Source organism: Coffea arabica, chromosome 2c, assembly GCF_036785885.1.
Source record: "Coffea arabica cultivar ET-39 chromosome 2c, Coffea Arabica ET-39 HiFi, whole genome shotgun sequence".
NCBI classification, from domain to species: domain Eukaryota; kingdom Viridiplantae; phylum Streptophyta; class Magnoliopsida; order Gentianales; family Rubiaceae; genus Coffea; species Coffea arabica.
In genome coordinates, this window is record NC_092312.1 from 6,192,550 (window position 1) to 6,262,237 (window position 69,688).

The 69,688-nt window shown below is 36.7% G+C and overlaps 8 protein-coding genes across 17 annotated transcripts; 6 read left to right on the forward strand and 2 right to left on the reverse strand.

Moving 5' to 3' along the window:
• The first annotated feature begins 207 nt into the window (after positions 1–207).
• Positions 208–3,312, forward strand: LOC113725440 (ribulose bisphosphate carboxylase/oxygenase activase, chloroplastic). 2 transcript variants are annotated; one of them, XM_027248588.2, is made up of 7 exons: positions 208–367; positions 953–1,272; positions 1,366–1,471; positions 1,810–1,895; positions 2,030–2,502; positions 2,602–2,922; positions 3,043–3,312. In XM_027248588.2, exons 1-6 carry the CDS (start codon positions 323–325, stop codon positions 2,886–2,888), a joined length of 1,317 nt encoding a protein of 438 aa, XP_027104389.1. In that variant the 5' UTR covers positions 208–322; the 3' UTR covers positions 2,889–2,922; positions 3,043–3,312. The 2 variants fall into 2 exon arrangements, with proteins under 2 accessions (XP_027104389.1, XP_027104388.1); XM_027248587.2 differs by having other exon boundaries at positions 2,602–2,883.
• An 8,261-nt stretch (positions 3,313–11,573) lies between these two features.
• Positions 11,574–14,160, forward strand: LOC113725443 (L-type lectin-domain containing receptor kinase S.4-like). The gene has a single exon (XM_027248594.2). It carries the CDS (start codon positions 11,856–11,858, stop codon positions 13,923–13,925), a length of 2,070 nt encoding a protein of 689 aa, XP_027104395.1. The 5' UTR covers positions 11,574–11,855; the 3' UTR covers positions 13,926–14,160.
• Positions 14,161–14,383: 223 nt separating this feature from the next.
• Positions 14,384–19,564, reverse strand: LOC113725442 (uncharacterized). 6 transcript variants are annotated; one of them, XR_011838848.1, is made up of 6 exons: positions 16,831–19,563; positions 15,941–16,142; positions 15,640–15,836; positions 15,245–15,561; positions 15,065–15,146; positions 14,384–14,967 (listed from the first exon to the last, which is right to left on the reverse strand). XR_011838848.1 is itself a non-coding variant. In XM_027248593.2 (5 exons), the coding sequence occupies exons 2-5, from the start codon at positions 18,623–18,625 to the stop codon at positions 15,500–15,502; spliced, it is 2,256 nt and encodes a 751-aa protein (XP_027104394.1). In that variant the 5' UTR covers positions 18,626–18,627; positions 18,842–19,564; the 3' UTR covers positions 14,384–15,499. The 6 variants fall into 6 exon arrangements, 3 of the variants coding, with proteins under 3 accessions (XP_027104394.1, XP_071930005.1, XP_027104393.1); XR_003457339.2 differs by having other exon boundaries at positions 14,384–15,146; XR_003457340.2 differs by having other exon boundaries at positions 15,065–15,561.
• Positions 19,565–21,301: 1,737 nt separating this feature from the next.
• On the forward strand, positions 21,302–23,108 carry LOC113725444 (thaumatin-like protein). 2 transcript variants are annotated; one of them, XM_027248596.2, is made up of 3 exons: positions 21,302–21,578; positions 21,684–22,326; positions 22,837–23,108. In XM_027248596.2, exons 1-3 carry the CDS (start codon positions 21,518–21,520, stop codon positions 22,838–22,840), a joined length of 708 nt encoding a protein of 235 aa, XP_027104397.1. In that variant the 5' UTR covers positions 21,302–21,517; the 3' UTR covers positions 22,841–23,108. The 2 variants fall into 2 exon arrangements, with proteins under 2 accessions (XP_027104397.1, XP_027104396.1); XM_027248595.2 differs by lacking the exon at positions 22,837–23,108 and having other exon boundaries at positions 21,305–21,578; positions 21,684–22,514.
• Positions 23,109–23,335: 227 nt separating this feature from the next.
• LOC113725441 (pumilio homolog 1-like) lies at positions 23,336–32,403 on the reverse strand. Of its 3 annotated transcripts, none has more exons than XM_027248590.2 (9): positions 31,143–32,401; positions 28,138–29,558; positions 27,887–28,028; positions 27,618–27,725; positions 26,913–27,125; positions 26,689–26,799; positions 25,624–25,818; positions 24,369–24,543; positions 23,336–23,796 (listed from the first exon to the last, which is right to left on the reverse strand). In XM_027248590.2, exons 1-9 carry the CDS (start codon positions 31,770–31,772, stop codon positions 23,756–23,758), a joined length of 3,036 nt encoding a protein of 1,011 aa, XP_027104391.2. In that variant the 5' UTR covers positions 31,773–32,401; the 3' UTR covers positions 23,336–23,755. The 3 variants fall into 3 exon arrangements, with proteins under 3 accessions (XP_027104391.2, XP_027104392.2, XP_071930004.1); XM_027248591.2 differs by lacking the exon at positions 23,336–23,796 and adding an exon at positions 25,109–25,167 and having other exon boundaries at positions 24,424–24,543; positions 31,143–32,403; XM_072073903.1 differs by lacking the exon at positions 23,336–23,796 and adding an exon at positions 25,109–25,167 and having other exon boundaries at positions 24,502–25,007; positions 31,143–32,403.
• A 9,254-nt stretch (positions 32,404–41,657) lies between these two features.
• LOC113725446 (glycerol-3-phosphate acyltransferase 5-like) lies at positions 41,658–44,961 on the forward strand. The gene is made up of 3 exons (XM_027248597.2): positions 41,658–42,359; positions 42,549–43,451; positions 44,554–44,961. The coding sequence occupies exons 1-3, from the start codon at positions 41,805–41,807 to the stop codon at positions 44,677–44,679; spliced, it is 1,584 nt and encodes a 527-aa protein (XP_027104398.1). The 5' UTR covers positions 41,658–41,804; the 3' UTR covers positions 44,680–44,961.
• Positions 44,962–53,178: 8,217 nt separating this feature from the next.
• LOC113725447 (probable E3 ubiquitin-protein ligase RHC2A) lies at positions 53,179–55,132 on the forward strand. Its single transcript, XM_027248599.2, has one exon. The coding sequence runs from the start codon at positions 53,512–53,514 to the stop codon at positions 54,694–54,696; it is 1,185 nt and encodes a 394-aa protein (XP_027104400.1). The 5' UTR covers positions 53,179–53,511; the 3' UTR covers positions 54,697–55,132.
• Positions 55,133–60,923: 5,791 nt separating this feature from the next.
• Positions 60,924–62,926, forward strand: LOC113725448 (aspartic proteinase PCS1-like). Its single transcript, XM_027248600.2, has one exon. The coding sequence runs from the start codon at positions 61,280–61,282 to the stop codon at positions 62,585–62,587; it is 1,308 nt and encodes a 435-aa protein (XP_027104401.1). The 5' UTR covers positions 60,924–61,279; the 3' UTR covers positions 62,588–62,926.
• Positions 62,927–69,688: the final 6,762 nt, after the last annotated feature.

Here is a 69,688-nt window from a genome sequence, read left to right on the forward strand (position 1 = left end):
TCAAATTACCAAATTTTAAGTGGAGAGGAGCAAAGCTAAAGCGCTAACCTCAAGATTCTAAGGAGGATTTCAACAGGAAGCGTAGGCTTGCCACGTGGGGAGAAGGCAATCTTGAGTGTGTGGCGGTTAAGAATTCGAAAGCCAATCCTTTGGACTTCAATTTCTGTACACTCAATTACGCCTATAAGTTCCCCTCTCTCCTATATCCTCGCTGGTCATATCGTTAATAAGCACCGGCTCCTCCACTCCCACCCTTCACTTTGCACTTTCAAAACCTTCCATCTCTCACTCTCCTTCTCAGCCAGTGGGATCACAAATAACAATGGCAGCCGCCGTCTCCTCAATCGGAGCTGTCAACTTTGCCCCGGTACCTCATCTTTTCCTTTTCTCTCTAATACCTTTTGGGATTTCAAAATCATCAAGTTAAGTACATGTATGGTTCGCTGTGTTTATACCGGTTGATTGCTTGAAATTTGATTATTCTAACATAATATAACTTAATTAGTCTTCTAAGTACTTGCCTGAGTAATACTCATGTCTAACTTGAATACCTTTTGTCCTGGAAAATACTTTGGGGGGTTAAAGTATCCACTCCAGTTCGTATAACTATCTACTCTTGAAGATGGTACTGATTTTAAGAAAGACAACGATCAGATTCCATGCATGTACTTCTATTTAAACAAGCGTACTTGTCTCAGGACTAGTTGTGTGCTAAGACAGGATTGGAACCATTGATGATAAAAGTTAACAACTTAAATGGGATCAAGATGAAGTGTTCTGGTTTTAGTTGAAGCAAGAGTAGCCATCGATTAGAGTTCTAGCTCAATTGGAATGAAGTCGCATGTGACGCTGCTTTTTGTTTCTCGATCTGCTTAACCTTCTACTGATACGTGGTTTTGGTAGTATTTTACTAGTGATTGACAAGGTTTGGATTTGGTTGATATGCGTACAGCTCAACCTGAATGGCTCTGGAGCTGGAGCTGCGGTTCCTAGCTCAGCCTTCTTCGGCAGCAGCCTGAAGAAGGTGAACTCATCCTACACAGCCCCAAAGGTTTCACCGGGAAACTTTAAAATCGTGGCTACTGAGATTGACGAGGGTAAGCAGACCGAGACGGACAGATGGAAGGGCCTAGGCACTGATACCTCTGATGATCAACAAGACATCACCAGAGGAAAGGGTATGGTTGATTCTCTCTTCCAAGCCCCCTCGGGAACGGGAACCCACTATGCTGTCCTCAGCTCTTACGAATACCTCAGTCAGGGACTTCGCACGTAAGAGTACTATTAAAACTAATCCTCACTTACTATGAGATTGGAATTCAAAGTATTAACTCACTAATCATGCTGAGCTGCTGCCTGCTGCAGATACAATTTGGACAACACCATGGACGGTTTGTACATCGCTCCTGCCTTCATGGACAAGCTCGTTGTTCACATAACCAAGAACTACATGTCCTTGCCTGGCATCAAGGTAAATGTACTTGATATCATATAGTATTAATGTGAAGCATTATGTATGTAACCCGTACTCATCATAGTAATGGCTAATCGCACTATCGCAGACTCCGATAAGTGGAACTGTACTACTTTACGCAGCCACGTGTAATAAAAATAAAATATTTTCTAAATAAACAATTTTAACCTCCACACTAGTACGCAAAGGACATTCGTAATTAACTGGTGAGTATCGATTTTATTAAAATACCTCCTTCAGTACTGAACCATCTTTTAACAAGATCCATCACCTAAGTAGTCTCTGTAATTGCCGTGCCATGGAAAGTTGATAGTTTCCCCCTTATTGTGTAATAGGTCCCCCTCATCCTGGGTGTCTGGGGAGGCAAAGGTCAAGGAAAATCTTTCCAGTGTGAGCTCGTCTTTGCCAAGATGGGAATCAAGTGAGTTTTATATAGTTGTTCTTGTTTTCATAGTTCAAGTTCTCCACAAGAAAAATGTGGAGGTCGGTTCATAGGTTGAGTACAAAAACACGAGTCTTGAGTTACTGGGGTTAATTATTGATTGGGTTTTTCAGCCCTATCATGATGAGTGCCGGAGAACTGGAAAGCGGAAATGCAGGAGAGCCAGCCAAGCTTATCAGGCAAAGATACAGGGAAGCAGCTGACATTATCAGGAAGGGAAAAATGTGCTGTCTCTTCATCAACGATCTTGATGCCGGTGCTGGTCGTCTCGGTGGAACTACACAATACACTGTTAACAACCAGATGGTTAACGCCACCCTCATGAACATTGCTGATAACCCCACCTGTGTCCAACTCCCCGGTATGTACAACAAAGAAGAGAACCCCCGTGTGCCCATCATTGTCACCGGTAATGATTTCTCCACCTTGTATGCTCCCCTTATCCGTGATGGTCGTATGGAGAAATTCTACTGGGCACCAACCCGCGACGATCGTATTGGTGTCTGCACCGGTATTTTCCGAGCTGACAATGTTCCTCATGAAGATATTGTCAAACTTGTCGACACTTTCCCTGGTCAATCCATTGGTGAGTTGGGAACTGGATATACATTAATTAAACTAGGTAGGGCTGGCATCTTAATCTCATTTTCGGTTTGAAAACTGATATTGGACGACTGTCGTGCAGATTTCTTTGGTGCATTGAGGGCAAGAGTGTACGATGATGAAGTGAGGAAGTGGGTTTCCGGTGTTGGAGTGGACAAAGTTGGGAAAAAGCTCGTGAACTCAAGGGAAGGCCCTCCACAGTTCGAGAAGCCTGCCATGACCTTGGAGAAACTCCTCGAGTACGGCAACATGCTCGTCCAAGAGCAGGAGAACGTGAAGAGGGTCCAATTGGCTGACAAGTACTTGAACGAGGCCGCTCTTGGTGATGCCAACGAGGATGCTCTTAAGAGTGGAAGTTTCTACGGTTAGCTTTCTTGATCCTAGCTACAGGCCTTGATAGGAGGTTTGCTTCTTTTTCTTTATGCAAAAGGTGATGATCATGTGCAATTGGAAAACGTAGTAGGAGAAATTTCTCTCCTAAACATTGGTTTCCTGTTTTTTGTTTCCCCCTTCTTCTACTCAGGCAAAGCAGCTCAGCAAGTGGGTGTTCCAGTTCCTGAAGGATGCACTGACCCTAATGCTAACAACTTTGATCCCACTGCAAGGAGTGATGATGGAAGCTGCTTATATACTCTCTAGGCCTTTCGGGGGAAGCAACCAATTAATCGACGCAGGAGTAATTTATAAGCGCGCAAAGGAGTCAAAAATAAATCGTTGTCGCCTCTGTTTCTTTATGGATTACCGTCCTGTAATTTTGTGTCAAAGTATGTTATACACTCGTCTCATCCTCGAATTCGGATTTTTGTGTATTTCTCTCTCTCTTATTCAAGACTTTTTTTTTTTTTGGGGGGGGAAGCTTAATGAGGAGGTTTCGTTCATGTTAAATCTGCAAGAACTGCAACCAGACCTTTCTCCCCGGTTCCCAGTCAAGACTTAATCTAATGTTTGTGTCTGATTTATTAAGCAAGAAAGTTCGTCTCCACTCATGTATTGCGTTCTTCAGCATTTTGTTTTCGCTGCTTGTGAATAATGATGAAGAGGGACAGAGTAAATTTAAGATTAAAATTGATCCGTCAGAGAATATCTCGCGGAGAAGGTAGTGTTTTTTTTGAAGGATGCGGAGAAAGAGTTCAAAACCGGTGCTCCGAATGTAAGTTCGAAAATTTCAATTACTATTTTGATATTTTGATGAGCTGGCTACTCTAACCTTCTGTCAAATGAATACTTCATCGTTTTGTCATGTGGCCAAATTTAATTTTCTATTCGAACCATTATTAAGTACTTTAGTTTTGGTAGCAATCAATTCTATGTTTGATTTTTCACCCAATTATACTCTTCTCTTTTTTCACTTCTGTAACTATAGGAACTTTTAATCAATCATTTACTTTTTTTTTTATTTTATATGCGTTTGTATTAATTATGCCTTTCTAAACTTTTTTGTCAGTCACTTCATAGTAGTATCTCAATTTTTTTTTATTCTTTACCAATCACCTTTTCTATTCTTATTATTTGGTCTGATTAGATATTATAATTACTAAAATTGAATAATTTGAACTCTTTCTAAAATTCGATCTCAGTTCCCTATCTTTTCGCTACGTGCCAAATTTAATGTTTTATTTGAGTAGCTTTTTGAGTATTTTATTTTTGGTAACAATCAATTCTATTTTTATTTTTTCATGCACTTATCCTTTTTTTCTTTTTTACTTCCTTAACTATAGCAACTTTCAAAACTTTATAGTATTTTGCTTTTTGACAACAATCAAATCTATCTTTATTTTTTCACATGCTTATTCTCTTTTCCTTTTTTTTTTTTTTTTTACTTTCTTAACTATTGCAATTCTCAATCAATCTTTTAATTTCAAGCATCTCATAATTTTCTTTTTTTTAAATATTTTTTGATCACATTTTTTTCCCTTGTTATTTGGTTTGGTTATATATTACTAATAGTTTCTTTATTTTGCATTTAGCAACACAATTAATATCGCAACATCAATTTTGAAAGTCCAAATGTTTATTTAAGTAGATAGAGTATTTTTTGATTAACTATTCAAATATAGTTTGAGAATGAAAAAAGGATATAGTATATGTACGTGAAACTTAAAATGAACCAAATTCTAAACAAGAATAGAGTTAGGTAAGAATACTGAACAAAATATTGTAACAATCAACATAAAGTTAAGGTTATCAATCAAACTAATAGTGAGCAAATTGTATCAAAATTCAATCTAAAATTAATTTAGGAACTAATATAGTCTATTAGACCCGTGCATATTTTGGGGCAATATTTTTAGTAAGAAGGAAAGAAATATCATAATGTGTTCAATAATATTTCATTATTTTCCCATGAAAAGATAATAAAATAAAAGATTAAAAGAAAGAGAGAAAAAAAAGCTGTATATTGTTTTCATTAATTGAAAATGTAAAGTTCAAAAATAAAATTATTACTTTCATTACATAACTATGGAATTTTATGAACCTCTCATGGTTGAACATCCAAAGCCATGACTTTGTATTCCTTAGTTTTCTTGGGGATGAACCTCCCCTACTTTCAACTAATGGAGAGAAATTAACCAAATTTGTCATAAATGTACTTCAATGTCTCCAAAATGCCCTCATAATGACATAAGCAGATTTTTTCCCAAAAAAAAAAAAAAAAGATTACAATTGTGAAAATTTGATGACACTTAATTCCATGTGTAGCCATAAAATTTGCTAGCCATCCAATGAAGACCGGAAGACCCCTAACTTTTACATAAAATCAAAGGCGAGATAAGTGTAATGTACCCATTTTATTAAATATCAGCGATTGGTTAACACGTTTCTATTATTCCTTTATCTTTCAGGCCAGTGGGGTCATTCCCAAAGTGCAGTGTCCAGTTTTTTGCAGCTTTAGCCAGGCAGAGCAAAAACTGGGTAGATCACTCAGAGAAATTTTCCTATATTTGGCAAAAGCAGACCGAACTTAGAAAGGCCTCAAATTGAGAGTAAGATTTAAGATTAGGGAGAATATTGATGTGGATGCAAGAAAACAATGAGCATTCTTTGATTAGGCACCTTGAAATCGTGGATAAAACTAGAGAAAGTATGCAACGCAGAAAAGTAGCAAGAATCAAAAGCACAGTGGAATTGCAAAATTGGAGGGGGAAGCAAATTAAACTTCATCTTGCATGCGCGATGATATTTGTTGATTGTTTGGATCAAAAGCACAATGGGAAGGTTTAAAATCAATCAATGTAGAGAAAAATGTGACCGGTCGAGCATGGCGCAGCGCATGCAGCTGGGGAATTAATGCTTCCTGAACACGATGTTTATAGTGAAAACAATTTGGTAAATGGTTAGGCAAACTCAAAGTTGTCGTGCAGGTGTTATCTGTGTCCAGATTCCTGGGTTCTGCATGTCTTATTCAAACTGCCTAGTCCAAAAAATTTCCAGCTTAGTACCTTGCACGTTGCCTGTTTAAGTTAGCACTTATCCATTGTTCCTTTCTAACTTTGCTCAACGCACGAAACTTAACCTTAGAAATAAGGGTAATATCAGAAAGGTTTCTCTTAATATCACTTGGCACCTATAAGGTTTCAAAAATATCACTTACTTTCTTTACTTTTGTTATTTGTGTAACAAAATTTTTAAAAACCTTGAACTACCCTTTCACTTGCTAAATAAAAATATTCCTAAATCACATTGTTCACTTCAAGAAAACCATCACCTCAAAAACAATCTCTCGTAGTACTATCACATTACAATACTATACCTCATAAAAATATAAATTTGAAAAATAAAAAAAGAAATTTGAAAAGAAATTAGTTGCATCAATTTAATTTTATATGTTCAAAATCGATTCCTATGAATTTATATTTTTTTTCTAATAACTTCTCAACCCTTATTCAAACCATTAAACTGTACCAATCATTATAAAAATCAACTCAAAATAAGCAAATAAGTCATACCCCACTTTATCACAATCATAAAAAGTAAAAAATAAACAAATTTTAATTTGTTATAATTTACAAATAAAATATTGCATAGTAATCCAAAAAATATGAGTTGGAGAAAATGATGAGAAAAAGGAAAAAAAAAAGAAGAAAATGACTTTCTTTTTTTTTTTTTTTAATTTTTGAGCTCTATTTATTTGATATATTATGAATTATGTGTCAAGTGAAGGTTAATATAGTCTTTTTACAATTGTGTGATATTTCTAAAATCTCAAGGTGCTAAGTGACATTAAGAGAAATCTCAAGAGAGGTTTCTGATATTGTCCCTAGAAATAATAAAAAAGCTTCTCACTTTTTTTTTTTTAATAAGGGAACTCATAATCGCTATCTAAGAGTGTGCACAGGATAAATCCAGTTTCATATAATAATCCGTCAATCACACGGAGGGATAAAACACACTAGACAAATCTTGTGTGGCGGATAGATGTTCCAAAAGAGGTTTAAACCTTAATTGGTAGAAATATATAACGCCAACTCTATCATGTCGGCTAACTCAAGAAACAAAAAGCCTCTCACATTGTTTTGCCTTCACGACGAAACACGTGTCAAGCGTCAAGATTCTTTCCAAATTAGATTTTAACACAATTTGGGCTTTTTCCCAACCTTGAATACGATAGTTCCTGTTATTTTTTATTCTACAATTTGAGAAAGAATGGTCGAAAAGAAATTCAAACTGGTTATGAACAACATTACAATATTTAAACCTGTGTAAATGATATAGCATATCTAACTTCTGCCTTTGAAATGCCAAGAAAGTCGGCCAAAGTAAAGAAGTTTTGTTTATCCAAAGCAAGCATTAATGTTCATCTCATCAGCATCCGGCAACCGCAAAGCTGAAGACGTCAAATGCGCGCACTTCAATGGACTGAGACTTTTGTTTTTGGTCGAGCACAGAAGTGAAATTGCGGATAAAACTGAAGCTGTTGCTCAAGCCGAATAATATACTATATAATTACACAAAAAATGGTTTTTATGGACGTGTTTTCATTTACTCATCAAAAGGGAGGAAGAAGGTTAGGGGATAGATAAAAAGCTACATACAGGATGGCTATACCATTATTTCAAAAAATTTTGGATAATAACTCTCTTCTGGTTTTCGAATTATCGTTTGAAATTGGAAAACAATGGCAGAATCCGATCCAATAGTTAACCGGTTGATACTTTGTAGCGCTGTTTTATAATTGGTTTTATTTTAATTTCAAAAGAAGTGCAAAGCAAAGGGAAAAAGTTACAATTGGTTTTATTTTAATTTCAAAAAAAATGCAAAGCAAGTTGTGTGGATATTATATAATAACGATAGCATTTCTTTAATCTAATCTGATAAAATTAAAAATTTTATAGAAAAAAATCACTAAAAATAATCGTATATCCCGTAAGAATTGATTCGAACACTTCTGTATAAAAAATAAAAATCATATACGATAACAATTTGATAGGAGCCCAGAGTTGAACCTTTGTCCTAGCAAGTTTTTGGCAGCGACCAATAGGAGAAAGGGCTGGTGGTTGTGAACTTTTTGTAGTCAGCTTAAGAAAGTTGTGTTGAAATTGGGTAGTCAATTCAACTTTTTGACTGACGAGGTCATCATTTATATTAGCACTATGAATTAGTGTATTCGAACTCTTACTTTCGTTCTTAGCACTATCATTTACTACATTCGAATTCTTACTTTTATTCCTAAACTTGAAAAGAAACACTTCGAAAAAAATATATATATATTGTAGCAACTTAATATATGTAAAATAAAAAATAAGTGCACGAAAAAAGTAAAATTTTTTTTTAGAAAAAATGACTTTCCAAACAAAGTCTTAATTTCTTAAACTATAAGATTTGTCACGCTTTGCTTCCTAAAATATAGAACTTATCCACTATGGTCCCTAAAGTATGAAATTTATTCTAGTTTAATTCATAAAATATATTCACTGAGGCATAAAATCTGCCTCAATTTCTTAATGACATTACCTAAGTGGAATAAATTTTATAATTTAGGAACTAAAGTGTTCTATTTTTAAATTTATGAACTAATGTGGGAATTTAGGTATAACTAAAGGGGGCAAATAAAAATAACCTCCTATCAATTCTATACTAATTAAGTAGGTACTAATAGAGACAGTGGCGGATCATTATTCATTGGATGGAGGACTTAAAGTTAAGCGGGAAACTTTAGGGTGTGTTTGGATTGCTTGTTTCCGTCGAAAAATATTGTCGTTTTCCGTGATCACATTTCCCTATCACCTTTTTTCCTCACATTTATCAAATCGTTACAGTAATTTTTTCATGAAAAATGATGGAAAATACAATCCAAACACACCCTTAACCAACTTCGAAGGAGCCCGCTTGCCAGCCAGATGAGATTTGGGGAAAAAAAATATTTATAACCTTGTTGTTGTAGGCAGAAAATCTAAGTAACTTTTTACAAATTCTGAAAAGATCCATGGCATAATCATTCGGGAAAAAGAAAAGATCTTCAACCCACCATGTAACATAATTGCAATAACTGTAAATGATTTTCCAAATCTACTTATTCAAAATATGTTATCATTTTAAGATTCCACATAAATTTGAATCTTGAAAAAGAATATCATGAAAACCCATCGTCTAGTTAAATGGCACCATGCTTGGTGAGGATGGCGATGCAAAAAATTCCGTGCGCATTCATTCTTTGACTAGGCAGTAGGCACCTTCAAAATCAAAACTGGAGAAAGTATGCAATGCAAAAAAGTCGCCAAGAATCAAAAGCACAACGGAATTACAGATATAATAAAGAAAAACAAACAGAACTTTATTTTGTTTGGATTGTATTTTTTTTTTTTGTAGAAAAATTATTAGAACGATTTGATATGTGTGAAATAAAAAAGTGATTGAAAAATGTGTTCACGGAAAACATTGCAATTTCCAAACAAAGCTTATATATAGTATTTTATGCAATTCGAGACTGAGTAGTTGAAAAGAACAGAGGACAAACAACTTGCTAAAGTATAGTTATAATACACAATAACAAAGCTTATTTTCCGACTAGAAAGTCAAGGAAAAGCTGATAGTTTGTTTATCTAACCCCAATAGCGATTGGTAATCATATTCTTTTGAAAGCAAAACGAAGAAATTTTATGTGCTCTGCACTTTTATTTCAACGCCAGAGTTTGGCTGTCTAAGGAACCCTCCACATGACGACTTGATGACTCAAGTCACGCAAAATTACTCCAAGCTTTTCTATTTTGGTTGAACATGAAAAACCCAGGAGAAAAAACGTCAGGTTTGTTTGGACAGTGTATTATTTGAAATATTTTATTATTTAGAATAATTACTGTAGTACTTTTTTGTGATGTGATGTATGCGAGATAAAAAAGTGATTGAAAATATAAAAAGTAAATTGAAAAATGTGTTTACGATGCAAGCGCTTTTTTGCTTTCAAGGAAGAAAATAAATGAACCCTCAAATCGAGCGGTCAAAAAATGGAGAGCCGACTTCCGGTTATTTAACAAATTAAATGTTAAAACAATCCACCAATCTCCCTATTATAGAGGACAAAAAATTTTGATTAAGACGACTTTTATAGTTGATCGTTATTTGATGTCTTTAAGGAGTCAGCCATATCACGACTGGAACAATAGTCCTTGCACCGGAACTCTCGAAATTGTAATAGTAACAACTTATTTCAGGGGAGCAGCAGCCAACCCCGAGAAGGTCCACAAATTTTGAAAGGAGGGTTGGGTGTGATAGAATGTAGCAGAAACAGTCAAGCATCTATTGATCAAAATCAGCTGCCCCCTCTTTCATGAAACCATGTCCTTGCACTCCAGGACACTCCATGTGTTGAATTGAAGGAAGCTGTGTCGGTCTGACTTGGGCAGGGCCGTCACTAACTCATTTCAACTCCAATCTAATCTTCTTCTTAAAAAGGTACGTAGGCTGGTCTTGGTTGGTCTCGTTAAAAATATCATGCACTTCCATTTTGAGATGTCTCGGAATGTTTATTGCATTATTTTATAAAAAAATAAAATTATTTTTAATCTCTTTTTTCGATATCATTTTTATCTTTATTTTGTCTCGTTTTTAGAGCTGTTAATCGAGCCGAGTATTTGGCTGTCGAGCTCGACTCGAGTTTAATTCGAGCTGAGCTCGACTCGAGCTCGTTAGGAAAACGAGCTTTAAAATGTGTTCGAACTCGACTCGTTAAATGTACATGTGACTCGAATTCGAGCTCGAGCTCGAACTTGACTCGTTTATCATAAACGAGTCGAGTTTCACGAGCTTGAGCTAACAAACCAGTCGAGTTTCACGAGCTCGAGCTCGAACTTGACTCGTTTATCACAAACGAGTCGAGTTTCACGAGTTCGAGCTAACAAACCAGTCGAGTTTCACGAGCTCGTGCAAATTAACCTTAATAAAAACCTATAATTTTTAATTTTTATAATTTTGATTTCTAAAATGACAAATATGCCCTTCATTAACGAGTTTTAACGAGCTACTCGAGTATCAAACGAGCCGAGTAAGCTCGGTTCGTTAACTAAACGAGCATGTTTCGAGTTCGAGCTCGACTCGTTAACCAAAATTAACGAGTCGAGCTTGAGCCTTAACGAGCCGAACTCTAACGAGCTTTCGAGCTACTCGATTGACTTAACAGCTCTACTCGTTTTGGATTTAAATTTAACACTTAAATTTTAGAAAGCAAGACGTCAAAGTAAAAATACTAAAATCATAATTAAGTTGTTACTCTTAAAATGTTAGAATCCTGAAATGCCACAAAAATTTTGAAAGGATGGGGCAGTGAGATGCTTTTATTTTTCCCCTGTTAACCGCACTATTGCATTGCATTCTCTGAATTTTTTAAAAACAAGAAGTATAATGCACTAATTTTTTTGAAAGGAAAGGGTAGTAAGATGCATATTCCATTTTTGGTCGGCAACAGTGACTATCTTCTTGAGAACAAGAAGATGGACAAGGGCGGAACACTTTCTCAGTTCTCTACCCGTTGGACCAAGGGTCCAATATTTTGGGTGGTAAGATGATGCGTAGCTCAACTCGATTTCAACCCAACCTTAAATGTGGCGTGTGAAAATTACAGCCAACAAACAAAGATGGGACCCTCTATTTTTCCACTTTTCGTACAACTCCAGTCCACAACACAATGCCACCCCATTCTCCACCTCCTGTTTCTTCTCTTCTTCCTCTCTGCTTTGCACCAAACGCCCCCCCAAAAAAAAAAAGAACAAGTAATAAATTACAGCCATGTAGCACATAATCCCAATAATCCCCACAAATCACCTACCTGGGAATATTATTGATAACTGAGTCCCAAGTTGATCCAGAAACCAACTCGAATCTTAGCCTAGTACATGTTGTGTGATGGCAAAAAAATTATTTCTTTCTTTCTTGGTCCTGATTTTTCTTCCAAGCTTACTTCTTTCTCAGTCTGTTGAGTTCTTGCATGCTGGTTTTAAGGACGCGGGCACCAATGTAACTCTCAATGGTGCTGCTGAGATTGAAGATAGTGGTATAGTCAAGCTCACAAATGACACAGAAAAATTACTTGGCCATGCCTTCCAATCAAATGCTATTTTGTTCAAGAACTCTACAACTGGTAAAGTTTTCTCCTTTTCAACCGCTTTTGCGTTTTCAATTGTTCCCCAGTTTAATTCTGTAAATCTTGGTGGCCATGGAATGGCCTTTGCCATCTCGCCGACCAAAGAGTTCAAAGGGGCTTTTTCCCGTCAGTATTTGGGCTTGGTGAATTCAAATGATAATGGCAACTCTTCCAATCATTTCCTTGCTGTTGAGTTCGATACAGTTCAAGATTTAGAATTTAAAGACATAAATGATAACCATGTTGGCATAGATATCAATAGTGTGATCTCAAATGCCTCAGTACCAGCTGGCTATTTCGCTGATGGCAATTCAACAATATTAGACCTGAATCTCAAGTCTGGGAGTATAATTCAAGCCTGGATTGATTATGATTCCAGCAAAAATCAGCTCAATGTTACTCTGTCACTTTCCTCATCCAAACCCAATAGCTCCATTCTCTCGCTTGATGTGGATTTATCCCCAATTTTTGAGGATTACATGTATGTAGGCTTTTCTGCTTCAACTGGTTTGCTTGCTGCCTCTCACTGTGTCTTTGGTTGGAGTTTCAAGATCAATGGGCAAGCTCAGTCCTTAGATCTACCTTCGCTTCCTAAACTTCCTTTACCCCAAAAGAGCCATGTGAAATTGATTTTAGGGACATCTATATCAGCTGTTGCATTCATGGGATTTGCTGTTCTGTTGTCTCTGTACATAGTCAGGAGGATCAAAAATATGGATGTGATTGAGGACTGGGAACATTCGGTAGGCCCACACCGATTCCCCTATAAAGAGCTCAAACAAGCAACCAGAGGTTTCAGAGACAAAGAGCTATTGGGGTTTGGCGGATTTGGCCGGGTTTATAAAGGAACTTTGCCTAACTCCAATATCCAAGTTGCAGTTAAGAGAATAAACCATGAATCGAAGCAGGGTTTGCGTGAATTCATATCAGAGATTGCCAGCATTGGCCGACTTAGGCACAGAAACTTGGTTCAGTTACTGGGGTGGTGTCGGAGGAGAGGTGATTTGTTACTTGTATATGACTTCATGCCCAATGGGAGCTTGGATAAGTACCTCTTTGATGAACCTGAGATGATTTTAACATGGGAACAGAGGTTCAAGATCATCAAAGGTGTCGCTTCTGGGCTCCTCTATCTACATGAAGGATGGGAACAAACTGTGATTCATAGAGACATCAAGGCAGGAAATGTTTTGTTGGACTCTGAGATGAATGGCAGGCTTGGGGACTTTGGACTTGCTAAGTTGTATGAGCATGGTTCAAATCCAAGCACAACAAGAGTTGTGGGAACATTGGGTTATTTAGCCCCTGAGCTTACGAAGACTGGTAAGCCTACCACAAGCTCTGATGTGTTTGCCTTTGGTGCATTCTTATTGGAAGTTGTATGCGGAAGAAGGCCAATAGAGCCAAAAGCATTGCCTGAGGAGTTGGTTTTGGTGGATTGGGTGTGGGATAGGTGGAAGAAAGGTGCGATGCTCGAGGCAGTCGACCCCAGGTTAGGAGGTCTTTATGATGAGGTAGAGGCAGTGGTGGTGCTTAAACTTGGATTAATGTGTTCCAGTAATTCCTCAGAAAGGAGGCCTAGCTTGAGGCAAGTGGTGAGACACTTGGAAGGTGAGGTGGTACTGCCGGATTTTGCTGCGGCACCTAATGAGTATAATGCGAAGAAAGGTGGTGGTCATGGTGGCGAGTTTGAGGACTTTGTGCATTCGTATCCAACATCCTCATTTGACAAGGTAAGCGCATGGTCGTCGGCTGACTACGCCGACAAGGATGATCTTGAAGCTGGTTCAATATCACCGCTCTCCGTTACTGGCTGGAAAGGGAAGCGGTGATTCCAGGATGGGAAGACCGATTCTCATCTTAGCTGCTTTGAGATTTCTTCTTGTTTTCATTGCTTAGAGGTTTCTGTTTACCAAGGGCCACTAATTAGCAGTAGCATCTAGTTTTAGGTATGAAATTATTAGAGGAATGCATGACCTTATGGACATTCCATCTCAGATCATTGTAGATTTGTGTGTGTTGCTGACAATTTATGTTGATATGAAAGTTCCAAATGTTTTGCATGCTTTTTTCAGGCCAACGGTACCATTAGTCTAAGCCTTCAGAAGAATGGAGTACGGATTTCTAATGTGGACTGTCAATCATTACGATCTTCATACAGTGGATGGTGGTGTCATGAAAACCAAGCGATCAATTACTGAATCAGCTTTTCGTCAAGATATTTGATTCGAGTGACGGACGCATTACATACTCTACTTTGATTCTGACTTTGCAGTTCCAGCCGTAAAAGGAGAAGAGGAACCAGCACCAAAGGCTGCAAAGATAATTACATTATTGTACAAGCAACCTGGGAAATTTATTATGTCTCACAAAGCTTTAACTAAAAAGAGGATCTTTTTTCCTAAAGATAATAAACTTCATTACTTGAGCAAAACTAATTTGCACGCCATCAGAAATCGATTTTGAAGTTTGATTTTACCGTCGCATAAAGAGAGCAGACGACAAATAGGTAGCTGATCAAGAACTACACAAACTTCATGAAAAGAAAGCTCTACTAAGCTGCATGCGTAGAGCCTGGAGAGAATATTTGCTGCAATATCGCGTTTTATTGGCATGCATGCATACTGAGCGAGAGGTCCAAATCATGATGCTCGCGAGAACCCGTCAGCGTTGCTGCAAGACTTGCCGACGGAGGCCTGCCAAGATTATTCACATTTACTGGAGAATCAAGATCCAATGATCAAGTCCGTGAATTTGTGTTTTGCTGCTAACATGAGCGCCGCCGGCAAGGCTCGTAAATCAGCAGCCATCAATCATATCAGATTAAGGACCAAGATGCATGGCAAGCCCCAGAAGAAAATTTCCATTGTGTTCCTGCAGAAAAGTTGGCTTACTGGCTCCATCACGATTCAACGCAATCCAATTTATCCCAAGGCCAATGAAGAGAGTCTTAAACAGGAAAGAGGATTACTATCTTGCTGCTTCAAAGTACAGAGGCATTAAGCCAATTTACACTTTTAGTGAAAGTCCAACCACATCCTGACTCAACACTCCTGCACAGAGCAAAAGTGCGCTCGGAAAAAATCATGAAATCACATAAAATGATACTCATTAAGAAAATATTTAAAGCCACCATAAGCATGATATCAACCTCTATTTTCGACGAGCATCATCCCCAGAGGATACAGGCTTTAGGAAGCTTTCTACTCAAAAACAATTATATGTCGAGGAATGGGCGGCTTTAGGGGGAGGGGAAGAGATGATGCTCCACTTCCTTAGGTGCATCAAATCCAATTTTTCCACACCTTTATTTGGTCAAAAGTATATTAGTTGGCACCACTTGCGTTCATTCTTTTTCCATCATGCAAAAAGTGAGAAGACCTTCGCATACTAATACCCTGCAGTGTTATCCTCCATTTTCTTCTTCACTGTCTTTAACCCCCTCAAAAATTTCATAATCATCGAAGCCTGCGTGCCAGCAAATCATGTCAGAAATGTCCAAGAGACAAGTTTCTAGCTAGTATTGGTACGGTAGCCATCAATTACCTGTACCCAGGGCTTCATAATCATCAATTGGTGTTCCTAAAAGCATTGTGTTGCCTAAAGGTGGATCAACTATCATCCAATCTGAGCTTTCCAAGTCTTCTGAGCATAACGGTTTCCCCGTCACCCAGTCCTCAAGAATGGAAATATGCTCATACGATATTGGGTCAACTGAATCCTGTTCTTTGTTCCTTTGAACCCTAAAATAATCAATGAAAGGCCATTGCTCCATTCAGTTTGTCTAACTCATTCTTTAGTTCCTTCAATACCAATTAATAGAGAATAAGTTCATTCTTCTACTTACATTTGCTTCAACCACAAGTTCTTTTGGACGAAGACAAGGTCATTAAGCCTCTGTCGCTCTAAGCAGTTTCTGGTATCATGCATCTGCTCATAAGGGATTTCATTTCGCTTGAAGTAGATCAAACTGCAAGTTTGACTCAGAATGCGGATGGCTAAACGTGCCAGATTTGGGCAACCCCCACCATAAGTTGACCACCACTCAGCTACAACCATCAAATTCAAAAGTCAAAAAGTGAACCAAAAAAAAAAAAAGAATGAATGAAAGATCAACTGATTGTGGACATGAAAACCAAATAAAAGCACGTTTTTATACAAGGATATCATGAGTTAACTAGCATTTCTGTACAGTGCATGGATGAAAATACACACCAACAAGATATATCAGACAAACAACTAAGAGGGACATTAACGACACAAAAATCCTTTAAGTCTCATCCACCTCTCCACCTGCCCCAGAAAATGAAGCTACACAAGATAGAAATAAAACTAACATAATTTCCCATTAGAGTCAATAATGTTTGAATACTAACTACCAAGTCATATGACTATATTCCATCCTTGTCAAACTTTGTGACTACCGTATCCACACGTTAAATATTAAAGTGTCCTGGAACAAAGATGAATTGAGGTAAATACAGTCATATGACTTTGACACAAGACGAAAATAGCAATTGATGACAGGGAGTAGGGAATCTGAACACCCAAACAAAAAACGATCAAGTATAACAATACAGAAAATTGAATGGATGGATTGACATGTGAGAATCAAGGATTCACTACAAGCCTGACATTGGAAAAGGAAAAAAAAATAAATAACTAAGAAGTAGCAGCAGCAGAAGACATAGCATAACAGGACACGGAAGCTGCTATTTGATCTTAATAAAGACGGACCTGGAAGTAAAGTATCTCTAGCTCTAACAGCCATCTTTCGTCCAAAATCTCCAGCACCATTGTGATAAGAACCTATCTCTTTCACAACTTTATCTTGAAATTTTGGGTCTGGAACCAACTTCTCAATGCAGTCATATACCAGTGAACGGATATGAAGATGTACATCACCTTCGGTACTGTAAAAGAAGTTAGGATTTAGGTAGAAACCAGCAGCATGAAGAGGATGACGCTGAAGTTGTTCCCATCTATGATCTATAATATCCCAATACGTGGAATATTCCTTCTTATCAGTGAGTTCTTTCTTAATTGTTTCTTTGGCTCGATATACTCCAGCATAAACATATCCCATGGCAGGCCTCTTGTCGCTTCCAACTATCCTCAGAAGTCTCAAAAGTGGATCAACTAATCGAGTAAGTAAGGCACAAGTGGACCAAAATGATTGATTACCAATATAATCTAGCACAGCAAATGCCTCTGGTTTCTTTGAGTATGGGCTCTCCATCCACTCCTCTGAAGCGACCATGGATTGCAAATTGTGTCTTATGTTAACCATTCGCTTCAACGTCGTAAAATGTGTTGCAGAGCGAGTGATTCCCAGATCAACTAAATCAACTCCAAAAGTGTACCGTCTCATCATGTTCAGAACAACATTATGATTATACATGAATCTTGATATTGTTCTGGCTTGGTCAAGTACTGATTTTACCCACTCAAGCCTGCTGATGTCCTCAAGCATCAAACTTATGCAGTGAGCAGCACAAGGAGTCCAGAATACAGAGGGATAAGAATCAGTCAGTCTTCTAGCAGCAGCAAGATATCGCTCGTCACTATTAGTAATTACTTGCATCACATTTCTCACACCAACTTCTTCTACCACCTCCTTAAGCAATTCAAACAGAGAATCCTCAGAGTTTATCAAGTTGGTTATATCTGCAGACCTGAAAAACATTGTCCCTTCGGAGCTATTTACCAAGAAACTTACAAAAGTTTTACCTTTTTCTGAAACCCATTCATCTACCAATACAGAACATCCTGTCTTTCCCCAAGAACCTGTGTATTGGTCAATATCATTTCTAACTTCTTGAACTGCATTCTTCAAGATCCAGCTCCGAAGATCATGGTAAGATGGTCCAACAACGCCATCACTTTGAGAAGCAATCGCCTCAATCATGGGTTGGAAATAAACTGAATTCACAGCATCTAAAGGTACCCCTACGTCAAACAAAAACCGCCCTATTGCCATATGGACATGATTATTCACCTTTTTCGTAGCTATAGCTGCATTACTACAAGCAACAATTGCATTAGGATTGACAGAACTAGATGGTTTTCTAACTCTCCCCTTCTTCTTCCTACCACTTGCTTTATTTCCTCCTCCTCCTTCCTCCCTACCCACAAAAAAATTCGAGTCCTGTTCAAGCGTATCTGGGACAGGAAGCAAGTTAACTTCAGTGTTTAGACCGCAATTATTAATAGTCAAAGCATCAACTTCACTAGCATTATCCACATTATAATTGGTTATTTCTTCAGCAAGTTTTTGCTTTTTCCTCTTTTTCATAACAACCCCATTCAAGCTCTCTTGCATTAGAAGGCGAACATCAGGCAGAACTCTCAAACAACTAGAGGCATTACCCTTTTGCCCAGCTAGATGTTCCTTAATCCTATGGATTCCACCACCCTTAAAAATCTTCCCACAATACACACACTTGAGCTGAACCCTTTCACCATTCTTATACATTTGACAGTGCTTCCATGCAGGATCATGTTTTTGTGATGTCACAGGTACCAGTTCCATATCTGAAGCCATGTTTTAATTTTCATCCAAAAACATAATAACACAACAATCACTAGGACCCTTTGTACTTCATTAAATATCTATCACTCCACAAATGTACATGCTCCCCTTTTCAAGAACATCCCCAAAGGTACAACAATATTAATTCTGCTAAGGTACAAATAATATATAATCAAATTTTTTATGAAGAAGAGGAAAAGGGATTACATAACTTACTTGGGTTCGGTCGGATTTCGTATTTAGTAGTAGTACAATTAATCCTTCTCGTGACAAAGACCGAGTCGGGGAAGGGTGGGAAGGGTTTGAGTTGGGAAACAAGGAATATATAGGTGGGTGAAGAGTCGATTGGATTGGATGACCGGATGGACCGGTTTGGGGGCAGCGGTCAGGCCCGTGAGGGGATTTAATGAGGAGTCGGGGTTTTTTGTTTTATGCGGGCGTTGGCCCGTTGGATGGGTGCAGAACCGGTCAAGGCCATTGTTGGGTGGGGCCGGTCTGTGGAGTGTAGACCGGAGGACTTGGTTGCCCACTGCCGAGGAGCCGGAAACGCTGATGACGCCAGCTGGATCCGGCCGCAGACCGCAGACTTCGACTACTGAACCGGCGATTCTTCTGTTTAACCCATTGCCCTTTTGCGCTCAAATTTTTAGGCAAAGTTACCACTACTATTATTATTCTCCGAACCGGAAATTTTGCAGGACTTCCTCTTAATAATAGTATACATTATCGTGTACCATCGCCTTGAAATTTAGGCAAGTATCCCGGAAATTCTGGTGTGTAACTCTAATTTCTTGGCTTCCGGAGAAATTGCTACTAGTCTGTAACTTAGTTGTATGCAAATGAGCATACAAAAGAGTATGCACTTGTGCTGTTTCCATGACATGTTTTATGCTGGAAACTAATGTAATCCTCATAATCTCTTGGCCACCATACAAACTCATGTTGGTTACTTTTTTTCTGTTTTAAACTTGTTTCATCCTTTTTAGCACAAAAACCCTCTGGGAGATACGAGATTAAGAGCCATGTTTATGCATCCATGACAAATTACATCGTGCCATCTTGTTGCATGAAATTAAGCATCTTAGGTGCAACTAAGAAGATCCCCCTGCCTCAGGTCAGGTATCAATCTTCAACTATTGGCATTTTGCTTGATCCCCTGTTAAACTGAAAGTGTTACGAGTACTACTTCTCTCAAGATCACAACTGTTTTTCTCAAGCTATTTCTAAAGTACAGATCTTGATCATGAAACATCGAAACTAGCCCCAAGTTCCTACTTTCCTTCACAGCGAACTATGGCCACAGCTATAAAGGAGAAGGGAGAAAAATCCCATTAGCTATAAAGTAGTATTGATTAGGGATGACAAAAGTGTGAAAAATGATTGATTCGTTGAATATCGGACGGTACAATCCATTATTGATCTTGAATACTATTATAAGTACTTTCTCATTTAAAAACATGAAGGCATTTGAGAACAGCTCATCCTTTGATATCCAAAAGCAGTATCCAAATGATTCTTTTGTTTAGGCATAGCATTTTATCATGGTGCCTTTTAGCTAAGCCTTCAGCCCAAAGCTATTTTGTATTATTCCTTCTCGGATCCTTATCCATTGATACTGATTTGATGAAAGTTATGGGTAATGCTAGTAAAAAGGACATTACTTAACCTTTAAGATCCACCAAGCACCTGTATCGCTCGTAGGTTTAACCTCCTTTGTCGTGTTCCGAACGATCCAAGTTCAAAGATTCCCTCAACTATGTCCGCCGCTGTACGCTTCACTGCAGTTTTCTCAAAGGTGTCGACTTCCCAAGATACGGATGAAGCTAACTTTGTTCGTTTTACTGGAAGCTTATTAATTCTCGTAATCTGCATGGTTCACAGTTTAATCGTAGTTTTATTTACTCACTTGGGATAGCAAATGATATCAAGCAATTCTTGAGGAAATGTGTGCTCACAAAATCCTAAATTTCATCTGAGACTCAGTCTTGATTTCAAGAAAGAGCTTACAAATTCTCGATTCAAACATTCTAGGACGACCAAGATATACTATACTAACTAAGAATAAGAAATAATATGCTTTACACAAAAGAATAAGAAATGAAGTTATAGGGCAGATTTATGGGCTGTTTGCTCAACAAAGTCTGAAGTTACCCTGAATGTTGTGAAGAATGACATTCAATCTGGTCTCTAAAATTATTAATTATGTACTTCTCTTATTGACAAATTTCATTCAAATTATTTTTTTTATTTCTGAAAATGAATTTGGTCATTTCTTTAGAGATGAATGAAAATTATTCCACTCATGAATTTCATACGAAAACTAAGGTTGTATTTGGATTGCATTTTCCATGATTTTTCATGAAAAAATTACTGTAATGATTTGATGTATGTGAGGAAAAAAGGTAATAGGAAAATGTGATCACAAAAAATGACGTAATTTTTTTTACGAAAAACAGCAATCCAAACAAGGCGCGCATGAACTTTTCCACGAATAGCTAGCTAGCTAAAAGGGGTAAAAAGAACAGTAACTTTCGGACCAAGTACGTTGAAAGTTTGCACTTACAGTGGATTATACAGAAGGTTGAGGCTAAAACGTATGGAATCATCATCATGCAATAATTTTGAGACAAAAGAAATAGAAAAGTAGCCTTCAGAATAATGCCTAATTAAACGGTTGTGCTGCGTCCACCATCCAAAATCCAAAGTCCAGAAAAAGTGGGAACAGAAAGAAACTGTATTAATTTACAGGGCCTTCCCTCCCCTTCTTAACCACTCTCTCTGTTCTTTTTACACATTCGGTTCCAGGAAGTTATAGGCCAAATCTTTCTCCCCTAGTACCGTAAAGGATCGTCGTCCATCACTGTCTCTTCTTTCCATCAGAATCTGAAGCACATGCAAATGAATTTATATTTTTTAAGCATTTTCTGCTTCTTAGCATCACTCTCCCATTCAAGTACTAAATTCCTTCTCTGCCTGAGAGTGAATGCATGTGATTTAATCTGCGAAGATTGTACCAATTCAAAAATTCACTGACATGTTTACTCTTGTTTGGTTGTAGATGGAATTCAACTTATAATAGTGAACAACTGCAAAGAGAGCGTGTGGCCTGGGATTCTTGGCACTGCAGGCCATCAGACCCCGAACGATGGCGGATTCCATCTGTCTACCGGCGAACAGATAGTGATAGAAGTGCCCGAGAAGTGGTCCGGCAGAATATGGGGCAGGCAAGGCTGCTGTTTTGATGAACACGGTAAAGGTTCATGCCAAACGGGAGACTGCACGGGCCTCCTTGAGTGCATGGGCACCGGGGGGCTGCCCCCAGCAACAGTAGTAGAAATGACGCTAGGAACTGCACAGAATCAGTTGCACTACTATGATGTGAGTTTGGTTGATGGTTTCAACCTCCCCGTCTCGATGATTCCGGTTGGTGGCGGCGTTGGCTGTGGAGTGGCGGCCTGTGAGGCAAATGTGAATGTGTGCTGTCCTGCGGCCTTGGAGGTGAGAAGACGAGGGAAAGTGGTGGGATGCAAGAGCGCCTGTCTGGCCACAAAGGCACCTAGATATTGCTGTACCGGGGAATATGGTAGCCGGGGAAGTTGTAAACCAACAGTTTTCTCCAATCTGTTCAAGGCCATCTGCCCCAGGGCATATAGCTATGCACAAGATGAATCAGCTGGGCTTAAGAGATGCAGAGCGCCACGGTATGTCATAACCTTTTGCCCTCCTCACAAAACATTGCGCTAAGGGCCACTGCTACTTTGACCTTAATTCTGCTGGGCTGATGTTTTGTTGTTTTTGGAAGTTTACTACTACTTGTTACTGCTTTGTACGTCCCTGATCTTCTTAGATTGTTGAAATTTCCTGACATAGAGATCTTCTTATGCCCCAATCTCACTGCATAATTGTCGCCAGATATATGTAATTACCAGGACGTAAATTTGAGGCTACATAACTATTTCCTGAACGTTTAGGAGAGTGGGGGCACCATTTTAATCTCACTTGATCAAATCACGAAAGTGCTGCAGAAAAAAATAAATTTAATGAATATAAATCAACTTACAGGGCATACTGAAATTCTTATTGACCGGACACGTCCCCTGCGCCTACTTTTTTTTTTTGTCAGCAACGATACATTTGTATAATCTACTTTATCCTAATCTAGGAGAAAGGGAGTGCTATGACACAATCTTTAAATTTTTTTTTCGCTGCAGGTGAGGTTCAAGCCCTTACTTACAACTCAAGAAAGGACTTAAATCCCTCCCTGGTAGCGACTGAGCCATTGGTCCATGGTTCCCTCTGCGCCTACCTGCTGCAACTGAACTTGATTTTCCGTGATGCGGCTAAGATTATAAATCAAATTCTACATTTGTGAGGTCTGCGCCAATTCTCTCGGTGGATAACTGAGAAAAAACCTCACCGTATCCTCCATTTTTCCCTTCAATTTTTTGGAGTCTCAACACATGAAACAACTCTTTTCTGCGTACTCCAGAGCTATATCTTTGTGACAAAACACTAAACAGCTCCGCATATCGAAGCCATCGTCACGATAAAATGTACGTGTATCAGATTGTGTACCTGAAAACTAACTCTAAAAGCCGTTCCATGATCTGAAGAGTTGACAAAACCAATCATGTAATCGGATCAATCGTTTATGAGAGAACTCTAATAACAGTTAAAAAGCATTCCTAATCTATCCAAGAAATGATGAAATATTTGAAAGTTCAAGAAGTAATAAGAAGATTAAAAAGATTCTTTTAACGAAAATCCATACATCAGAAAACTTCTTGCCTCCTACTACACCACAGGCTCTGCACATGGCACGATTTGTACAGTCACGACCTCCGCTGCACTACACGTTCCTCCTCTTTACACCCTTACATAACTTAATACAGTAATTTTATGATTTCTGCACGGGCATCAGGTTCGTTCACCATCAAAGCCTCACCTAACCAATTCTAGGTATATATTCAAACTAAAAATGTACAAGTTTTTTAAGTACAACCAACAAGTTTATTTTTAGAAAGCTCCATCCATCAAAATAACGGATAGAACCAAAGCCAGACAAGAAAATTGAAGAAGGCAGCTCTCATATTAGCCTCTGTTAGCTGTACAATTTCCTTCCTATGCCATCTAAGCAGCAGAACATGAAGAAAGGATGCCTATCCTCCTCTCTGCAAAAAGATCAAACACCTCATCAGAGAAATTCTCTATGAAGCTTTGAAGTATGATTACTTCAGTGGCAGTCATATAATGTTCTCATTTCAAACAGACTGCAGAAGAACAATAAACAGAGCAATGAATATGGTCCAGAGCAGGCATATATATCAAGAATAACATATATACAGGATCTGGAATGTGCTATGCCATCATGAACAGCCAAATAAGTAATGTTCAAGAGATTTCTCGAAACAGTTTATATAGGTTTATTTCCACAAAAAGTGACATTGGGGGTTAAGTAATTTTAGTCACACAATATGCGCTTCCAACATTTTTCTGGCCATAAATTCCCATACCAACAAAGAGTTAATATCATGTGCCATCCCTAATTTGCTTGTGCACTTTTGTATTGCATCTTCAACTCCCACCAAATACAGGTACCCTTCGGTTAATCACTTGACAAATTCAGTTTTAGGAGGGGTGATGGACAGAATTCAGTTGGACAAAAGATAATTTTCCTCGCACAATACCAGGATGCAAATAAATCGGTCAATTATAATCAGAATGAATGAAATAATCAATATACCTCCAGCAGCAACAAGTTTCTCCACACGGGCAACTATATGCTTCCCATAGGTATATTTCTTCAGCGCATTCAGATGAACCTTTATTCGATTAAGAATCAGTTCAAGTTGCTGGTCATCACAAGTCTCCAGCACTTTCTGTACAACATAGTTAGCAAACTGGTCTTTCATCATTACCTGAAATTAAAAAATGTAACAATGAGTCATGAACATGTATTTCTTAGAAATCCTTTATGACGCCCATTAAAAAGAAAAATATCATGAAACCCACAAAAATAAAAATCTAGTGAAATAGCACATGCACAGCAGCAGAGAACCATGAACATGCATCCCATTTGCTTCTAGACACATACGTGATCTATAAATTAGCACCTATAAATACAATCAGAACCTGGGGTATTCTAAAGGAAAATAAAGAATTCACAGATCTAATAAACCAATTGCACCTTCAACCCCCCCCCCCCAACAAAAAAAAAAAGAGTAGGGGATTATTGAATCTGAGTTTGAGTTGATGTTCTGGTAGGAATAGGACATTGGAATGAGTGCATCTTACTCTGCATTGGCTCTTAAAAGCACAATATCAGTCATGCTATCAGATTAGTACTTAATCCAAGAACAGCAAGATGAAATTAAATTGTCCACTGCATCAAACAAGGTTAATGAACTCAACCTATCTAAAAATTTAAATAAATAAATAAAAAAAGACGACTTTCTTCCAAACAACAGAATACATGAATGGGACCTGGAAGTAGATATCCTCCTCAGCTGTTCTCATTCCCTTTCGTAGTTTCACAACAATTTCTTTTAAGAAAAAAGTAAACTGTCAGCACACCTATATCTTAACTCTTAACCATAATGATATCATAGAATGATTCCCAAACAATAAGCATATATTGCCATTGTTTGTGCACAAATTTGTGACAATTGAGACGATTAATAACTATTAAGGCAGAAAATTGCATCTTAAAGAATATCTGACCATTTATGGACTGGAATACCTACATTAGAATGAGAATCATTTAAAACCCAAAAGCAGATAAAGAAATTTAAACCAAACTGAGCAAGAAACATATAAAGGTAAACTTGAGAATAAGTTGAAAGTAAGTGTTGGTTGCTACAGAGCTTGAACACATGATAACAACTAGCACCCCCCCCCCCAACACCAAAAAAAAAAAGTACAAATGAGAGAATGTATCAAATCAAGCTTGACCAAAACCATCAAAGTCTCTTGGAGAAAGCACGTGAAAAATAACCAACCTGAAGGGGCTCATTCTCATCAGTTGAACCAAGCATCTCATTCACTAAGGTCTGGCGTTCCTCAGCAGTTCCAAAAGTTAAGCACTTCTCCACGACATTTGAGGCAAACTTTTGCTGGCTCATCTGGACTATCTGTCCAATTAATTTAGTAATTATAGAAGTACGCTCTTCGGGCTTTCCATGCTCTAGTACATGCTGTCAGAACACACAATGTTAAAAGAGACTTAAGAAAGACAAAGATCATACACACATACAGACAAATGGGGGACAAGTAGGAGAAACTTGAGAATGCCTGGGGAATGACAGAAAGTCTCCTCAGAGGCTCATATAGCACTTTGGAGGTCCAAACAGATAAATACACCCCAAAAAGAATGTGCATGCATACAAGCATGTTCTGTGTGCATTCATATAGCTGTATTACCAATAAACACTAATACACATGAGAATTGTATCAATTAATCCCGTGAAGTAGCATTGAGTTTGTTTGGATAAGAATTTATTTGGATGATTTATTTGATCCAGTTACTGTAGCATTTTTTGTGATGTGATGTATGTGAGATAAAAAGGTGATTGGGAATTGTGTGTGATGTAAGCAAAACAAAATCTGAAATAAATCTTGCAAACTTTCTTTGTCCAAACAAACTCATTATCTTTGTCCATGTAACAGCACTAACGACTAGAAGACTCAACTGCAGCAGTGGCCATGATTACAGTATGTTTGACAACATAATGGGACTTTACAGATTGGAATATTTGGAAACTTCCTGACAAATCAATTATTTATTCAAATGCCATCAATTATGGTTACTCTTACATCATTTTCCTGGAGAGTTGCTGCATGACCATAAGCTGATAGATTGGAAAGTATATTGAGTTACAAACTTGTCCTCTATAAAGCAGATTATTCATCTCATATGGAGAAGTCATGATCAAACTAAACATGTACACTAAAATTGGAAGTTTACAGGAGCCCATGGTAAGTGGCACCTATCATGAAAATTTTATTTTTAGAACTAACATCCAAATACAATATCAGAAGCTATTTATCTAAGTAAAGAGCAAAACCTGAACAACATAATTCCCGTATTGATCTTGTGCTAGCATGCAAACAGATTGCAGAATTTCATCCATTACTATGCTTTGTGTCTTTGCATCACAGCAATGCTCAAGTACTCGCTGTCACATAAACCATCACTATTTTAGAACAGAATCAATAATTCGCATTTAATATAAGAGAAACCAAACCGTGAATTCTGTGTCTGCAGGATTAAACGTAGCTAGTTAGAAACCTGTATAACCCGACAACCATATGGATGAGTTGATAATGTCACAACTTGATCATAGAAAACTGAAACAATGAATTGAATGGCGTCTTCAGGAATACATTCAATACATTTCTGAATTACATGATTGCCATTCTGATCGCGTACACAGCGCATAACATGGCCATCGAGCTCTGCAACCATTTTTGTTTGTTGATCTAGATCGACAACCTCTATCGCCTGGACAAACAAAGAAGTCTTAAAGACCCAATATGTCCACAGAGATCATAAGATGTTAAAAACTAGAGCCCCATCTGAATAAGCGATGTACAAGGGAGGGGTGGAAAGAAGGGGAGGGGTGGAAAGAAGGGGAAAAAAGAAACAGGACAAGAACACTGGAAAAAAGGATTGTATTTTCTAACGCGAGCATCAGACCTATACATAGTCCAACACAATGTTTTGAAAATCTTTAGTACATCAGCATAAGAACTTAGTAAAGCATTTAAAATAATTTGTCTTATGGCATAATGAATCACTTGAACACTGGTGTTACACAAGTGCAGATATACGTTTTAGAGCACTAGTTGGTATTAAATTTTAAATCACGAAGCTCTGGTGAGCAGAAACGACATCTACTCAGACTAGTTTTTGCAGGGACTCAACATTTTCATAAATGGAATAAAAACATGCTAACATGTTAGTAATAAGCAAGAATCAGCAGAAATTGGATACCTTCTGGATCACTCGGCAGCCATACATTTGAAGGCTAAGTGCCAAAACATGGCCATTAAGCTGGTCAGCCAGTTCTCTAATCTGTGCTGGACTTCCATGTTCAAAAAACTGGAAGAAAAGATAGAAGAATGTGAAAAGCAAGAATATAACCATAAGACAATGATAAGATTTGTACAACAATCTTTATTCAAGTAGTGCTTGCAGGCAGCTGAATGTGTGCCAACTTGCAATTACACAGTTGATCGCAAAAAAAATAAATGCAACTTCACCTTCTGGATCACATAATTCCCAAAAACATCAGTCATCAGCGAAAGTGCTTGCGGCATAATCTCATGGAAGACCATATTCTTCTCTTCTGTAGTTGCTGTTTCAAGTTTCTGTTGAATAAATCTACTTCCATACTGATCCGCGCTGCTCAAACAAGGTTTTCAATGTGTCATAAATAGCTAGGCAAAGATACTACAAGGATATAAAACATCTATATTAAGAACTGCAGGCAAATGTACTCACAGAAGCATACCTGAACTCAACAACATGGCCAGCAATCTCTGAAAGCTCAAAACACTTAGTTTTATTGCTTTTGAACTGATCCAGTAATGATGATGCAAAACTTTCTTCCAAGCCACTCCCAAGATCCAAATGCCATGATCCCATAACATTTCCAGTGAAGTTTCGCATCCCTGAAGGAAAACGCATGTTTCGTTCGCCATGCCTGACTGGACTGCCAGATCCAATTGGAGAATTTGGAAGAAGTTGGCCCCCCAGTTGGTTTCCAGCATAAGACATTCCAAGACCAAATCCAGGGTTTCCATAGTATCCATGATTTGGATTACCAGCTTTGCCAAGATAGGGAAGACTATAATGTGATTTCTGATGTAAGAGCAATGTCTCAAGGTAAGATTTCTGCATCTCTAACAGCTCCATGAATGAGTTTCCTACAGACTCCCTATCAAGCATTGGATCATTAAGAGCTGCAGCATGTGCAGCTGCATACTCGGTTGATTTCAAGTATTGAAGATACAATGGATCCATCAGAGGCATTTGCAAAGCACTAGCAGAATTTTGATTACCAACTCTACCAAGGTTCTGCAACTCTGCTGCAGCAGCCAATAAATTAGGCCCTAAAGTAACTCCTCTGGAGTCAACACCCATTGCCCTAGCAGCAGCAATATTTTCAATCAAAGGCAACGGATTGCCACCACCAAGCTGGTTCCCCAACATGGACGGTGATCCAGGATTCATAGCACCACCACTTAAGGCATAGTTTGCAAAGGAGGCATTTGGGCTATCAATATTTGGATACTGAGAAGGTGAGTTTCCTCCACCATGAAGAGTCAATGAGGAAGGTCCCTTCATATATGACTCAACAGAGGGCACAGCAGATTTGTGAAACTGCATTGTTTCAGGCTTGTTTAAACGGGAATGATGTTTAACTGGATTGTGATCATTTTGCAAATGGTAGAGGTTCTCATGATGAATTTGGGATGCCAGATGCTTCCCTTCATCTATTTTGTTATTTGCTGAAAGGCTCATACCAGACAAAGCAGCAGCAATGTCTGCCGATACATCTATATTTGGTAAAACATCATCCGATGATTTCAAGATGTTTGCATTTCTTTTATCCACTGAATTCACTCTTCCCCCACCAACTGGAGGAATGCGAGGACTAGGAGCTTTTGCAACAAGATGTGGGTCTGGAGTGGTACTTCTCGACAATGAACCACCCAGAGCGGAAGCATAACTTTGAGAAGCTGATGAGCCAACATTGTGGACTGCAGAAATTCCCTGAATATTTGCACCAGAAAGTAATGAATCTACTGATGTCAATTCCTGCTGTAGATGAGCAATTTGAGGATCAGAAGATTCAAGAATGTTATCAAATGCACGGCTGGCCGGACGAGATGGATGACCAGAAACTGGTAACGTCTGATTTGCGTCATCCTACACCAATATCAAAGTATTGTTTTACACCATAACATTAGATGAATAGAACATGTAAATGATACCAAAAAGTTTAGCACAAGCACAAGCTACCAGTCAAAGCACAGATGACAGGTGACCATATAATGCATGTGAGAAGCAAGCAAAAATTATTTTTTGCTTATTGATTTTACAAAAGATAAATAAATGCTATTACATTTTAAAAACTTATAGATTTTACAGATATGAATTCAGATGCTGCCAATAACCTAAAGTACTTTATTTTTTAAAACCTAAAGTATTTAATTTTGGGCATAAGCGTATAGGCAAGTAAAACATTGGAAAATGAAGAAATCTAGTAAAGATTGGAATGATAAACATTGTCTCAGTTCAAGGCAAGCCTTTTCCAGCAGGAGCACTCTTACATTGGCCCAAGCATCCTACTGCTAAAATTGTGAGAGGCATGGCAGATTCAAGGGCAGTGCTAAGTATTAATACATCCATGAAATAATTTTTCAAATTATTGCTCGCCCCGAAAAGCTCTTCTATAGCCTCGACAACATAGAATATGTCAGAGATAACCTTCTTGCATGGACCATTTCAGGAAGAAAGCAAAATCTTATTTAGGTTTCCAACATTTGAACCAATATAGGAATACGCTCATAAAAACATCATACAATGGGAATTACAGAATAAAAAATAACGTAGAATATGTAGGAGATAACCTTCTTGCATGGACCATTTCACGAAGAAAGGAAAATCTTATTTAGGTTTCCAACGTTTGAACCAATATAGGAATACGCTTGTAAAAACATGAAACAACAGGAATTACATAATAAAAAACAAAAGAAGCTTAACAAAATACTTGCAACTGATGTACGGGACACGCAAAACGCATTTTATAGCAAGAAATGACTAGTAGCAGATCCACACGTGTGACGAGAATATAATAGCAAAAAATGAGAGAATGTCAAGGCAAACTTTTGATGTCAGTGCTCAACGCTTCACGACAATCTTTAAAATAAATGCACGCTGATTTGCCAAGAAGCACATCAACACCGCTTTAGATATGGAAAACATAAATACAAACAGAAATGTCAAAGACAACATTAGCAGGAGAATATGAAGCATCTCTTAATGTCATAAATAACCAAAGACAATGAAACTCCAATAACAATAACTTTAACCAATTAGATATTATCCTTGAGGAAACAGGGAACGACCGAATATCATCTGCCAACGTTCAAGCAGTGACTATCAGTCAAGGAGTGACGAAAATAGAATCCAATGGCAGTAAATAAGTTCATAGGTTCTCAAGTACTAGATAAATAAAATTCTTGACAATCAATCAGATGAAAGGTAGAGATACACATTCTCACGTGTTCAATCACAACCCTAAATCTATCAGCAACTTCTGCACAGGACAAAGTAATTCAACCATCAACCAACAACCAACAGGTTATTCAACATATAGCAGAAACTAATTTCTTATATAAGCAACCGAATAGAAACCCTATCAACAAATTCCAAAATTTCAAACTTTTCAACCAAGAAACAAGAACCTAGAAAAGGAGCCGCAAATGTAGTTTCTTAATTTGTCTTCACCTGGATTATTTCAGCGAAGCTCTTCTGCCGCCTCACTAATCCCGGTCCTGGCAAACCAATAAGTCCGTCACCACCCCATTCCTTCTGAGGGTCCATGACATTCTCTTCTTTCATCCCAACAAACTCCGGCTGCATTGAAAACAGTGACCTATTAATACTTCCTCCATCACCGCCGCTGTTTCCAACCACTTTCCTCCTATCGCCAATGGTAGCTGAACTGCCTCCCCCTCCACCCCCACTTCCACCTTCAACACCGCCCTGCAACCTCTGCGCAAACCGCCAGTCCTCTTTAGACAAAAGAGGAGGCGGAAGCCGAGGGTTCAAGTTGACATTCGAGTAGTAATAGTTAATGTACGCCAGATCAGACCTAATCTCCTCCTCAGACAAACCTCCACGACCGCCAGAAGCGCCTCCGCCAAACAAGCCGCTCAGCGATCCTTCAACAGTGGGAGGAGCCGAGCCGCTCCTGAAAATGCTGAGCTCCCTCTCGATATCACTAGCCTCTTGCTGCCTCCGGTGCTGCTCTCTCAGCAACATCTCCAGCTCTTCACTGTAGTCGTCGCTTCCTCGCATCATCGATGATCGCATTCCGATTTCCGACATCATCTTCGAATAGCTATCGGTAATCATCCCCACCTATACATACATATAAATATACGTCTATCTATATGTATATATCTACACCTCTATCTATACACACTTTTATTCCCAAAAACTAATCCTAAAACACCGCAAATTAACAACTTGAAGCTTAAATTAGAATTAAATTAACTTAAAGTTGACCCAAAAACAGTTTTTCCTTTTTGCCTTCAGCAAGTTAATGTTTTTTGGATAAACTTAAAAAAAAAAAAAAAAAATTTCTGAGCTGAATTAGTAATTACAGAGGTTTGCCATTGAAAAGGTACTCGAAATTCGCTCAGATATAGAGAGATCGGCCATCGTGGAGGGCCGGAGAGTGAAGCATTCTACAGAGAAACTAGTGAGGGGAAAGGGTTTAGTTTCAGAGAGAGAACGCAGAGCGGAGAGTGGAAAGAAGAAAGAACAGTAAACAGCGCAAGTCAGGGGACGGGGACGTAGGGATTATAAAGAGTACGAGTAAGGGATTGTCAACCGTTGGATCGATGATTGAACGGTTGAGATTGAGAGATGGAGAAGGAACGCTTCCTACAATTGGGCCCTGGGAGTGGGGGTGTAGGAGTGGCTAATGCGATACCGGGTTAGGGTTTTTATTTCAGAGGATCTTTAGGTGGATTGTGGATCGCCTGAAATTAGATATTTTGCCATATTTTATGCTACTAGCGTTAGGCTGCTCTTTGGGCGTTTTGGAATTTTTACACAAGGGCTTCAATTATGGTAGTATTCATATCCTGGCACGCAAATGTTCACCTTCTGCTTCCACAAGGGTTTTTTCTTTTGGTAATAAACAATGATATAGAACTAAGGATGTATTTGATAAAATTAAAATTTGAAAATTAAAATCTAAAATCTAAAATTTGAGTCCATTAAATTATTGAATTATTAAATATTAAATCTAATACATTTGAGAACATATCACATTCAGTAATAAATGAATAACTTATCACTTAATTTTAGAAACAAATTTTGCCTAGGAATTTAAATTCAGTGCCACTTAATTAAATTAAATGTTCAATTTTTTGTTATCAAACAGTCTGAATATGTTAAGATCCGAATCTATTAAAATTAAGTACTGAATTGGATTATCAAACAGGACCTATAGCTGAAATAAATCTAGTTTGGGGTTTTGGAAACAAAATTTTTGCAAACGATCATTTTAAGTTGTTTTAATTAGTAGATATCTTGAAGATTAAACATTTTGAAGCTCTTGGATCGAGGAATCGTCAACATATATGTTAGACATTTCATCCAACACACTTTTTTTACTTTTTAAACATTGACTATTGGATTACCGCACATAAAATAATAAAATAATTTTGGATCCGTTTGGCAAATAAGTTTTTTTTGTGTTTATTTAAAATTTTATTATAACTTACTATAAAAATTGTAGAACAAATTTTTGAAGTGTGTAAATTTTTTGATACTTTGAAGTATATAGTTTAAAATTTTTGAGAAATTTTTTAAGGTTACTGTAGTTAAAGTTGTTAAAAACTGGTAACAGATAAATTTGGTCAAAAACTTACTTGCCAGACAAGAGTAAGTCGAGATGATGATGAAGTTTAACTCGTCTTTTTTTAAAATTAAAACTAGTAAGAATGTAACAAATTCAGATAGATTAGAAGTAATGTCAATCTTTTAGTGAAAAAATTATATTGGACCACACATAAATACAAGGATTTATTTCCTATTTTAATTGACATAAAAGAGTTTTACCAGTTGTTCTTAATGATTACAGCTGGGAATGACGCATGACATGTAAGTTGATAAAATTGGAAGGGTAGTGAAAAGGGAGGAGAAAAGGTGCGGGTGACATTCAAATGCAACTATGCATTTCAATTTTTAATTGCATGCCAAGGTTGTGTTTGGGTTCAAATATTCTAGAGTTTTTTTGTTTAATTGTATTGTAGCAATTTAGTATATGTAAGTTAAAAAGGTAATTAAAAAATATGTTAATAAAAAATGTAGAGATTTTTTTTGATGATAAATCCCTTTTCAAACAAGGTTCACCAAGATTGTGGTGTGAAAATTATATGCTGTACGTGGGTTAAAATGTTAACTATATTTAAAATGTTGGCCAAAAAACTTGAGTGCAACCACTATTTTGATCTTATACAGTTATACGTTGGTGGCATTAACAGGATTTGAAACTAAACATCCTCATTCCTGCCGTCTTAACTTTAACTGAAAAAATTAAGACCACCTCATACAAACATCGATTACACTAGAACTCAATACCAGCATACCAAAACATTAGAGATACTTCTCTGTGTTATATTGACGGACTTAGTCACGGTGTGCTTTACATGTTTCTTTCGCATACTGTAATGCAATTTATCGAGAGTTCAGATATATTTTTCTTGGTTGACTTGGTGTGATTTTTTTTTCCTACCATACTTGAATTACAAGACTCGAGCTTGAGTCAAGCGAGGACTTTATCTTTGATAACCTAATAAGACTCGTACTCTTGAATGGGATAACTATCGAAAATAAATAAAGAACTCTGCACACTTTCATGGTTTATCAGAAAAAGCCTTATAAATGCCAATAAATTGAACCAGGAAGAGGTCAATACACAACATAAAAAAGTACACTCATCCTATTCTATATTTTCATTCTTTAAGTGATTTAAGCATCGGAATCACAACGAGAAGATAGTCTCGTTGTTCAGTTCATTGCAAGTCAGCTCGATTAGCCGTAATAGGCATTCTGCTCGAATCGTGCTCTTTGGCAGACTCTTCAAAAACAAGTCGTGTTTTTGAGACATCAAATAGCAAGTGAACGGATAGATTGAATTTTGAAATTAAGGCACACCGCACGTCTGATAAAATGTTTACTCGACTCATACGGTGCAGACATAAGCACACACACATATAGATCTCTAACATCATTAACGAAAGCATTCTGCAGAAAGCCAAAATTTATTCTATTTGGTTATCAACATTTGCAAAAAAAAAAAATAATAATAAATAAATAAATTTTGTTTCACTTACACTATAAACATAATTTTCAATCACATTTTTATTTCATATACATTACATCATAACAAATGTTATATTATTATTATTTCCGATAAATTTTTTAAAAATAATCTTATATTCAAACTTATATTCTGTCTCAAAAGTGTAAATACATAACCTTATGTAGCTCTCACTTCCATCTCAGTTCAAAACCATCTCAAGGAACTATAAACAGTACACCGGCCAAACCCCCACACTGTCCATGCAAATTTGGTTTTTTCAAGCACAAATTCGCGCTTGAGAAATGTACTGAATAACTGGAAGAGGAGGTTGTAAGTTGTAACGGCCCGCCTCTGCTTGAGTGTTGATATCTGAAGGAGGCACCGCTTTCAGCAATGGTAGAGATAAGTCTGTTTTCGTGAAGGCGACGTCATTAGCTACAGTTAGTAATGGTATGACAAAATATCCAAAACCCCACGCGCTTCGGTTGCTGCGATTTTGCATGTGACCCAATCACGCACGATGGTGGGCAGGTGGTGTGTCATTATTATTAAAGTGTTTGTGAGGAGTCACGCGTGGTCCCCGAGTCTTGAAAGAGAAGACACTGCCGTTTCTGTACTTCTCAGTTCTCGAGACCCTTTGACAATGTAGGTCTTAACCTCAAATCGCAGTCGTTGCGCGTGGAACAAGTAAGCGACCAATTGACCGAAGATGATGGCGACGACGGGAACATACATGTGAGAATAGTAAGAGGGATGAAAACTGATCTTTAAAGTTTAAATGAAATCCTCAACTAACTACGAAAGTGTTACGATTAAGTAAATTTAAAATTTTCAATTTTTTCATTTACTACTTTTGGCACGAAAAGTGTGACAATTGATTAATCATGTGAGCTGATACAATAGGGATATGAATGGCCTAAGATGTCTAAATCTAATCGCTAAACTTGAAACTCCAAAATTTAGAAATTTTAGATTTAAATTCCCCTTCTCATTTCGTCTCTTAAATCTTATCCATCCACTGCTAAAAAAAAAATTAAAAAGTCGGATTATGAATGAAATGAATCCTCATGTCTGGTATATTTCTATACAAATATGGACTAGGAATTGGCACGTTAAGTAACGGGAAAATTACACCAATCGTCTTTTACATATCACTAATATAAAATTTTAGTATTTTAAAATCAAAATGAGCAAATTTAGTCCCTAATAAATAAAAAGGACTCGCTTTTGATCCTTAATCAACTTTCCAATGAAATGTTGGCCAAAATTTGGTCCATTGTTTGCTGGTTATTGGGTTCATATTTCTCAGGGGTCTCTTGATCTTTAGGTTCCTAGAAATCATTGGATGTAATTTGGTTCTAACTTTATTTGAGTCATATGGAGAAAATAGAGTAGGAAATTTAGAATTTTAGATTCGCTATCTCCTGTTTAATTTGCCACATGCCGTTGAACAGGTCTGTGACAACTGACAAGGAGACCTACCTGCTCCCGTTACATCTAAAAATTTAACAATAATGCAATTTTATCTGGGTTTTGGCTTAGAATCTCTGTTAATCCTGCTGACTACTGTACTTTTACCTTGACAAGTCAAAACAAGAAAATGCAGAACTTCCAATACTTCTAGGATCAAGGAGAAACTTCCCGCTCCCGCTAACAAGAAAATGTAGAGTAATTGAGAATCGTAAAGCATGCATCCTAATTACGTAATTTTCTGTAATTCTTCTTTCTTCTTCTTCTTCTTTTTCGCGGACTTGCCGATGAATGAGCCGAAAGTAAGAGATTCAGCCGGCCCACAAAGGGCAGTAATGGACACATGGACCAGAATAGTAGAATAAAGAAGTGCGGTTGATGCGAAGACAGACGTTAGTCGCTTGAAATATTCTTTAAATGATAATGATGTGAGTAATACTTTTTAGTTTTAGGATTTGATGAAGAATATATATCCCAACTCCCAAGCGTTGTTTCATGCAACATAGTTAGGGGTGGTAATTTCCGACACGATACGATACGAATTTAACACGAAATTAATGGGTTTGAGTTGAGGTTTCGCGGGTTCGGGTCAGAATCAGGTCGAATTCGATGAATCCGAAAAGCAAACAGGTCGAATTCGGGTCACCTACGTAAAATAATTTAAAATTTTAAAAATAATTAAAAAATAATGATCCGAAACCCGTTTACGAATTAAAAATAATTTAATAAACATAAAAATTATTTTATCTAACTAAACTAAGTTTTTTTTTTCTCAAAGGCATTAATCACTTAATCCTAAATGAATTTGTTTAACATGTGTTATATTTGGACAAATAATGTATTATATTATTTTTTACTTTTATACTATTTTAATTTATTTTATATTTGGTTTGGAATAAAACACGTTTACGGTGTTTTAATTTATTTTAAATTTGGTTTGCGATTATTTATTTAAATTTTTATTACTTGATTATGTAATTAGTCTTGTGCGAAATTGGTTTTATTAGAAATTATAGTGGTAAATTAATAAATTAAAATTAAGTTTCGAGTCATTTCTGGTCGACTCCCAACCCGTTAACTTGAAATTTTTGGGTTCGGGTCATGTGTCATGACCCGTTTCGGATTGACGGGTCAAGTTCGTGTCATCAGGTTTTCTGTTATACCTAGATTCCAACCCGATTTGGACCCTAAACATAGTGACCTTTTGTGTGTGTGTGTGTTGGGGGGGGGGGGGGGGGGGGGAAATGAAACTTTTATAATTATCCTGAAGGGAAAAAAAATCTGAAAAAGGAGAAATGTTGATGGGGAATCCAACCCCAAATCTCTAGCCCCTAAAGAGCCGTATAGTGCATATACTAGTCGAGAATTTGCAAAATATGAAAGAAAAGATCATCTCCAAATCCCCCTTTAAACTTGTTTTCTTCCCTCTCTCATTCAAGAATTAAAAGATTTTCTCAGACAATTACAGGTTCTATTTATATGCTAAAACCTATCGGGACTGGTTAGAAATTTCTGAAAATTGTTATATGCATGATTTAAATTTCAATATTTTGCTATCTAATACTAGAAAAAAAAATTTTTGTTCTTCTTTGGTTTTACACAATTAATTAATGGGAGGATCCACTTTTTATTATTATCCTTTTTTTTGGGGTTACATTCCCCCCTCCCTCCTTAGAGATTCTCTTTTGGACAACAATAGAAAAATAAAAACATAATTTTAGGGTTGTTACACAGGAGCCCCCACTGGTGGTACAATACTGCAACTTTCTGAGTCGCATATTGTTTATCTAGACCACGATAAACTGCTACCTCCAAGACTAGATCCATTTGATAGTCAATCAATTGCTGTCCAAAATCAGTGCGACCTATAAAACTTTCTCCGCCCAGAATTGATAACCCTACTTCTCATGATGCGTGGGAGGGGCACTTCAAATTCATAAGCTAAAACCTTGTCCTTGATGAGATTTACTTTTTGCATTGTTGTTTATCAGTAGATTAAATCCACAAGTGTCCCTTTCCACCATTCCATAATTTCAGTGCTCATGCCACCACCTGGGTCTTGTTTGAATCGCTATTTTTTTAGAGTTTTGATAAAAAAAATATTGTAATAATTTAATATATATCAAATAAAAACAAATGATTGAAAAATTTGTTCGCCAAAAATGCAAAAGTTTTTCTTAAACAACTTAAAAATTTTCTTCTCTAGAAAAAAGTTTAAAGTGGGTAAAGATTCCCTAAAGCCTGCTTATAAATGGGCCTTGAGGATTCTAGAACCCAATCTTTAGATGAGATGATTGGTCCTTTAGCCTTTTAAGACCAAATTTTTCTTGTTCCGGTTTTGGTACGACCACCATTAAATTGGAATTCTACAACTTCATTGACAACTCATGTGTTCTTTACCCTAATTTTGTATGATGGGACACCTTTAAATGGATTTACCGGTTGGAAATATGGTACAATTGTTGTACATTTTATATGATTTGATGTATATTTATATTTCTTTGTCACATACCTAAATTTTGTTCTTGTAAGCCAACACAATAAATTAATACAACTACAATTCCCCTTTTGACCTTTCGAAGGTTCGACTTTCTTGTTCTTTCTTGCCCATTCTTCAGGTTCTTAACTTCTCGTTCTTCTTTGTAGAACATGACTTCGTTGTTATTATCGTTCTGTATGAATCTTTTCTTTATTATTATTATTATTATTATTATTGTTTTAAAGGTATAAATACTTGTTGCGAGTTTTAGCAACAAAATTCTCTCAACTCATTTTTTAATATCACGTACATTATATCGCTGCAAAAACTTTAAAAACTTGCAATCCAAATAGAGTGGACCGAGTGAATGAAGTTAAATAAATTGAACAAGAAACTATGCATATTCAATTACTAGAATCTGCATCACCAAAAGAAGAAGTGACGATTTCATCACCTCCTTTGCTGTATAAACATTGTGACATTCCATATCTACATAGTTCAGTGAAAGTGTCGTGACAGATAAATTCTTCATTCGGCAAGTTGTGTATACTTGATTCTTTTTTCCAATTGTAAAGACCAAATTTAATTACAAATTCTTTATGCACAACACACACACACACACACACTTAAGGTCCCTATAGCCAGTTGAAATTGATAAAGAGAGTGAAAAGGCTCCACATTTGATTGATCATTCAGGTCATTGCCGTTGAATAAATTAATTCTATGGCTTGAGGCATAAGACTTGCTCCTTGTGCATTGGGTGATCAGAAAGCAAGCCTCACAATCAAAGAAGTCAAGAAACAAAGAATAGACATTTGTTGTTAGTATATTCATAGAAACAGAATTGTTCAACTTTCTAAGTTCTAACCTACTTTGAAAATTTCTTACAAGTTTTCCAAAACTCCGGTTGCATTTGGAACTGTACAGGACATGCATAACCAAATATTTTGTGGATGATCAAGTAATGTAGACTCTAGCTTTCCTCCAAATTTGTAAACAATCAGTCCTTACTAAAAGCAAGTTATCGACTAGAGACATGCAGTCCTGTATAATCAGCACAAACCTCAATCTTGAAATGTATATGGTTCCTTCAATTCTATCTCAAACTTAGAAAAGCTGAACTTGATATTCTCCTTCTCCAAAAAATAAAAAAAAAATAAATAATATATATAAACATGAAAATAAAAACAAAAATAGAACTCCTCCTTCTCCAGTTGAAAACTTCTTGAATTTTCTCTAATGTTGGTTGTAATTATTTGACAATCGATCCAAATTACTTGCAATACTATGAAGATTCGCGCTGGAGCTAGTATATTACTGTATTTGTTAAAGCCTGGTGGCCTACGACTGTTTAGAGATTGCTTGTGAAGAACGTGTGTGGAATACTGTGAAAGTCGTTGGTAGATGGGAAAATATTACTTAGAATGAGCCATCACCTTAAGTAAGAGTTAGACACGATCAAACTTGTAAACCCAGGCCCCCAAGCTGCATGTTCTGCTATCCAACAGCCACTGGTGTACTTGCAACTTTGCCGATGAATTATGACAGCAATACGTGAACTTCGGGGCGATTTGCTGCGTGATCCAACTTGCAAACTTCTTTTGGCAGATTTTCATCGAAACATCACCCAAAGAAAAAGAAAATAGATATATTCCTTTGCCAGTCTGTTCAACAATTTATGGCTGGTTCTTAGATTAAGAGTTGTAGGCTTGGAATTTTTTTTTTTTTTTTTGGTGTGTGGTTTGCCTGAGATGAATGATACATTCGTCATTTTATAACACTTAACTGTTTATTACATATTCAAGCATCCCTTTGAAGCAGGAAATAAAACTTAAGGCAATTGCAAGATTTCCGTCACAACCATTGTGACCTACAAGGTTTTGTAACACTGAAACTTCGAAGAGAATTAACAACTTTTCAAGATCTTTCGGTTTAATTGGATGAGCTTGGTAGTAAGTTACTAATCGCTGGTGCTCCTGGCAAATTAGAGCAATTGCTGGTTAGGAAAGTCAAACACAGAAGGTATTAACTCATTTAGCTAAGAGGATATATATGACTAATGACTGCCACTAAACAATCATAATTTACAATGTACAAATTCGGTTAATGAATCATTTGGCCGACTCAAATAACACAGGCGAGGGATGGTTATCTCGCAGAAACGAAGAACTTGTTCTCCTGAATAACTTCAATGAAGTGGATGGACTCCAAGTCTCCAACAGAGTTTACATGTTATCCACACAAATATGTAAGAAATTTGGATCGATCAGTTAGATAATCTTCGTTTGTGTTACGGGGAAAATATCCAGATCCGGCCTCCTTGATATGAACACGGTATGGTTGACCATTAATATGTATCGTCCTAACATCAAAATCCAGAAGGTTCACAAGATTCAAAAACTGCATTCATGAGATCAGCCAAATTGGAACAGGCCATGAGAAGAAGCTGACACATTTTAAAGGAAGACACAATTGGCGGTTTGATAGAATATTTCGAGACATATAGCAAAAGCAAGGTCTAGAGAAGGTGACAACAAAGGTGGAAAGATTGACAAAAAAAAATTCTCAGCATATGATCCCTAATGACGACGTGAAGGTGACAAGAATCACTTCCCTTTTTTTCTTTGAATCGAGAATCACTTCTTTTGGAAACACTTTTCCTATCAGAAGTTTAATGACACATTGTCTTTAGGCCGTATATAGGGCCAAAATTATCTTAGTAAGTAACCTAAATATGAAACGGTAGACAAATATTCAGGTGTCTCCACGTGGACCCACAATTTGAGTCTTGTAGGTATTTTTGCATTTGAAAGTTGTTGGGTTAAGTTATCAATATTTGCATGTTAACGTGGCGTATAATCTTACGTTCCATGTAGCTGTATCAACCCAAGAAAACCTGCAAGGGAAGCAGAGGTTTGAATATAAATATGTACCATGCACAAAGAGGTAGTTGCAAACTGATAAACGGCCTCATTCTTTCATTAGACAACAGTCAATCTACCTTCATCTTACCCCCTTTCTAATCCTTATAAGCCTTGTGATTGTTGCAGAAATATCTGATTCCAAGTTTCTTCACAAAAATCATTAGCGAAAAAAATAACAAAAACCAACCTGACGAATGGAGTCTGCTCTTTCCGAGCTCGAAGGGACCCTTGTAAAGGATCCTGATCCATTTTCCTACTTCATGTTAGTAGCTTTCGAGGCATCAAGCATAATTCGATTTGCTTTCTTGCTAATTTTATGGCCAGTTATCCGTTTGCTGGAGATTTGGGGACAAAGAGATGCGGGCCTAAAGTTGATGATTTTTGTTGCCACGGCTGGGGTGCCTATATCCGAGATCGAAGCCGTGGCAAGGGCAGTGTTGCCCAAGTTTTATTTTGATGACATTGATATGGATGCTTGGAAGGTCTTCAGCTCCTATGACAAGAGAATTGTGGTGACTAAAACCCCAAGGATTATGGTGGAGAGGTTTGTGAAAGAGCATTTGCGAGCTGATGATGTTATTGGGAGTGAACTTTCGGTCAATCGGTTTGGATGGGCTACTGGTTTCATCAAAGACGGTTTTGATTCAATCTCCGACCGCGTTTCTGAATTATTCGAAGATGAACAACAACCTAGTTTGGGCCTAGGAAGGACAGAATATTCTGGCTCTGAATTCTTACACTCGTGCAAGGTTGGTGAATACAAAATTTCTAAACTTAGTTTCTTCATCACCTATCAGAACTATTTATTATAGTCAGACCATATCTGAGTTGAACTGGAAGAAAAAAGGGGTGGGGGACGTTACTTGCATAATAGTTAAATAACTTTACTTTTTGCTCACGTATGTGCTAAAATTTACTGGACAATGGCTTGTAAACAGGAACAATCTCATCCGCGAATCACCAGCAACGAGAAACATGACCGCCAGTTCATCCGCCCACTGCCAGTGATCTTCCACGATGGCCGGCTAGTGAAGCGGCCAACACCATCAACTGCCCTCCTAATTCTCTTATGGATTCCTCTGGGAATCATTCTCGCTGCAATTCGCATTGTCGTTGGCCTCATGCTTCCCATGAAATCGATTCAACGTATGGCTCCTGTATTCGGTGGCAAAGTGATGGTGAAAGGAAAACCACCTCCGCCGCCATCTGGCTCCACCTCTGGAGTGCTATTTGTCTGCACGCACCGAACCTTAATGGACCCCGTCGTCCTCTCCGCCGTCCTCCATCGTAGAATTCCAGCAGTAACATACTCCATTTCTCGCTTTACCGAGATCTTATCCCCTATTCCAACTGTGCGCTTGACGAGAACCCGAGACATAGATGCTGAAAAGATTAAACAACAACTGGAAAAGGGAGATTTGGTCGTCTGCCCTGAAGGAACAACGTGTAGAGAACCCTTTCTATTGAGGTTCAGCAAGCTTTTCGCAGAACTAACCGACCGAATAGTTCCAGTGGCCATGAACTATAGGGTTGGGTTTTTCCATGCAACCACTGCTAGGGGTTGGAAAGCTTTGGACCCCATATTTTTCTTCATGAATCCCAGACCAATTTATGAGGTAACATTTTTAAATCAGCTCCCTGTGGAAGCAACTTGCTCTTCAGGTAAGAGCCCACATGATGTTGCTAATTATGTTCAGAGGATCTTGGCTGCCACACTTGGTTTCGAGTGTACGAATTTCACCCGCAGGGATAAATACAGGGTTCTTGCTGGCAACGATGGGATAGTTTCACAAACATCCACTGCCGAAAGCCTCAAGAAATTGATGAGCGGATTCAAGCAGGTTGTGGGTACTTTTAAGCCTTTCATTAACTGAAAACTGGGCTCGCTCGTTATTGTAAATTTTTGTTTACATACTATATTCTTACCCTCAATTTATCCTGTTTTGTACAAAAAGCGAGGTCTGTATTCTTTATCTTTTTTGTTTGAGCAATTTCTCTTTTGTACTGGATTTTTTTCGCTGAAGTGTTGAATAATGTACTAGAATGACTGATGTTACTGGTAATGCTAATTATTCAGTTGGGATATAAATATATTTTTATTTATTTATTTTTATCTTTTTGTCGCAGTTCTGTTAAATATATATGGTGGAGTTTACCTTTACAGCCCCAGCTGAGCTTTTAACGAATTTTTAGAATCTTTAACCTTCTTATTAGAGGTAAACAATTCTCACTGAGATCATAAGATCCCACCCCTCCACTGTTTGGAAAAAAAAAAAAAAAGAGTTCATAAGAATTTTTAATTAACCACCATAATTACGGAGATTATGTCTTGGACCCCTATTATACCACACGAGATACTCAGTGTCACTTTTTTTAGTGTCACTTCAGTGTCATTTTTATATTTGTGTCAAGTGTCATGTTTATTTAATTTGTCATGTGCTATTTATTTAATTTCTTCTACCATCACGTGATAAGTAGAATTGGCACTGGATTTGGCACCGAATAGTGGCATAGAGGATCCCAACTGCTATTATACAAGGTAAAACTTTGTCTTGGTGCCTACTACAGAATTGCGAAAACCTGATGTATATAAAGGAAGTTAAGAGCTCTTAACATTGCTAAAAATAAAATAAAATAAAGAAGATTCAAAGTTTATGGAAAACTAGTGTTTGCTCTTGATTGTTTACTTGTTTAAGAAATATGACAAATATTAACGCTCCTGGCTATCAGAAGCACTGAGCAACTACCGGCCCTTGTATCCCCTTTTTTTTTTTTTAATATGCGATGATGTGAAGCAATTACTTTAGGTTTCTGCAGCAAAGTATTGTTTTTTTTTTTTTTTTGAACTTCAGCACCGAAGTTTTCAAGCATTATTATTATTATTATCTTTTCCTGTAGCTATTGTACTTTATTAAATTGATCTGCAACTCAACTTCCCTGCAGTATCTATTCGTCAAAGATCATGGACGCAAGAGAAGCGAAAAATACAAAAGCATTGGCTGCCTGATTGTGCTTCGAAGCCCTTTAATACCTGTCTTCAGATTCAAAAGTGTCAATGAACGAACATGAGATCGCAACCTCTCAAGCACTTCCTTTCAGGAAGCTCACATCTACTTCCAGATCGAAGGCATCAGAGGTGCCAGAGCTCCTGTTAGGCTTCTTTCACTTCAGGAGATATCCGTACGTCTTGATGAGAGTCCCTTGCAATAATGAAAACTGCATGCATGCATGCAGGCCCCCTAGGATTTTAGGAGTTCTTCTACAATCAAATCTTGATTTCTTGGTGTAAATAAATATAAAGATTTACATTCCTATTTTTCTAAATATAAATATGATATATAAATGTCGTTACTAGCTAGTAGCATACAGCTGCTACATGGTAGAAGCAGCCACCTATTAAAGGTAAAATTTTCACGCCATTATACAATAATTATAAGTCCAATTATTGCCACCTCTATAAAATATCGGTGCAAGAATGGTAACATGGTGAATTTCTCACATAAAACTCCCCTCCCTCCACCAGTCACTTGTTCTCTCTACAAGGTTATTCCATTAAAAGTGACATCGGGCTTGATCCCATCCCCTCCTTTGTTTTTTTTTTTTCCTCTTTATGTAGGATGTGCATGAAATGGCTGCTTCATAAAATAAGTATCCTGCAGCATGTCTTGGTGTCTTTTTCCCTTTTTTCATTTTTCAGTGAACTTGATGATAATGATCGGGGTGATCGCGCCAAAGTTAAACCAAAAAAAGTACGTTTTAAGAAGAAAATTTTGTGCCGGATCGTGATTTGTGAGCCTTTTCCGTTGCTAGAAATATACTAAGATACTTGTGAAATTGAGGCCGTAATTCGTTTGACTAAATATCTGCTATGTATGATGCGATGCGGGTGGAATCCTTCGGACAACGCACAATCCACAACATGATAGCCTGACACGTACTTCAGGATGTCTTTGCGTGGCGTACCATTCTTCGAATCCATGTGGTGATGTTACAATGGGCCTCAGTCAAGTGAGACCCCGTAAGTCCCGTTGGCGCCTTTCTTATAGTCGGTTAAAAAAAAAATAGTGAAATATGATGGTTACCTTTGCAGTTTCCATATCAAGATTTCTTTCAACCATTGCTAAAGGCCTCTCAAAAGCTTTCTTAGTTAGCAGGGGAGAAGAGAAGACAGAAAACGGAAGTACGACAGCAAAACAGTTTAAGCACCAGAATGAATTATTAACCAGCAGTTCACGTTGCTAACTATCTTGATAGTATAACATATTGTACAAAATCCGCGCCTGCTAGATTCTAGGGACCAATATACCTCCGTCTGTAGTGGGATTATGCAGTCACCCAAATGGATTTCTTTACGTACAAGACAAAAGTGAAAATTTTTTTAAAAAAAATCAATAAATTGTTAATTAGATTAGAATCCTTCATCACTTAGCATTTGTGTATATGCACATATGGCCTCAAAAAATAATATTGCTTGTGTTTGGATAGAAAGTTATTTTGAAAAAAATAATATCATAATATTTTATATAATATGATATACGTAAGATGAAAGAGTAATTAAGAAAAATAAAGAGTGGATTGAATATGACAAAAAAATTATTTACTCAAATTATAACAAAAAATTATTTACGATTCCGTTTGGATTAACAGTTTTTATGGGTGTTTTTGAAATATTTTACTGTATCGATGTAGGTGAAAAATTTTTACTATAGATGTTTTTAATGGTGTTTTTGAAATATTTTTAAAATTTAAAATTTTAATGAAAAGTTTTTATAATTTTATAAAATCTTACAACCACACACTACTACTCCAACCTTCCCCCCGTCCTCCCTCCTCCTCACCCTCTTCCGCCACCTCCCTCCCCCTCCTCCCCTCTCTGGTCGTGACTAGAAAATGATTGCCACTTGCAATCTGAGAAGGGGAGAGGGGGAGGGGGCAGCGGGAGAGACGTGAGGAGGAAAGATGAGGGAAAGGGATGGGAGAAAAAGGAAGAAGGGAGAAGAAGAAAAAGAGGAGAAAGGGGAAGGGAAGGAGGGAGGAGAGAAGAGAAGGGGCGGCAGGTGATGGTGTGATTTTTTTTATGGTTGATAGTGGTGGAGGTATATATTTTTTTGTATATTTGAAATTGTTTTTGATATATTGTATAAATGTACTATTTTAAAATTATTTTTATTTATATATTACCGTAACATTGTATATGAAAATTTTATTTTTCAAAAATTGAGCAGTCCAAACGAATACATTTGGGTTTGTTTTAGAAGTAACGTAAACAATCATGAAGATGACTTCCGGTCAAACCGTTGAGTCAATGTTAAAAGATATATTTTAGGTGATCTAATGGAGAGAAAATGAGGTTATACTTGTAAGCAACGGCACTGCGTGTATAGCCCACGCTCTGCATATTCTTTATGCGAAACTTTTTGGGGGGATTATTTTTCTCCTAGAGTTTTCTTTCACAAGTCACAAATGAAGAACGTCTCGAGTCATCAACATACAAGAATTAGCTCATGACGTAGAATCCAAATTTTAGAATTCTAATACTGTAATAATTAGTGCGTGCAGAGTTACAGAATTAATACTTTTTGACAACTTTTAAGGTTATAGAATCCAAATTTTAGGGTTTTGATAATACTTTTTCGATAAATTTGTGCTCTAATCTTTTGACTGCAAAAATGCTTCGGACTAACTTCGTAGTCTGGCTCTCGATACCAATTGTCAGAATTCTAAATTTATAGATTAGATGGATGAGTTGATTTAAAATATGTCAACAAATCCAGTACTGTTCCAAATCGAATTTGTTCTCATTTGATTTTATAGTGTTGCTTCGCTCTTCTTAGTGCTTTCCGGTCAGCATCATAAACTATATGAAGTTTTATATAAAAAAGAGAATTAGAAAAAAAAAAAATCAAGGTATCAGAATAATCACGCGGTTTGGTTGCCTATCTTGGTTTCTCCTTTTTGGGTTAAATCGATAACTTAATTATTTCATTCTCTGTTCCTTTTCTTTTTTTTTCCCCCTTTTAATGAACATAAAGACAAGGTTGACCCTAACCTATGTGCTCCTCCTCGTTAACAACCGGATGTTTACTACTTATATTAGGAGAATGTTCACTGTCACAATCTTTCCTTGTCCATATATCTAATTAACACCGTGCCAAATGGAGAGCATATTATTTGAAATAATTATTATATCATTTTTTATGATGTGATGTGATATATGTGAGATAAAAAGGTGATTGAAAAATATGTTTATGATGCAAACGAAATATTATTTTGAAAAATTTTGCTGTCCAAACAAACCTGTTAACATAAATCCTTAGTTATATGCGATTTCTTTCTCTCTTTTTTTTTTTCACTTTTCGCTGGATGCTAGATGCATTAACAAACGTATTGAACAAGTTCAGAAATCAATTTTACAGCATATGTGATTAATTGTCCAAAATTCATAGCATTCACTGTAACTAACTAATCACAAACTTTTTATTTGAAAAACAAAATCGAAACTGCTTTTTCTGATATATGCTTTCTTTGTGATTTGTCAATCTCGGATAACTTGAATCCATCTGTTAATTTGACGTTTAATAGTTGTATTGAATTGAAGGAGCGAGAATTAATATCTTAGGAGTATAAATCAATGAAATGCCGGAATATGCTATAGGACTGAAAAGTCACCATCAAAGCTGTGAGTCACGAGTCACGAGTCACCACCACCAACTAAGCATGACGGGCCCATGGATCCAATTCCATCCCCAAGGACGCATAACAATGAGGCTTGCGATCCAATCCATGTAGCGACAATTGGCGTTGGACAAGGACGACGACGACTGACTAAAGCCACCCATAGCCACGTTTCGAATTATGGGCTTCGCTCTATTTTGCTTTTTCTTTTTTTTTTTTTCTAGTATTAATGCACTCCTCCTGGTAAAACAAAAAGGAAAAACATTAAAACTGGCCCCTTTTTTGGCTGTGTGCTCGCGTGTGCGTTTGTACACCTAGACAATTTGTCCAGTGAAATGGGTGTGTTTGGATAGATAATTATCTTAAATATTATATTACTTACATTATAAATATATTTATTAATTAACTTTTGTGTTTTTAATTATTTTTTGTGGTCATATACATCATATTAAAGAAAGTGTTATAATAATTTTTTGAAATAATATTTTTTAAAAAATTTGTAAATGATTTTTGCTATTTGATTCATGCAAGGAAACAACAAAATTTTCTATCAAATTTTGAAGGGCAAAAGCTTTATTTCCATACTTTTCCAAAAAAAAAAAAAAAAGGTACCATTTTAATATGCATACTGTAAATCCTGAATTCAAATAATCGTTAAAGCAATACAATATTTAGAAACTGACGTTGTTTACTCTACTTCTGCTTTAGAAAAAAATTTGTGTGAATACCTGTGCTACGCACGGTACTGACATTATTGAAAAAATTTAAAATAAAATGATGAATAAAAAACTTAAAAAATTATACCAACACAATTAAAATGTAATACCTGTCTAACAATAGTTTGAAATATGATAGAATATGTATATCATTTAAGAACTGCCTTTCTGAAAAAAATAATAGAAATTTATATTACAAAATAAATGATATATGAATAAAATGAATGTAATTGAATGTTGTTAAAATGAAATACTTACAAATATTATGCATTCGATTTGATAATCTTGCATGAAGATGCGAACACTCTTCACACCAATCAACTTTTAGTACAAAAGTCAAAATTGGTGATTTAATTAATTCTGTTGAATTTTGTAGAGTGCGTACTGCAAATGAAAATGCACGATCTTTACATGAATTGATTCGTTGATTGAATAACTTATCACAATTTTCTTGAAAATTAAGTACGTACGAAATTCAAAATTATTGTATTTTTTTACATAGTTTATAAATAGTATTATAAAAAATATATATATCAAGAAATTCTACCCTCCTTTGTAATTCTCTGAGATAAGCAGTATCATAACTAAATACGAATCGTGTATGTCTGTCTTGTAAATTAAGATGCATGTTACCACTGGAATCCCTGATTGGTATGTTAACATTGTACCTGTTTTGACAAATAAAATGTTATATACAATACAGAAAAAATATGTTGAAATTAAAAGTACATGAAATTAATTACCTAACAACAGTGTCGACGACGTTATTACAATACAAACCAAAGTGATAAAGAATCAGATAATGACAATCTTTTTGTGATAAAAAACATTAACTCTTTTGGCCTAAAGGTACAGAAACTGTCATCATGACAATATCAACCACTATACATAGTTATTGAATTCCAAGAATCCAAACTAATTCGCAAACAATCTGAAAATGTAAATTTTCTATCATAAAAAATTTCTCATACCAAATTCCATCATTTTGGTATCTGCAGGGAACTTGGTTCCATCAAAAGTCAACTACTAATACTTGTGCCATAGGAAAAAGATGACATAAAAACAGTGATGAACATCTATTGCTCTGACCATAAAATAAATTTTTATACTTACTGTTGCATAATAAGTTGTTATTGAATCATGAAAAAATAAGTTGTTACTGTTGCATAATAAGTTGTTGTTGAATCATGAAAAAATAAGTCTAAAATGATGATCTATTACATAACATTTCACTTCTATTTAAATATGAAAGACAATAATAGCAATAATCATTCGAAAATATTATATTATTGGGAATAATATTTATTCAAAATAATGGAAATGCAAATATTTAAATAATAAACAGTACCGAAATTTCTAATTTGATGAGAACGACGTTTTAATTGGTGTAATTCAGATTTTGTCCTTCGAATTTGATGTAAAATTTCTCTTTCGTCAACGCAAAGTTGCTGAAATTTTTTGAACTGTTGTGTGGAATCGTTGCGGTGTACGTTTCGTTTTTCTAAACAAATGGTTCTTCCTTTATAATCTTGCAAGTTTGAAATTTAGTTGTCGTTAAAATACTTATAGGCAGACATGTTCCATAGTGAAATTATGTTAAGAGTTAAGATGGATACCATAAAAAAATTGAAAGAGATAATAAGTTCTTAGAAAAAACGTAAGAAAGTTCTCTTAATTGGAGTGAGCACGCAAGAAATTTGAATGAGAATGCTATGTTTTTTAGAACTTTTAGTTGGAGTGAAATTTTTAAATTGAAGGACTCTTAATTGGAGTGAAAAAGTGGGGGAAAGTAGGGAAAACGTAAGCAGGATTATAGGATTTTTATGAATGGTTATAGGATTAGTTAAGAGATAAATATTTCTTAAATTGGAGGACTCTTTATTGGAGTAGAATATGTGGGAAAAATACGAGCATGATTATAGGATTTGTAGTATACTCCAATCACCGTTGAGGTAAAGTTTGCCTAAATAAACTTTACAGTTCATAATTCTTTGCAAAAAAAAAAAAAGCTAAATAGTCCTAATTGGCATAGCAAGTTATGATAACATACCAGTGGCATCTAGTTCTAATTTTTATTTTGTCAAAATCTAGTCCTAATTGGTTCTGTTGTTTCTTGATCATGTTGTATGCTTCCGAATTATACTTAACATGTAATAATTCACAATGGTTTATTCTATTCTTTCATAGTATTGGACAGGCAAAAATCACATCAGAAAGCATGGTAAATTTACTATAAACTCCTAAAATTATGTCCCCTAATTTTTATATACTTTTTAAAAAATTTAAACTTTTGTCAACAATAAGCTGGTCACACAAATAAAAAAAAGGGACTGATCACATATTTTATTCTTTGCCCTAAAGAGCTCAATTTAGCAAGTTTCTTAGAATAATGGTGAAAAAATCATAACAATAAAGGAACCTGGGTTTGTTTCTTTTTTTTTTTTTTTAAATCTGAAACAGCCCTATTCATTTTTAAAAAATAAATAAATTGGCCATCTTACGCTCATTAAGAAAGAGAACATTTTTTGGTCACTGCACATGGATGTTCGGCCATCCTAAAGGGCAAAAACAAAAACAATTGTTCCATTCTTGCGATTTTTTTAGGGTTAAATATAGTAGGCCTCTTAACTTTATATTTAGTTGCACTTTACCCCATCAACTTTATATTTATTTACACATTTGTGATTTTTTTGAAACATGATTATAATTTGCAACACTCATTTGTAGGGGCGGTTATAGGATTAGTTTAATGATAAATATTTCTTAATTATAAAAATGTAAAATTGTATTAAAATAGTATACGAATGAGTATTTGTCTTTAATTAAGGAATAAACAAGATTTAAAGCATAAATAACAAACTATAAACGATTTATGAAACAGACAGAGGGAAAGTTTTAAATTTTAAATTTGACTAGTGATAGGGTTGGTTATAACCCATTACTTTTTATGTATTAAAATAAATAAAAATATATAGAAAAAATAATGAGAAGTTTGGAAGTCATTTAGAGGCTTTCTCCTAAAAATTCACTTTGCAATACATAGAGGGTTAAATATAGTAAGCCTCTTAACTTTATATTTAGTTGCACTTTACCCCTTTAACTTTACATTAAGTTGCACATTTGTGATTTTTTTGAAATGTGATTGTGATTTGCAAAGCTCATTTACAGGGGTGGTTATAGGATTAGTTTAGTGATAAATATTTATTTATTATAAAAATGTAAAATTGTATTAACATAGCATACAAATGGCATTTGTCTTTAATTAAGGAGTAAAAAGGATTTAAAGTATAAATAACAAACTATAAACGATTTATGAAATAGATAGTTGAAAAGTTTTAAATTTTAAATTTGACTGATGAAAAGTTAGTTATAATCACTACTTTTTATGTATTAAAATCTATAAAAAAAAATGAGAAGTTTGGAAGTCATTGAAAGATTCTCTCATAAAAATCCACTCTGCAGTACATATAGATAAATATGATTTTTTTGAGATAATAAATGAGGCTAATTTTGGAATGAATTCGACAATTCCCTAATAATTGACAATAAATTCTTTCATTAAAACAATCATGACTAGTCTAAAAAATTAACGTACAAAAAGTTATGGTGACCGAATGATCTGGTATAATCTCAAGAAAGGTGAACAAATCTTTGATGTGTTGTATAATTGTGGAAATTGAATTTGAAAATAGTTGAATAAACTACGCGATATTTGACTTCTCTTAAAAAGCAAACATTTTTCTGTTATCATCATAACACAATAATTGAAATCTAAAATATGTGGAGAAGGGGTATTGGAAAGTCAACTCAGAAAAAAAAAAAAAAAAGAAAAAAGGTACCAGACACTAGAGGCTACTCCGGAAAGGAGGTGAAATTTTGGAAATCGCACGTCAATCAATTTACCCGGAAAATTACTCCTATTACTAAAAATGAGGAGAGATTGTGGCCCCAGTGAAAAGGCAAACAAACCAGCAAAGAATAATTGAGAATTAAAACTGGAATCAAGGATCACGCCTTTAAAACCATTTTTTACATTTTCAATTTCCCCAGTCACCAAATTTTGTTGGTCAAACGCTCCACAAAGCGCAGTCTACGCCACGTGTCTTCCCTTCACAGCGTTGATTTCACGCTAAATATCCGTACTCAATTCTCCCCAAGCGTTCTATTTCCACTTTTACCCTCGAACCACCCTCTCTTATACGTCTCTCACCTCATTCTCTCCAACCAAACACCCCCTTGGCCCCCATCCTCGCCCCCGGTTGCCCCATCCTTTCTCTCTTTCTTCGCCGGAATATTCTCCCCGGCCAATCTACAAATTCAATTTTGCAGGCATATTTTTTTTTCCTGAAAAATTTTTATTCAATTTTTGATATAATTCAAGGTATTTTTCCCTCTATTTCTCGAATTTGTTTAGGTAAAAGCTTCGATCTTGCGGGGTTATTGCCAGATCTGATTTGAGGATTAGGGTTTTGATTTATTATATGTTTGTATAGAATAAATTAAAGTGTAGATGTCTATGCCTTCATCTTATTGGTGTTATAGATGCAATCGTTTTGTTCGGGTCTGGACCCAAGATTCCATTACTTGCCCTGATTGCAACGGTGGATTCGTTGAAGAAATCGAGACTCCCACTCGATCCTCACTTTCCGAGTCTAGACGACGCCGTTTCCCCGCTGCGGCCATGTACATGATGAGAAATTCTGATTCGGGTCAAGGTCCCCCCGGTTCCAGCTCTGGCTCCGGTTCGGGCTCTAGTCCTGCTTTACGTAGAAGCCGGAGGAACGGCGGTGACAGGTCTCCCTTTAATCCGGTTATAGTGCTTCGTGGGCCGGCTGACGGTGGCGGTGGGGCTGCTGGCGGTGGCGGTGGTGGTGGTGGATTTGAGTTGTATTATGATGATGGAGCTGGTTCGGGGTTGAGACCTTTGCCTGCCAGCATGTCGGAATTTTTACTGGGTTCGGGTTTTGACAGGCTTTTGGATCAGTTGTCTCAGATTGAAGCGAATGGGATTGGGAGAATAGATAATCCGCCCGCCTCGAAAGCTGCTATTGAGTCAATGCCTACTATTGAGATAAATCAGAGTCACACGACAACTGAATCCCACTGTGCTGTTTGCAAAGAGCCCTTTGAGTTGGGTTGCGAGGCCCGCGAAATGCCCTGTAAACACATATACCACTCAGATTGTATTCTCCCGTGGCTTTCGCTGCGAAATTCTTGCCCAGTTTGTAGACATGAGTTACCAACTGATGCTCGTGATTCAGGTGAATCGAACAGAGCATCTAATGAGCAGACTGGAGTTGGAAATGATGATGACACTGTTGGTTTAACTATTTGGAGATTGCCCGGTGGTGGCTTTGCGGTTGGGAGGTTCTCGGGTGGGAGAAGAAATGGGGAAAGAGAGCTCCCAGTAGTTTATACTGAGATGGATGGTGGTTTTAATAATAATGGGGTTCCTAGGAGGATATCTTGGGGTTCAAGAGGGGGTGTTTCCCGGCAAAGTGGAGGATTGAGGAGGGCATTTCGAAATTTGTTTGCCTGTTTTGGCGGTGTTGGTGATACTTCATCAGGTTCTAATTCAAGTTCGGATTCAAGGGTAACTCGGAGAAATAGGTCATTCTCATCCGTTTTTAGCTCTGGAACAACAGGGCGTAGATACTGGGCCTTTGATATTAACGGTGGGAATCGAAGATGGTAAATTTCGAAGGTAATTTAAAAGCAAGCTGAGTGGTGATCATCGGGGTGTGAGAGGTGCTCTGGTCTTTTATGGAATGGTCTAATTTGCTGCAAGTTGTAAATAGCTGAATATGCAATGAGGCCGGTTTAATTTTTCATTATGCCAGTGATGCATTGATGATGGTTAATATACTGGCAGAAGGAGATAGGAACAAGATCAAAACAATGGCAGATGATTGTCAGAGGAACACTCTATTGTTTAAATTGGCTCCTTGGAAGCCTCTGAATGTTAGAGTTATGGAAGTCATTTCCCTTAATTGTTTCCCTCTGTTGTTTTTCCTTTGCCATGTAGTTTCTCTTAAATTGGTGTTTGTTATATCAGTTCTTTTTCCCTGGGAAACTCCATGTTATATTCAACATATGAAACCTTGAATGAGACGGAAGTATGATTATTTGTAGATGGAAACAAGTTTCATGCGTCTTAAATTGTTCTTCCAAGAATGAAATTCGCTTGTTGTAGCGAGACCTCTCTTGTATTTGAAAACTTGGAATTTTGCCTCCCCTAGTTGCTGGAGTAGCATTCTGAGGATCGTTTCCTTTGTTCTATTTGCATCAATAGATAAAAAATACAGATATCGAAATAAAAATTGCAAAAAGGGGACAGCTACCATTCAAGCATTGCAATATTTCTTCTCTGTTACTTTTGAGTATGGTAGCAATTTTATACTAGTCCCATTTGGCTATTATCGTGAATTAGAAGAAGTTTTCTGATATTGAGAAATCTCCTGAGACAGGCTGCGCAGTATGTATGTCCGAGGATTATGCATAGTTTGCTACTTGTATTCATTTCTTAAACTGACAGGTCTAGTCCGTAGGAAATTCTGCATTTTGCATTTTTGTTCTTGATAAAATGCACCAGTCACTAATGTTCTTGTTGTTGCATTAAGTTGTCAATTATCTGCATTACAGAGGCTTTAGGTGTCGACACAATGTTTTACTCAATTCATTGTGCATAATGGTCATTAGCTTCTTAGTATTGGATTTTTTATATTGTAGTAGTTATTATATACCAATATCAAACTCAAAGAACAAGTTGTACAATGTACTGTCTGTTTTGCTTGGCCTGGTGAGAACATGATAGATTTTTCGAGTTCCCTCACTGGCTTGAGTTTAAGACGTTTTTGTCAGGTTCAGTGGAGTAAAGAGAAGTAGTCAATGATTAAGTTGTTGAAATTTGGTTGGTGCAATGTCATTAAATCTCTCTCTCTCGCCTCTCCACCCTCTCTCTCTACACACACACCCACCCACCCATGTCTGTACTTTTTTGGGGGGAGGGCATCTTTTTAGGGTAATTTTAGGTGAGCAGTTTTCACTTTTCTACTTTGAGAAGTGCACACAAGGTTGGAAAATGGCACTGGTGTTATTTCGTATCTCTTAGTCTTTTTGGTTGTGCAGGTATAGATAATGTAACTCAGGGTTATGAAAATGACAAATGCACACAAGATTGGAAAATGGCACCAGTGTATTTTGGAAGTTATCTGTTATTGATATATTGGGCTCTGAGTTCCATGTTGAGGAGCCCATTACTGCAGTTTCTACCAATTTGGTACCCACTCTGGAAAGATAGTTGCAGATCTTAGGACCAGGTCACTAGCAGGCTGGTGTAGTTTTCATATATTTTAAAAAGAAATTAGTGATTCAGAGTTCTTAGAGCTGAGCTCCCTGTAAGGCTTGTTGGAAAACCCCTTGTCCAACTTTGTTAATTGTCCTTTTGCTGTTCAAACTGAATACTTTTATTCATTTTTGCCTTATATTGCATGTGCTATGCATCTAATGAAATTGTCATTGGCAATTGAACTTTTTGTTTAGCGCACCTCAATCATATTCCAGAAGGATTATTCATCACTCTGTTACATTAATAGGGATGTCTGTGGGGCTACTGGTCTTTGATGTTGCAACTGAGGATATTTCACTGCATATCCACTTAGAATTATCTTGACATGTTTGTTGTGATTGGAGTAATTTTCTTGTAGTCTGTCATTTTAGAATCAATGAGGGAAATGGAAGGACAGTAGCTTCGACATGATGAGTTAATCTCCAATGGTTTTGCCCTCACATAGATTTCCCATGGTGGTCCTTTTGAGTTTGCAGTTGACTGTCAGAAATTTTTGTCTTGCTTGAACACGAAATCCCTGGTTATTTCTGCCTTTTCGGAGAGTTCCAAGGATGAAAACTTTTCATGAATGTTTCCCTGGTTATATTGACATGTATGAAAAAACTAAATTTCATGAATGTTGCTATCTCTTTGCCCTTTTATTTTTTCTTATTATTATTATTATTATTATTACTTTTTTTTTTAATTTTCCCTGGTGGATAGACTAAGAGATTTTTAGCCAAGTTAAAGGTTTTATGTGCAACAACATGTTACTGGGGCAAACCAAAAAGGATTTTGCTAATTCCTATTATAATGTGGTCTTGTAATATAGTAGCTTAATAGTTGGTGGCAACGACAAGCATTTTTAAGAAAATAGCTGGCTGTTTAAGAAAATAAAGAGTTGATAACAAAATTGTATTGGTTTCAAAGTACACACAATTATCATTTTTTTTTCTAGTGAATTTGTTTGCTCGTGTTTTCAATTGTGTGTAAATTTTGTTTTGGCATTTTCTCAATTTTCCTTTATAATGGCAGGGAGGGTTTTGCTTTGTTATTGTCGTCAACCTTGTGCTCTCGTATTGTGCATTTACGATGGTATATGTATGAAACTCGAGTAGGTATAATCCGTAGAATCAGCAATACAGCCGCCCAGATGAATTGTGCGGACCGTCAAATGCATTGGTTTAGGTTTAGTAGCAGATACACTTGGAAGTTTTCTTGTAGGAGGAATTGGCTCATAAATATGTCCATTTAGATTTGCCAACGTAAGCTCTGGTTTTCTGTCTTGAGATGCTTTGTAAGCTAATGGATTTGCAGAAGATGCTTTTAACACGAAGAATTTATGCATGATGGTAAGTCGCATATGTGTAGTATTAAAGATTATTCTTGATCAGGATCAGGTTGCGTGTACAGAGATTATTGTGAATTCCGGCTTCTTAAATGCTCTGCTCCTTTGTTCGTGGCTCTACAACTGAGCAAACGAGAACAGAGCTGCACGACTATTTGTTTGTACCTGTCTACTATTATTTTTGGTAACATAAGGCATCTCTCAGTCATCTGAAGCTGTCCAGATGGTGCCTTCGAATGAAAAACGTTGACTATAGGGATTTGGCCTTCTTTTCCGAGACAGTTCATTCACCGTGTAGCCAATAAATGTCTAATGGCTAGATACCATTTCCAAACACATTTTTTGTCTTGTTTGGAAAGCAATTTTTCAAAGAAAAATTACTGCATTTTTTGTTGGTGGATATGTTTATTAATCACTTTTTTTTATCTCATATATATATATTAAATCGCTATAATAATTTTTCTACAAAAAATTCAAAAAAATGAACCTTATATTCGTACTAGAGAAATGATGGAGGGTTGTCTTTCCAACGTCCTTCCGCTTCAATCATCAGATAATTGCAAAAGAAATCAAGAAACTATTTATCAACTAGAATCTAGGAGGAATTGGGTGGCTGGGATCAGCGGTATGGTGGGAGAGATATTTTGTAAGTAAAGAGTTTAAAATTTAAAATCTCTCGCTTATAAAGAAAAAAATAAAAAAATAGAATCTGTTTGTGATTTCTTATATTTTGCATATTTATTCATAATTTTTTAAATTTATTTGGACGATTTTCCTGGCAATGAAATTTGCTTTATATATATATAATCCAACTAGAATCTAGCCGAGGCACAAAATTCATAGAGAAGAAGTTGATTTCTTTATTGAATTATGATTATAATCAATTACAGAGCCTTGCAAAGATTGGGGGGAAAAAATTTTTGCCTCCTCCATGAGCAACAAGTTGTTTAATCAAAGCATTAATAATTGATTCTCGTGGGATTCATGTTTGGTTTTTGCGGACCCGCTAATTATCTTAAAGAAAACGCGTTGGGGATTAACACGAATCAATTTGCCGTCACGCTTTGTGCGCATCAATCTTAATCCTAACCAGTGGCTTTGATCGTGAGATCACAACCAATTCTTTGTTCCCTTACGTTGACTCAATCAGTTTGGTGTCCTACAAATTCATCAATCAAATCGTGCGTGCTTTTCAATGACACGAACAAGGCTCCATTTTTTTTTTTTTTTTTAAGAATCTTTAAAAGAAGAGTATTTAATCGGACGTAATCCAACTGGAAATCTAATTTGAAGACCACCCGAAAAAACAAGTGCAGGTTAATCGAGCGAAAACAAGTTTTATAATTTTTTTTCTTTTTTTTTTGAAAAGAAAGAAGAGAAGAAACCAATACAACTTCGCGTCTGGCCGCCTGTAATATATCAACACGTGGGTAGCCTAAAATTCAAAGCAAGCTCGAAAGCCACGAAAGAAAGAGCAGAGCAAAAACAACAGATTCTTGAAAATGAAAGTTATGAAATGGAGAAACATCATCCGATTCATGAGAATGAGATGCTGCGAATTTCTGGCTGTCCGGTTCCTCTCCGTCTATAGTACAGTTGTTGTTGGAAAGCAAATCACCAAAATGATTGTAGAAAGCTTCTATTCAGCGGTGGAAAATGTTGAACCGTCAACTACGCACAGTAGTATTTATATGGATGCGGATGGTGACGTTCGTAGGTTCCATGCGTTAGAATCTAATAATCTTCTTCTTCTTTGTAGTAACGTAAAATCGAGGCAACTGTTGCATGATCATAACCCACGTCTGTAGTTGATGTTAAATCGTCTTACAACTGTTGCATGATTATTGCCGCCAAGCTATCTGGTCATTCAGAATCAAAATTTATAATTACTTAAAATAATCAATTGAAAGCAAGTTTATCGAGGATTTGTAAATTCCGAGCTTTGTAAAAAAGGCGAAAAGGCCAAAAAAAAAGGTCGTAAGAGAAAGCTCGTCTTTTCATCGTGGAAAGAAGGTCTTGGCAAATCGCACGTCCAAAAATTGGTGGTATTATTGAAAAGGATGACATATGAAGAAGTCGGAGGGACGCAATTGAGCGTGGCATGAAGGAAAAGTCCGGATGCAAAAATGCTTGAGTTCTTGATACAATTACCTCACCAACAAAGAAAGAATACATACATTCTAAACTTAAATAAATAGGTATAATATAATGAGGAGGATTCCTTAAAATGAAGACAGAAGACGCACGACGGTCTGAACATTCAATTATCTCGATTGGCTGGCTCAAACTGGCGGACAAAGAGTCTCCTGGAATAGTTTTACCGAGACTTGGAATACTTTTTTTTTTTCTGTCTGTCGCCATCATCAGCGTAAGACGGAAGAATTTATTTAATGAATTCTCCCTTTCTTGCTCTGTTCCCGTCGATCCCCGCCCGTAAAAACTTTCTGGTATTCCCGGAAAACTAGAGAGATTTTATATGACCGTAAGCACCTCATCCCTGCCTTTGCCATCTTGAGATGCCAGTAAGCATGGTCAGAGTACGAGTACGGCTAACAATAGTAGTGTGTTACACTAACATGCATAGTCGTGTGTTAATTTATCTCAATTTGAATCTGAACTCTAAATTTTGCTGGTGCAAGATAACTTTAACTATTTAGATTAACGGTGTATATATTGACAATATACACATTAATACTCTTGAATGGACGTTATATGTACAAAAAAAATAATAAAGTTTAAATTCAAATTAAAATTAAATGACGTGTATCCAAAAGTTAGTGCACACACTATCACTATCAATGTATACACGATTATTCTTTAGTTATTTATTCAGAACAAGATTTCTAGATTTAAAATTTTCAAACTAAGAAAGAGAACAAATTCAAACAATTAGAAAGGAAATCACAAAAAAAAATTATGCCTTGCTTGGATTGCTTGTTTCCGTTGAAAAATATTATCGTATTCCGTGATCATATTTCTCTATCACCTTTTTCCCTCACATATATCAAATCGCTACCATAATTTTTTCATGAAAAATGACGGAAAATGCAATCCAAACACAACCTTAGTGAATCACCGCATTTGCTTACGGGCAAAAAAAAAATGATTAAAAGAATTACCGAATCTTAGAGTTGCCTTTCCTTACAACAGGGTGGGTGTCGCCTTTTTGGAAGACTTTAACGAGGACCAAAACATCACAGACTTCCAAAGTTAGCAATTTCCAAAACCAAGCACAAAGCACACGAACTCCTTTGCCTTCCCTAATCCCTATCCTACATCTGCCTATTTTAGTGGGGCACTCCAAACGAAGAACCAACAACTTCCCTAACCCAACTACACAACACTAATGCCGTACCATCCTACATATATACATATTCACAAGGAACCATGCCCGCAATTAGCTTTATTATATTTATACCACCACCATCAACCTTAACCATACCACCTCCCTGTACGACAAGACACGACGATCGAGACACCACCAAAGCCACCACTCTCTACGGATATTTTCATCCCATCATCCACCCAACACCTCAACCTTAGAATTTCTTCACTTTCCGGCGACAATAAACGTGGAACCGTATTCTTGTTTTTGGTTTAGCCATGGACTTGGGTAAGTTTGTAGTGCAAGTGCTATTCTTTTGCTTTTGCATGCTTGTGCAGTTAAATTCGTGCTATTGCTCCAAGAAGGAATCATCAATACTTTTAACTCTCAAAGCCCAGCACATATCTTCAATGTCCATCCCCAAGGCGCCCAACCGGGTCGCTTTTCACCATAATGTTTCTCTCACGGTTTCACTCACCGTTGGCTCACCCCCACAGCAAGTTACCATGGTCCTCGACACAGGCAGTGAACTCTCTTGGCTTCACTGCAACAGAACACCAAACACCCTTTCCCTTTTCAACCCACAACTCTCTACTTCTTACTCGCCCGTGCCTTGCTCCTCACCCACATGCAGGACCCGGACACGGGACTTCACTGTGCCCGTTTCTTGCGACCCGAAAAACCTCTGCCACGCTATTCTCTCCTATGCCGACGCCTCCTCCGTGGAGGGAAATCTTGCTACGGATACTTTTGCAGTTGAAAATTCGAGCATGCCCGGCTTGGTATTCGGGTGCATGGACTCCGGTTCGAGTTCTACCCCGGAAGAGGATGCCAAAACAACCGGCTTAATCGGCATGAACAGGGGGTCCTTATCTTTCGTTTCCCAAATGGGTTTCCGGCAATTCTCTTACTGCATATCGGGTCGTGACTCGTCGGGCGTGTTGCTCTTCGGGGCAGCCAATTTTCCGTGGCTTGGGCCGCTGAAGTACACGCCATTGATACAAATGTCTACCCCTTTACCGTACTTCGACCGGGTTGCCTACACGGTTCAACTCGAAGGGATTAAGGTTTCGGATACGGTGCTGCCGTTACCGAAGTCGGTATTCGTGCCCGACCACACCGGGGCGGGTCAAACAATGGTTGACTCGGGCACCCAATTTACATTCTTACTCGGCCCGGTTTACACTGCACTGAAGAACGAGTTCGTGAAGCAAACCAGGGGCGTCCTGAGGTTATTGAACGAGCCAAATTTTGTGTTTCAAGGGGCCATGGATTTATGTTATCTAGTAGAGTTGAGTCGTGCAACTTTGCCGCCATTGCCTGCTGTAGCGCTGATGTTTCAAGGGGCGGAGATGAGTGTTGCAGGGGAGAAATTACTGTACAAAGTTCCAGGTGCAACGAGGGGAACTGATGGAATCTACTGTTTCACGTTTGGGAATTCCGATTTGCTGGGGATAGAGGCGTATGTGATTGGGCACCATCACCAGCAAAACATATGGGTGGAGTTTGACCTTGCACAGTCCAGACTTGGCTGGGCAGAGGTTAGGTGTGATTTGGCAAGTCAAAGGCTAGGCCTGGGTCATTAGTTTTGACTTTTTATGTCTTGGTTGTACTTTTAGTTATTGCTAATATATGATAGAGTAGCTATCCCATTGGGCATATGGGAATGGCTGTAGTAGGTCTAGTTTGATATATTTATTTAGATAGATATCTTTTACTAGTTTTTTTTCATTTGTTTTTTTGTGGTTGTGTAATCCAACATAGGCCAATCCCTAGGTTACATCCTCCTTGGCATGTAATTATGGGAGTACAATTGTAATGTGGAGAGGTGACCGATTGATAGGACTGTGATGTGAAGGAGTTTTCATTTTGACAAACGGAATCTGCAATTGTGTGAAAAATATATGGACGCAATTTCTCGAGCATTATTAATTGCAAACTAAGTTGAAACCAGTTCAATCATCAATGTCAATTTTCGTTTAGTTTGGATTTTGACAAAAAAGGAACTCGCAGTTTCGTGAAAATTGATGCAACTTCTTGTGCATTAATTGCAAATTTATTTGCCAAAATATATTTGCTTACATCATAATTACAATTTCCAACGCACCTTTTTATTTTTTTAATTATCTTTTTATCTCACATACATCACATCACAAAAAGTGCTATAGTAAAAATATCTCTAATAATTTACAATCCAAACAAACCCAGTTCAATGGCAATTTGATATAGGCTCATTTTAGTTTTGATTGAGAAAATTGGAGAGAAGAAGAAAGAAGATGAATTGGAGGAATTTGGTGCTTGTTGTTTGGATTGATTTTTGAGGGCTAGAGGAAATAGATAAAAGAGTGACAAGGTTTAATGTTTGCTGCGTTATGGTTCGAAAGTGGGCCAAAACTAAGGCAAGCGAAACTAAATTCATTAAAATAATTTAATTTTTTAAAGATCATTTTTTTTCTCTTTCTTTTCCAGTAAATTAACACTTGATCTTTTTCTTCTCAATTCAAACAAAAATTCAATATTTTCTTTTTTTCTTTCCATACTTAAGTAAAACAAAATTTATGGAAATCATTTTTCTCTACTCTCCTTTCCTTTCTTTTCCATTAATATCCCTTCCCTTTCTTTCATTCAATCCAAACGGATCCTAGTTTGGATTTTTGACAAATGGGAATTTACGATGGTGTGAAAGGTGGTTCAATTTCTTGTGCATTAATTACAAATTAAGTTGGAGCCAGTTCAACAACAATTTAATTTAGTTTGAATTTTGATAGAAGAAATCTGCAATTGTGTGACAATTGCTGTTGTTTGTTGTGCATTAATTTACGAGTTAAGTTGAAACCAGTTCATTGGCAATTTGATTTATTAAAAAAGTTTTATACTGAGGGACATACAACTGCTTTTGTTGTGCATTAATTTACAAGTTAAGTTGAAACCGGTTAATTGGCAATTTGATTCCTTAAAAAATTTTCTACTAAGGGACATACAACTTGTGTGATAGACATGAACTAAATAATGCAGTTTGGTTTTTAGATATTTGTTACAATTTTGTCGCCGTACACGTTACATTTTTTTACTAGGAATTTAAAAAATTTGTGTACCAGATGTGCTTAAATATTATAATACTGGGTTTTAAATTTATTTTTGTCCAAAGTTTGAGTACCAAAATAACGGCTGAAGTTTAGATATCAAAACTGCAATCTAGTTTTCTGATGTTTAGGAATTCTCAATTTCCCATATTTGTATCGATTGTTTAGACATATACTACCTTGTTTTTAATCGTTTTTCTAGGTGGACTCTTGACGTACGTTATATTTGTTGCATCTTTCTCAGTTCTTCATCAATCATCCGACAATAACATTAACGTTTGAAGCTCATTGTACATGTGTTCTTTAATTCCTAACTGTAAGTCTTGTGTCTGTAACATTAACGTTTCCCCAACTCTAGAAGTTCATTGTATACGTGCTCTTTTGCGGTAATACCAATTCGTGCTTGGGTTAATGACTTTCGGGAATGGCGTTTAGCAATTGTTTTGCTCATTGACATAAAATTTTGCACCCATAATTGGCTCGTTAATGCCTCTAGTTTCAAGTTATTCCTACTTCCAATCCCGTACACTGCCTTGGGTCGAGGTTGGTAGATTTGGGTATTATTACATCGTCTATCATGTCATTCGTCTAACGTACTACTACTTCCTAGTTTGTTGTGCCACTCTTATTTTGATGTTAACTGGCGAGTCCACGTTTGTTGTTAGTAGTTCTTAATGCTGGTTTTTGACTTTGAAAATCCCAGTTGGCTAACATGTAGACTCAGTCGGCGGTTCAGTCTCCACCGATTCCTCTAGACCCCATTGAACCTCCTTCTTAAATTAGAATGGTACTCCCTCCATTCCACTTTGATAATCCTGTATTCTTTTTTTATCTGTCTCAAATTGTAGTCCACTTTCCAATTGAAGAATGTAGTTATATTTTAATTTTTTTAAAACATCCTTATTCAATGTAAGTAGTTGTTACTATAAATCTACCCCATTTAATGAGAGTTGATTCTTTTATTACCATCAATTCAAGTTCTCATAAAGTTGTACCATATTTAATGTGAGGGTATTTTAGAAAAATAGTAATCTAAATTTACTTTTTCAATAAAATTAATTACTTTTTCTTAAACTGTGTGGAAAAAGAAACAAGGCTATCAAAGTGAGACGGAGAGAGTATAAGATTGACGATTGATTAAAAAAGAAGAATTTTGGCTAACATCTAGACGCGGTGACACCCCAAGAATGATTTGCTTATTCCTCGGTCACCTTCACCAATCTCGTGCCGGGAAACTTCTGAACATTAGCTGTCTGCCACCGTACTATTTCCCAGTAGTGGTTCCAAAGATTATCAAACATTCAATTTTGTTTTTTTTGCCAATAACGCTTAGTGCTATCGCTGTATACACTTTTATGATTAAATGCATATATATAAAATTTAAAATTAAAATTAATTATTATATATTTAACGATAGTAGTATATAAATTGTTAGTATATAAAAGATTATATTTTTAATTTGTCTCCCTCCTCCTCCTTCACCCCTAGCCTGACCCAAAACAAAAAAAAAAAAGAAAAAAAGATAACTGGTGGCCTTAACCCAAGCGGAAAGGCATGGCAAGGGAAATTGGGATTTGGGTTTTCTATCGTCCTTTGATTATTCGGTGAAAACAGGCCTGAGGCCTTTGTCCAAACAGACGAAACCATCGTTTTCCGTCCCAGATTGTTGGTGCCAGGATAGGAAGGGGCCGGGGGTATTAAATTAACAGTAGACAATGGATAATCAAAGGGTGGGCCTCGTGGTCACACAATTGATTACCAAACTAAATTGGAGACCCCCTTGAAAAAGACCCTGTGCAGTTAATGCAAATTGACTACCTTTACCCTTTAGCTCTGTGGTCTGTAGATAGATGGCTGATTCCTCAATCAGACAGCTGTTGTTTGACAAAACAGTGGAAATCGTAACTTGCATGATCTGCTCCGTTGCAACGACGTTCTTTTCTGTTTCTTTTTCGGCTAAAATAATTGCTCCTTTTGTATTAGCTATTTTTGGGAATATTTTAAAAAATTTTACCACAGCAGAGTTTCTAGAATATATATTGAGATATTTTTAAAAAATATTTTAAAATATTTAAGAGTAGTAGAGTTTTTAAAATATATTTTGGGATATTTATGAAATATTAAAAAAACGTAGACTATTTTTTAGAGTATTTTTTTATAATTTTTTATAATATTTAAAAAACTAAAGGATCCAAACAAATTCAACAAGTTTTCATTCATTGAACAGTTATTAATACTAGTGCCTGAAACACACGCTAATGTTTGTGCAGTTAAAATATATATTTATATATATTTTTTAAAACAATTATTTCTTTATAATATGTTTTACTGGTCAAATTGTTTTAGATAATTGTACATAAATATGATGAAAGTTGGCAATTAGTGTGAAAAAATGGATAAATTCAGCAATTAACCACTGCTGATTCAAATAGCTCATTGCTAATTGTGGAGAAGTTTCTTTTTCATAAATTGGGACAAATTTACCCTTGTTATTAAGGGAATGTTAGAAATTTTAAAAAATGACATTATGTATTTATTCTGTGATGCTCTCGTTATATATATATATATAGAGAGAGAGAGAGAGAGATATATATATATATATATATATATATATATATATAGATATTAAAATTACATTCAACCCGTCGTTTTATCGTAATCGAGGGACCTACCCAACCGAAGGCCGCAATGATGTGCTCTGATAAAACTGGCGTGCAACGCGGTGAATGCATGGTGGTCTGTGGCAAGTGGACGACTACCACCTACAGCTTGCTGTTTGGACCCATGCATTGGACCCTTTGATTGTGAGGTCATCAGACCCCGAATTCTCCCCAAAAAAAGACCAATAAAAATCTTGGTCACCAGACCCCCAAATAATCCGTATCAAAACTGTCGGTAATATTAACGATCGACTCGAGGACCCTCTTAAGCCCGTTTCGATTGATTACGGATTTTTAAGATAGGTTCATCCTTTCAAGGAGTCATAGGGTGGGTCGTCACCCATGAGCCCACCATTTAGTTTACAGAAGTTGCGTCCATGTTTGGGCCGAAAACGTCACTAATGCAGTTTCACTCTTAAAATGTTTTGGGTAGATTAAAACTTTCTGCGTTATCTTGCAGGCCGTTTGGAAAAGAAGTTTTTTTGTCGAATTTGTCTCTTTTCAGTTTTTCAATAACATTACTTACAGTAATTTAAAAAATTTTATCAAAATTTTAAACTACGTCCCAAAAAGAAACAGAAGAGCAAGAAAAGTTTTCCATCTTAAAACAGAAGAAAAACTTCTCAAAGTTTTTTTTTAAAAAAAAAGAAAGAAAGAAAAAAAAAATTTTCATCTTAAAATTTTTTCCTATTGGGCTTTTTTAACCTACACATTTAAAATATCCACAAAAAAAAAAAAAACTTCCTTTCCTTTTTCTTCTTCTTCCTCCCCCACCACTACCTCTGTCAACTGCTCTGTTACCGGCCACCACCTCCACCGCCAGTTCCGGCGCCGATCACCTTTTCCGGTGCCGATTTTTTTTTTCCCTTTTTCCCTCTTCCCCTGCAAGTTTTTTTTTCTCTCTGCGTCTCCCCCCCTCCTCCCCCACCACCCTTCCCCTTCCTCTCTGGCCGATCTGGTCGCGAGACCAGATCGCACCGAGGGAGGGTGGCAGGGAAAGGGGGGATTTGCCCAAAAAAAAAAAAAATTTGACGGGTGGCGGGATTCGGGGGTGATAAACGGGAAGGGGAATAGGGGAGGGGGAAGGGGCCAAGGGGGTGACGGGGGGAGGGGGAAGGTGGCGAGGGGGTGGCGGGGTAAAGGGGAAAGATGGGCTTGTTTTGAAGTTGCGGGGGGAGGGGGTGGCGGAGGAAGGGCATAGGGGAGGGCAGAGGGAAGCGAGGTGAGGGGGTGGCGGGGGGAGGGGGAAGGCGGGCAGAGGAGGTGGCGGAGGAAAGGGGTGGAGGGGCAGAGGGGGAGAAGCAAAGCAGGGGGTGGCGGGAGGTGGCACTGCTGGAGGCAGAGGTAACGGGGAAGGGGAAGAAGAAGAAGAAGAAGAAAGAAAAGAGAAAGAAAAGAAAAAAAAAGAAAGAGAAAGAGAAAGAGAAAAAGAAAGAAAAAAAAAGTTTTTAACCCTACAAAAACTTCTATAAAATTTTTCTCCTTACAAAAAACTTTTACAAAATTTTTTCAAAAACTTCTACAGTGCACTACAGTAAAGTTTTAGACAAACTCCCAAAAAACTAGGTTCCAAACAGGCCCATAGTAAAGTTTTAGACAAATACCCAAAAATTCATTTGTCAAACGGGACTACTTTTCATTTCTGGTGGTGTTTTAAATTAAATTTTATTGCCAAATCTTTTTCCAAATGGGGGTGGTTGTTTAGTTCCAAAAAGGGAAATGAAGGAATAAGGTACTTCGACATGAACAGAAGGTGAATTTGAAGGACGAAATTAATAGAAACAAGTGACGATCACCCTGCCTATCCATTCCCAAGCTTCCTTTCAAAGATGCCCCAAGAAAAAACACAGGCAATGAGCTCTCCTGGCTTCACAGCAAGAGAACATCACCAATCTTTTCCATCTTCAATTGACAACGCTGTACTTTTTCTTTTTTTTTTTTTTGATAATGGACAGCGCTGTACTTCTTAGTCTCTGTACCGTGCTTCCGTTTCTTGAGACCCGAAAAATCTTTCCCATGCTATTCCCAAAATAGGATTAATTTCACTTAGCACCCTTTAATCATATTCCACTTTTCACTTTGGTCCCTAAGTTTCAAAGTGAGATACTTTATTTCTTAAAATATAAAACTTGTCCCACTTAATTAAAATAATCAACAGAACTAAGGCATATTTTATTTTGGCCACTAAAAGTGGGATTGGCCTAAATTCATATTTATTTTTGCCACCAAAAAAATAGAATCTAATTTTTTTGTACATAAAAAATGATTGCATGTGGATTATGTAGTGATTTTAGATTAAAAATTTGTCAAAAATTTAGGTTGGGATTAAATTTTACTAACTTGAATTTCTAAGGGATGTAAAATAAAAATTTTAAAAGTGAATAATGAAAAAATTCATTTGGTAAAATGTGTGGGATGTTTTCAATAAATTTTCCTTATATTTAAGTAGGACCAACTTTATAGTTTAGGGACTAAAATCATTGATATGTGTGAGATAGAATTTATACTTAAATAGGATGCATTTTATACTTTGGAAGCTTAAATGGAACAGATTTTATACTTTAAATACACAAATGCAGTGCTTTGAAATTAGACATCAAAATAAGAATCTAAATATAAGTGAAGAGTGCAAAGTGGAATTAACCCTCTCAAACATGCGATGCTCCCGGTGGAAGGAAATCTCGCTGCAGATACTTTTTGTGGTTGATAATTCAAGTGCATGAATTTTTTTGAAAAAAAAAAGAAAAAATAAGGGTTGATTGACATCACCCGTTGGAATACATTCCACAATCCAATGCACCCATTTATCACAAAATCCATTTCGATCATTATAGCTTTCAAGAAATGCCATTCAACTCTATGATAGGCCATGTTGTGGAGAGCCAGTATGACCTAATGATCTTAAATGCATTTTTCCAGTAGTAATTCTAGATACTTTTACATA

What these genes read in the sequence shown, in the direction of transcription:
- LOC113725440 (XM_027248587.2), top strand. Translation starts at nt 323, where the DNA reads ATGGCAGCCGCCGTCTCCTCAATCGGAGCTGTCAACTTTGCCCCG. An exon ending in GAGCTGTCAACTTTGCCCCG is followed by an intron (nt 368 to 952) that starts GTACCTCATCTT and finishes ATATGCGTACAG; the next exon opens with CTCAACCTGAATGGCTCTGG. An exon ending in TGTCCTTGCCTGGCATCAAG is followed by an intron (nt 1,472 to 1,809) that starts GTAAATGTACTT and finishes ATTGTGTAATAG; the next exon opens with GTCCCCCTCATCCTGGGTGT.
- LOC113725443 (XM_027248594.2), top strand. Translation starts at nt 11,856, where the DNA reads ATGGCAAAAAAATTATTTCTTTCTTTCTTGGTCCTGATTTTTCTTCCA.
- LOC113725442 (XM_027248592.2), bottom strand. Translation starts at nt 18,637, where the DNA reads ATGGCTTCAGATATGGAACTGGTACCTGTGACATCACAAAAACATGAT. An exon ending in TAGAGATACTTTACTTCCAG is followed by an intron (nt 16,143 to 16,830) that starts GTCCGTCTTTAT and finishes TGATGGTTGTAG; the next exon opens with CTGAGTGGTGGTCAACTTAT. An exon ending in TTATGAAGCCCTGGGTACAG is followed by an intron (nt 15,562 to 15,639) that starts GTAATTGATGGC and finishes GCTGGCACGCAG; the next exon opens with GCTTCGATGATTATGAAATT.
- LOC113725444 (XM_027248595.2), top strand. Translation starts at nt 21,518, where the DNA reads ATGCAAATGAATTTATATTTTTTAAGCATTTTCTGCTTCTTAGCATCA. An exon ending in AGCATCACTCTCCCATTCAA is followed by an intron (nt 21,579 to 21,683) that starts GTACTAAATTCC and finishes GTTTGGTTGTAG; the next exon opens with ATGGAATTCAACTTATAATA.
- LOC113725441 (XM_027248590.2), bottom strand. Translation starts at nt 31,772, where the DNA reads ATGATTACCGATAGCTATTCGAAGATGATGTCGGAAATCGGAATGCGA. An exon ending in GGAATTATGTGATCCAGAAG is followed by an intron (nt 27,726 to 27,886) that starts GTGAAGTTGCAT and finishes CTTTTCTTCCAG; the next exon opens with TTTTTTGAACATGGAAGTCC. An exon ending in ACGGGAATTATGTTGTTCAG is followed by an intron (nt 25,819 to 26,688) that starts GTTTTGCTCTTT and finishes GTGTTCTGACAG; the next exon opens with CATGTACTAGAGCATGGAAA.
- LOC113725446 (XM_027248597.2), top strand. Translation starts at nt 41,805, where the DNA reads ATGGAGTCTGCTCTTTCCGAGCTCGAAGGGACCCTTGTAAAGGATCCT. An exon ending in AATTCTTACACTCGTGCAAG is followed by an intron (nt 42,360 to 42,548) that starts GTTGGTGAATAC and finishes GCTTGTAAACAG; the next exon opens with GAACAATCTCATCCGCGAAT. An exon ending in TGATGAGCGGATTCAAGCAG is followed by an intron (nt 43,452 to 44,553) that starts GTTGTGGGTACT and finishes ACTTCCCTGCAG; the next exon opens with TATCTATTCGTCAAAGATCA.
- LOC113725447 (XM_027248599.2), top strand. Translation starts at nt 53,512, where the DNA reads ATGTCTATGCCTTCATCTTATTGGTGTTATAGATGCAATCGTTTTGTT.
- LOC113725448 (XM_027248600.2), top strand. Translation starts at nt 61,280, where the DNA reads ATGGACTTGGGTAAGTTTGTAGTGCAAGTGCTATTCTTTTGCTTTTGC.